Source organism: Trachypithecus francoisi, unplaced genomic scaffold (assembly GCF_009764315.1).
Source record: "Trachypithecus francoisi isolate TF-2019V2 unplaced genomic scaffold, Tfra_2.0 Lachesis_group6, whole genome shotgun sequence".
NCBI lineage: Eukaryota > Metazoa > Chordata > Mammalia > Primates > Cercopithecidae > Trachypithecus > Trachypithecus francoisi.
In genome coordinates, this window is record NW_022681471.1 from 119,131,403 (window position 1) to 119,203,491 (window position 72,089).

Sequence of the window (72,089 nt, forward strand, 5' to 3'; positions counted from 1 at the left end):
TGGGACTACAGGCGCCCGCCATCTCGCCCGGCTAGTTTTTGTATTTTTAGTAGAGACGGGGTTTCACCGTGTTAGCCAGGATGGTCTCGATCTCCTGACCTCGCGATCCGCCCGTCTCGGCCTCCCAAAGTGCTGGGATTACAGGCTTGAGCCACCGCGCCCGGCCAGCTTTGTTCTTTTTGCTTAGGATTGTCTTGGCTGTATGCTTTGCCCATTTTTTAATGGGGTTGTTTATTGCTTGTTGATTTAAGTTCCTTATAGATTCTAGATATTAGATCTTTGTCTGATGCGTATTTTGTGAATATTTTCTCCCATTCTGTAGGTTGCCTGCTTACTCTGCTGATCATTTCTTATGCTGTGCAGAAGCTCTTTTGTTTAATTAGGTCCTACTTGTCAATTTTTGGTTTTGTTGCAATTGCTTTTGGGGACTTAGCCATAAATTATTTGCCAAAGCCTATATCAAGAAGGTATTTCCTAGGTTTTCTTCTAGGATTTTTGTAGTTTGAGGTATTGCATTCAAATCTTTAGTTCATCTTAAGTTAATTTTTGCATATGGTAAAAGGTAGGGGTCTAGTTTCATTCTTCTGCATATCGCTAGCCAGTTATGCTAGCACCATTTATTGACTAGGTAGTCCTTTCCCCATGGCTTGTTTCTGTTAGCATTGTCAAAGATCAGATGATAGTAGCTGTGCAGCTTTATATCTGAGTTTTCTATTATTTATCTTGGTCTTCTTGTCTGTTTTTGTACCAATACCATGCTGTTTTGGTTACTGTGGCCTTATAGTGTAGTTTGAAGTCAGGTAATGTGATGCCTCTGGCTTTGTTTCATTTACTTAGGATTGCTTTGACTATTCAGGTTATTTTTTAGTTCTATATGAATTTTAAAATAGTTTTTTCTAATTCTGTGAAAAATGACATTGATATTTTGATAAGAATACTGTTGAATGTGTATAATGCTTTGAACATTGTGTCCATTTTAATGATATTGATTCTTCCAATCCATGAGCATGGAATGTTTTTCTATTTGTTTGTGTCATCTATGCTTTCTTTCAGCAGTGTTTTGTAATCCTCCTTGTTGGGAGCTTTCACTTCCTTGGTTAGATGTATTTCTAGGTATTTTATTTGTGTGTGTGTTTGTGTGTGTGGCTATTGTAAATGGGATTGTGTTCTGCAGGGACTACAGACATGAGCCACCATGCCCAGCTAATTTTTGTATTTTTAGTAGAGACGGGATTTTGCCATGTTGGCCGAGTTGGTCTGGAACTCCTGTCCTGCAGTGATCTGCCTGCCTCAGCCTCCCAGAGTGCTGGGATTACAGGCGTGAGCCACCATGCGCAGCCTATAATGCTTATTTTTTTATGCCACTGAGTTTTTTTTTTTTTTTTTTTTTTTTTGAGACGGAGTCTTGCTCTGTCGCCCGGTCTGGAGTGCAGTGGCCGGATCTCAGCTCACTGCAAGCTCTGCCTCCCGGGTTCACGCCATTCTCCTGCCTCAGCCTCCCGAGTAGCTGGGACCACAGGCGCCCGCCACCGCGCCCGGCTAGTTTTTTTTGTATTTTTAGTAGAGACGGGGTTTCACCGTGTTAGCCAGGATGGTCTCGATCTCCTGACCTCGTGATCCGCCCGTCTCGGCCTCCCAAAGTGCTGGGATTACAGGCTTGAGCCACCGCGCCCGGCCCATATGCCACTGAGTTTAAGGATGGGTTGTTACTCAGCATTATCATGGCAATAGCTAACTGATATTCTTTCTTCATCTTTTACAGTGATTTTATCTTTTTGTTCTTGTCATCTAGAAGATATATTGAGAGACGTTGTCTTTGAACATTATAAAAGTTAAAATTATCCTTTGGTCTCTTGATTTTGCTTGTGGCATTTTGTTGCCGTGAAAATATTTTTGCATGTATTTATCTTTTTAATGTGGTGCATTACTTATAATGGCTTTATGCACTATATATATTTTTTAAAGGACTCTGTTTTTTTCTATTATTTTTGTAGTACCAAGCTTTTTGTTTAAAAGTTTAATGCATGTTTATATTTATTTATATTTGCATGTTGCATGGCATTTATTTACATACATGTTCTGTCATATTTTTTATGTTTGAATAGTGCACATTCATATTTACTTATATTTGTGAGAGATGCTGTAAAGAACCAAAATATCTTTTTTTTTTTTTTTTTTTTTTTTGAGATAGAGTCTCACCCTGTCGCCCAGGCTGGAGTACATTGGTGTGATCTCGGATCACTACAACCTCCGCCTCCTGGGTTCAAGTGATTCTCCTGCCTCAGCCTCCTGAGTAGCTGGGATTATGGGTGCGTGCCACCATGCCTGGCTGTACAGACGGGGTTTCACCATGTTGGCCAGGCTGGTCTCGAACTCCTGACCTTGTGATCCGCCCATCTTGGCCTCTCAAAGTGCTGGGATTACAGGCGTGAACCACGGCACCCGGCCCTAAAATACATTTTTAAAGATACCATCCTGTTGTTCCAGCATCTTTTATTAGTCAATCCATCTTTTCCACACTGATTTGAAATGTTGTCTTTATCATATACTAAATTATCATGTGTACTTAGATCTATTTCTGAAATTTCTCATGTGTTCAACTGATCCCTATACTCATGCATTACTTTTGATACTTTTATACTTTTACAACATTTTAATATCTGATAGAGCTAGTTCCCCCATTAGAACTTTTACATTTCAGAGATTTACTGGTTTTCTTGCTTGTTAATTTTTTCATAAAAACTTTAGATTCGACTTGTATATTTTCCCCAAAAGTCCATAGAATTTTTATTGAGAATCTGCTAAATTTATAGATTAATTTAGGGAGAACCAACATTTTTATTATATTGAGTCATTCTATCCAAGGATATAGTATATATTTCTTTTATCCCTCAAGATCCTTTAAACATTTTCTTTATATAAATTTTGTATATTTCTTATTATTTCCCGGCATTTCATTTTTTTGGCTATTGTGGCTATTGTAAGTAGGGTCTTCTCCAGTATATATATTTAGAGATGGGGTCTTGCTACATTGTTCAGGCTGGACTCAAACTCGTAGGATCAAGCAATTCTCCTGCCTCAGCCTCTGGAGTAGCTGGGACTACCATGTGTGCCACTGTGGCTGGCTTCACCAGTACATCTTGTGATTAGTTGTTGTTTATTTGTGTGAAAGCTATTGTTTTCTGTATATTAACTTTATACCTAGAAACATACTCAAATTTCCTATTATTTGTAACTTTTTTTAGTTCATTCTATTAGTTTTTTCTAGCAAAACAAATCTTTTATCCATAAGAAATGACAACTTGACCCACTCCTTTCCAGTTTTTATGACTTTTGATTTATTTTTCTGTCTAATTGAATGTCTATTTTCTGTCTAATTTGGCTAAAATTTGTTCTAAAAGTTAAACAGCAATGGTATAAAAACTATCCTTGTCGTGTCCTCGTTTTAATAGGGATGTTGCTAGCATTTTCTCATAAATCATAGTGCCGACTCTTTGGATATATTTCATTATGATAAGAAAGTAAATTCATCAATTCTTATTTTATTTATTTATTTATTTATTTATTTATTGAAACAGAGTCTCGTTCTGTCGTCCAGGCTGGAATGCAGTGTGTGATCTCAGCTCACTGCAGGTTCTGCTCCCCAATTCAAGTGATTCTTGTGCCTCAGCCACTCAAGTAGCTGGGATTACTCTCTAACGACAGTGAAGATTTTGTGTATTAACTCTCTCATTCCCCTGATGCAGGCTAACTTGAAATGCCCTCCTACTGTCGGACTGGCAGTGTCCCAAGTTCCTAGCCTGCCCTGTCCCAGGGCATTTATAGTAGGGGAGGGGCAATGGGGGGAGGATCCTATCTTGAATCTCCTCCCTCCTCTCCAGTCCCTTGATTGCCCCTTTGGTATTCCAACGTGTCTCTTCCGCCCCGCCCCGCAACCCCACCGTGTTCCTAATAGGAGAGCTGCTCTTGGATTCTAAAATATCATTGTGAGGGGCTGAGTCTTCTTTGTCTGTGCTTTCCCAGAACTAGCATGAAGACTCTCAAAGAGCAGATGTTCATGTTTGGTGAATGACATAATTCGGATGTTTGTCCCCTCCAATGTCATGTTGAGATGTAATTCCCAGTGTTGGAGGTGGGGCCTGGTGGGAGGTGTTTGGACCATTAAGGAGGGTCCCTCATGGCATGGTGGTGCCCTGGCCATAGTGAGTGACTTCTCACAAGATCTGGTCATTTGAAAGCATGTGGCACCTCCCATACCCGCTCTGCTTGGCTGTCTTCCGCCCACTGTTGCCACGTGACATGCCTGCACCTTCTTCCCCTCCTGGCATGAGAAAAAGCCCCCCAAGGCCTCCCCAGAAGCAGTTGCTGGTGCCATGCTCATACAGCCTGGTGAACCGTGAGCGAAGTCAACCTCTTTTCTTTAGAAATTACCCAGTCTCAGGTATGCCTTTAGAGCAACACAAGAACTGCCTAGCACAAGGAACAAAAGAGCCAGTGAACAAGTGTTCTCCTTTATGACGATTTAATTTCTCCAACATTCTTTTTTTTTTTTTTTTTTTTTTTTTTTTTTTTTTTGAGACGGAGTCTGGCTGTGTCGCTCAGGCCGGAGTGCAGTGGCTGGATCTCAGCTCACTGCAAGCTCCGCCTCCCGGGTTTACGCCGTTCTCCTGCCTCAGCCTCCCAAGTAGCTGGGACTACAGGCGCCTGCCACCACGCCCGGCTAATTTTTTGTATTTTTAGTAGAGACGGGGTTTCACCGTGTTGGCCAGGATGGTCTCTATCTCCTGACCTTGTGATCCGCCCGTCTCGGCCTCCCAAAGTCCTGGGATTACAGGCGTGAGCCACCGCGCCCGGCCAGCTCCAACATTCTTGAATACACATAGCAACTGTGAGTATATAGCTTTTTATTTGATCACAACAAAAGACTTAAAGAAATAAGATTTTTAAATGTCAAAGGTTGCCAATCAAGTGACACTTTCCCCCCCCCATCTCTAATCCCAACTGATGCAGTGTTTGGTTGTTTCACAGTTTAAAGCCAATCCCTATTCCATTGCTATTTCTTCTTGCACTAGATCACAATCTAATAAGTAAAAATTTCCAATTCGTTTTACAGAATACAAGAACATCACTCTTCAATGTGATAAACAGCAATAATTTTGTGCGGCACCTAATTCATGAACTTAGATTCTGAATCAAAGTCAATCTCTTTCAAAGGAACACACGGTAGACACAGAAGAAAAAGAGGGAATCTACAAGTGGCTTGCAAATAACCAGAACACGAGAAAGACACATGTCTTGGGCTCTCTCTAGCCCCGCCTCACCCCCAAATACTGAGATGGTGGACAGCCCTTTTCAATCTCTTAGTGAGGATTGCCTGAGACTTCACTACGGCTGAGAGGACCTGCTAACCCTGGCCCTGGCGCTAGCCCTGGCTGCTGCTCTGGCTCTGGCTTGTTCTTCCTCCTCTCTCAGAGCCTCCTCATACTGGGACTTATAGGTACTGACAACGGTATCATTGAGCTTGGCCACAAACTCCAGGACTTTCATTTTGCTGGTTTCAGCATGGGCCCTGGGACCCCACAGGAACTCAGAGCGTGGAGGATCACTGCTGGGCACCTGCCGGTACTCCAGGTACCCCTCTCGCACCAAATCTTTGGTGACAAGCTCCTGGGGCTCCCCATAGATGAAGTGCTTCCTACCCTTATACATCCCCAATGCATTCAGGCACTCCCACATCTCTTCCTCAGTGGCACGGTTGCCATGCATGAAGATGGTGCTCAGGAGAACCATCAGGAGCCCGCTCCGGGGAACACCCCCGTCATCACCTAAGCTTCCTTGATTGGGAAAGTCCAGCTTGCTGACAAGCACGTAGGACTGACGGCTGGGGTCCATTTCCTTCAGGTAGAGGCCAAAGACCACCTCTACGTTCTCAGCGCTTCTCCGGAGGATCTCAGGGAAGTGCTGCTTGTATTTTCTGTTGATAACCTTCAGCATGGCTTCCCTTGTAATGGGCTCTTTCCTTACATACTTGTTGAGCAGGAACTGCACCAATTCGCCCGTCTTCCTGTTCAGAAGATCTATTCCTGTGCTCTCAGAGGAGGACGGGCCATGGAAGGAGTTGGGACTTTCCCCCTTTTGGCCCTTGGCACCTTCATCAGAACTTGTGAGTGACACAGCTGCAGCAGGAGAGCTGGGGTAGCTGGCTCTCTGGGACTTCAGAGGAAGGCCTGCAGCGGGGAAGCTCTGGGGAGCACTCTGGCATGCAGGAGAGGAGGAGGATGGCAGCTTTTCCTTCTCTGCTGCAGTGGCTTGAGCACCCCTGAGACATCGGTCTTCACCTCGAGCCTGGCGGCGTTTTTCACGGGCACGGCGCTTACTCTCCTGACCGCGAGGCATGATGACTGTGCTCAGGCGCAGCAGGCAAGAGGGTGCAGGAGGTGGGCACCTGGAGCAGGAGGAACAGAGGGCGTGAGCCCCTCAGTGGGGAGATATCACCTTAAGGAGGCCCCCATACAGGTGCCCTTGAGGACCCTGCTCCACAGCCCCACCTGGCTCCTGTTCTCCAGGGCAGCCTGTCCCCTGGGGACCCTGGGGAAGAAGTTACAGTGCTCCTTGCCCTGCAGCCTGCCAGCCCTGCCTGGGACCAAGATCCTCACCTCTCTGTTTCCTCTGAGGGGAAACTGAGGCATCTGGGCTTGACATCCCTGTCTGGGGCCTCAAACCTCTGACACAGGGAGGGATCCTGAGGTCCTCTACTAATTTGGGCCGTGGCTCCACACTCCTCAGGGTCCTCACTATCTGAGGCCCTTCCCTTTAGGTCAAGGCCCTCACCTTCCTGAGACCCCGCCCCCACCCCAAGGGAAAAGAAAGCATGAGTCCCCTCCAGCCACCCCTGTTCGTGGCCTTTTTGGACTGGTAGCAGGGTCTGGACTCTCAGAGCCTCTGATGTTCTGGGTTTGGTGGCCCTGTTAGTCCTCACTTAGGCAGGATATGGGACATGTCCCTCATCCCACCAGATTCCTCCAGCCTCAGCCCCCGGCCCTGTCTACCCTGAGCCCCCATGGGCTAGAAGTGAAGGGCCCTCTATTCGACTCCCTCTCCCGGGGTTTCCCAGGCCTGAGAGGGAAGCCAGACTTTGTGGCGCTCCCAGATCCAGGTGAGTGCTCTCCTCAGCCTTCACTCAGAGTCTTAACCCTGACTCCCATCACTACTTAGAAAACACTCCTGTCTTAACCTGAGACTTATTCCCTCATACCAGCCCCTCCATTCTGAAATACCCCTAGGAAGTAGTGACGGTCACCTCAGCTGGCCACAAATGCTCATCATTTCCCAAGACTGGGAGCAGCGGAGATTTTCTGTGTTGGCCCCACAGTTACACATGGGTGGTCCCCTCGGTCCTCAGGGTCCTCACCTTGACTCCTGGCAACAGCTTAACAACCTCCAGCAGCTGTCTTGAGGCTGTCCCTTTTACCCAGGCTCTTCACCTCCCTGAGATGCCCTGGGAGGAAATGCCACTCACCACACCAACGTGCCTGGGTCTCCCAGGGGTGATGGTAGGGGTGGTGCTCTATGTGGTCTACTTCTCCCTGGGCGGGGCTCCCTCTTCTCCTTCAGTGTTCTCTCCTTGACTCCCACCAGGGAATAAGTCCTCCTTCCTATCCCGCCATGAATGGGGCCTCGCCCATTGGTGCAAAAGAGCCACTTCTCTGAGACACCACCCCGACCCCTTCAGGACACCAGGGATCACCAAATGCTAATGGCTCTGCCCATGGTTTCCCAGGGCGCACAGCAGAGCTGAGACTTTATGTCGTCTCCTGTGTTTTGGAGTGGTCATTTTCCTCCCTCCTCATGCAGGATTTTTTTTTTTTTTACCTTCACTCCCCACAGAGCCTGGGACTCCTTTCTCTGCTGACCTGGGGCAGCCAGTCTTGCAACCAAAGCCCTCCTCTGCTGAAACCCTCTGTGCAGCCCTGTCTACTGAGGGCTCAGGATCTTCACCTTGCTACTTGACCAGTCGTGGGATTCCATCCTCAGCTCATCACAGGCAGCCCCCTTCACAGCAAGGTCCTTGCTTCAATGGGACCTCAGATTTGTACATTCAGGGTAAGCCACATCCTCTCAAGGCTGTTTAGGGCCTTCAAGGCATGACAGCTGGGGTGGGACTCTAGGGGACCCCACTGCTCTACCTCAGGGTTCTGAACTTGGCTCAGCGTGGGACCTCCGACTCTTTGGGACGCGACTCAGGTCACTTGACTGACCTAAGTCAGCCAGGTCCAGGCCCAAGCTCTCACGTCCCAAAGCTGCTAAAGGGAAAAGTCAGGGCATTCCCCGTCTGGCTATGTCTGCACGGGGTCTCCCAGAGCTGAGAACAGGGCAACAGAAACCTTGCTCTCGGGCTCTCCCTGGCTCTCTTGCTTTTTTCTTTTTTTCTTTGTGACAGACACGGGTCTCTCTCTGTCGTCACGCTCATGGCGTGACCATGGCTCACTGCAGCTTCGATCTGCTAGGCTCACGCGATCCTCCCGCCTCAGCCTCCCGAGCCGCTGGGACCACAGGCGCCGGCCACCATGTCCCGCTGGTTTTTGTTCTTTTCTTTCTTGGAGAAAGAGGGTCTTGCTTTGTTGCTCAGGCTGGTCTGGAACTGCTAAGCTAAGGTAATCCTCCCGCCTCAGCTTCCCAAAGCACTGGAATCACAGCTGTGCGCTATCACGCCCACCTCGTGGGCCTCCTGTGTTTAGGAGAGGTCTCCTTATCAGCATCAGGGACCTCATTTCGATTAGGGCCTAGGTGTCCATCCCTCTGCAGAATCGGAGCCTCACCCTCACACCAAACCCTCCCCTCCCTGGTACCCTCTCAGAAATCAGCGCCATAGCCTGACTGGAGCCTCCCGCGGCTGAGGGAGGTGGGTGCCCGGGGGCAGAGGTTGAGGGACACAGGGTGGTCACCTTGGCTGCGTGCGGGTGGGCCTTTCAGTCCACGATCGTGGTCCTTACCTTGATACCCAACCAGTCCTGGGGTTCTGGTAGCCTGAGGTGGCGTCCCTCAGATGAAGATCTTCACCTTCCGGCAGCTTCCCTGGCGGGCGGAAGTCGGAGTGAGCCACATCCAACCAAGTCCCTGCGGGCTCTCCCAGGGGCGGGGCTCTGCTTAGGGCCCCTTTTTGCATAGAAGTCCTCTCCAGTGTACTCAGTGTCCTCTCCGGGACTCCAGTGAGTGTCCAGGTCTCCTCCCTCAGCTGAACTGTGCTTTTGCCTTTAGACAGAGTCACTACCCTCGTTAGAGCATCTAAGCGGAAAAAAGGGGATCCTCAGCTGAGGTCTTTGTTATGGCTGACAAGATGAAGCATTTTTTTTTATTTTTGTTTTTATTTTTTGCTGATAACCATTCCCTTATGTCACTCAGGGTCCTCACCTTGATTCGAGTCAGTTTCTGGGGCTCCACTATGCACAGCTGGGGCTGCCCCCACCAGACCAAGATTCTCCCTTCCCTGAGACCCTCCAGGCCGAAATGACAGCCACCTAAACCTGACAGCTATTCCTGGGCATCCCAAGTCACAGGAGAGGTAAGGATGGGGTGGCAGGAGTGGGGATGGAATGGTGTGGCAGTGGCAGTGCGGGGAAGGGGAGATGTGAGTTGGTGGAGGTAAGAGTTTTTGTGTCTTCTCTGTTCTAGTGTGGATGTGTGGTTTTCTAATTCCTCCCTGAAATTCCTCACCTTGACACCTGACTAGTCCTGGAACTTGATCCTCATGGGACTTGAGGCTACTCCCCTCTGATCAAGGTTCTCACCTTCCTGGGACTACAGAGTTGTAATCAGGATGAGCCAAATCCATCAATGACTATTCCAGAATGACAAAGGCTGTCAACCAGGGCAGGACTCTATGGGACCCCACTGTTCTGGCTTGTTCCTTCCTTTATTCTTCATTCGGGGTCATCACCTTGGTATCTATCAGAAGCTCACAGTCCTTCTTCTACTAACCTGAGTTTGTCTTCCTGAAGTCTCTCAGGCTCCTGAGAACGTTGAAGGATAATTGTGGAGATGCTCAGTCTCAGCCCTGCCTGTGGCCCTCTAAGTCTGAGAGTAGCCACAGGCTGGTCTCTGTTGGACCTCCAATATTCTGGGATGATGGTATCCTCAGCCCTCCTACATGGGGCTTCACATCTTGGTTCCTGTCTCGTTAATTCAAGGCTTCCTGGGAAATGCCAAAATCCCTGCAATCTCTTGAACAGTTTTTCTTCCGCGGACTTTGTAGAGAATGGCTCGTTGCCCTGAAGTGATGAGAGATCAGGAAGCTGTAGCTCAAGGCAAGGGGCCCAGGACAAGTGGGGGCGTCAAAATAAAGCCAGTTGGTCTATTCCATTTCTTCACCAGCTGGACTTAGCCTCTGCTGTAACTTCAGTTCTAATAGATTGGCTTTTTCCAAGGAAGGGTAGGGCCACATGATTTTGTGAGTCCCTGATCTTTTCAGGTGATCTGACATCACATATGTAGATGATTGTGTGGTCACTGAGTATTGTCTCTTTCTTGTCCTTATTCTTAGCTCTCATTTATTTTTGTATTCTTATTGCTCTGGCTATGTATTCCAAACCAGTAGTTTGTACACAATATTTTTCTTCTTATTACTTGATATACAATTTGGAGTAGGGAGAAGAAAAGTGAATTAAGATACACAAGGTCTGTCTCAGGCTGAGATGAGTGTGACAGCCTGGGAATAGTTTTATTTTAAGTAAGCAATACTTGCTGGTTGTAGTGTCTCAAGCCTGTAATCCCAACACTTTGGGAGGCTGAGGTGGGTCGATCACCTGAGGTCAGGAGTTCGAGACCAGCTTGGTCAACGTGGCGAAACCCTGTCTCTACTGAAAAAATACAAAATTAGCTGGACATGGTGATGGGTGCCTGTAATCCAGCTTCTTGGGAGGTTGAGGCAGGAGAATTGCTTGAACCCAGGAGGTGGAGGTTGCAGTGAGCCGAGATTGCGCCATTGCACTCCAGAATGGGCGATAGAGTGAGACTCCCTTTCAAGAAAAAAAAAAAAAAAGCAATACTTGCAGATGGTTAGCAAGAAAGTTTATTTTTTTCTTTCCATGGCATTCCCCAACATGTTTCCTAATTAATATGAGCCCCTATGACAAGTTTGACCACTCACAGTGATGTACATTAAGGAGTTCTCAGAACGTTCCCCTGCCTTTGACTACAGGCCAGAGAGTCATGGTTCCTTTACTTCTTGTCTGGAGTGGGCATTGAAAGAGATCAAATGAAGAGACTAAGAGGCAGAAATGAAGTCCACAGGCAAATAGCCCGGGCGGCGCCCTGACAGCCCGGGCGGCGCCCTGAGCCTAGTTAAAGACCCCGGACCTAACGGATTAGGTTATCTATAGACTCCAGACATTCTAAGGACAAACACATTAAGAAAAACAACACCTGGGGAAGCTCCAAGAAGGTTACAACCATTTGTAAAAGCGCAGGAACCGATAAGAAGGCTGCTAAAAGCATAACTTCACATTAACATGTAAACCAATTGTAATGCTGTAGCCTAGAGAAATGCCTTGTTCCTCTGTAACCTGACAAGTCCTGTTTACCTCGAGCTATAAAAAGCAAGCGCACGCATTGTTTGGGGCCCTCTTGTATGTTGTAGAACGGAGGGACCAAGTTCGAACTTGCATTAAAGATCCTTGCCGCTTGCCTTTGACTCTGGACTCTGGTGGTCTTCTTCGGGGAACAAACGGTCTGGGCATAACAGCATCATTTTTAATAATGGTGAATTAAGTCAGTGTTAGTTGGTGCTGCTAATCTGTGTACCACAAATGACAGTTGTTTATTTGATGGTCCTATTGGGCATGACAAGTAAGGTAAATACTAATAGTTGCCTAAAAGGCAGAATTTATTAACTCTGACACTTCCCCCCTCACTTTGGCTATTCATGCTCTGGGTCTGTGGTTGTGAGAAACTGATCACATAGAACTCTACAAAGGGAATTTTGTGATTTTCTCTAATTGGTTCAGACAATGCAATAGACATGAGGGATGGCAAGACAGAGAGAGAGAGAGAAAGAAAGAGAGGGAGACAGAGAGAGAGGGAGGGAGGGAGGGAGCGGGAGGGAGAGAGAGAGAGAAAGAAGGAAAGTAGAAAGACAGAAAAGAAAGAAAGAAAGAAGGAAAGAAAGAAGAGAGAGGGGTAGGGGAAGAGGAAAGAAAAGAAAAGAAGGAAACAGAAAGAAGAGAGAGATAGAAAGAGATGAAGGAGAGAGGGGTGGAGGAAGAGGAAGGAAGGAGAGAAGAAAGAAAGGAAGAAAGGAAAGAAAGGAGAGAAAGAGAAAGAAAGAAAAGAAAAGGAGGGAGGGAGGGCAGGAAGGAAGGGAGAGAGAAAGAAAGGGGGAGGGAAAAGAAAAGGAAGAAATGAAGGAAAGAAGGAAGGAAGGGATGGAGGGAGGGAGAAAGGAAGGAAGAAGGAAGGAAGGAAAGAAAGCTTTATAGAGAAGAAAAGGTCCCTGGCCCTAAGAAGCTTTATTAGTCCAATGTAGGAGTCAGCAAATGACAGCTTTCAGGCCAAATCTAGCTCACTATCTGTTTTCGCAAATGCAGATTTATTAGAACACAATCACACTCACTCATTTACATGTTATCTGTGACCGCTTTCATACTACAAAGGCAGAATCTAGTAATCGTGACAGATACTGTATGTCATGCAATGCCTAAAATATTTATTCTCTGGCCCTTTACAGAAAACGTTTGTCAATTCCTGATTTAGTGGGATAGATCAGCATTTACACAAGTAAGTATAATTCAAAGCAGGATATGATAAAAAAAAAAAAATAGGACGCATGTAGAAAGTACTGTGTGAGTACAGGAGCATGGGAGGGCTTCATGGAGACAGAACACTGCAGCTGGGCTTTGATTCAGGCCAGCTGAGAGACAAGAGGACATTTTAGGTGAGGTGGTCCTCAACCCTGTCTGCTTATTGCAATCGCTTGGAGAGTTTTGAAATAGAGATGTCTGGGTTCCCCCTCCTTGAGATTCTGACTCTGCTGTTCAGGGGCAGGGCCTGGGCGTCAGGATTTTTGTTTTTTATTTTTATTTTTTTAGACAGAGTCTTGCTCTGGAATGCAGTGGCCCGATCTCAGTTCACTGCAGCCTCTGCCTCCCAGATTCAAGTGATCCTCCCACCTGAGTCCCCAGAGTAACTGGGACTACAGGTGCGTACCACCATGCCTGACTAATTTTTGTATTTTTTTTTATAGGGATGAGGGTTTCACCAGGTTGCTTAGGCTGGTCTCAAACTCCTAGGCTCAAGTGATCTTCCTGCCTTGGCCTCCCAAAGTGCTGGGCTTATAGGTGTGAACCACTGCACCTGGTGGGCATCAGGATTTTTAAAAACTCCACAGGTTATTCTAAGGGCAGCCCAGGTTGAAAAACACTGGGCCAAAGAAGTGTCAGGGAACAATTAGGAGCAAGGTGTGAATGGAGGGAGTCTCTGGGTGCAGAGGGAAGGGATAGTGCAGTGGGAGATAAGCCTGGGAAGTAGGGAGTCAAATCAAGGTCAGAGAAATTAGATTTTGTCCTGGGAAATGGGGACAATAACAAAATGGGGACAATGTGGGCATGACAGCAACATGATCAGAGGCATGTATAAGGAAGCATAATCTAGAAAAAAACATAAAGAATAAAAAATAAGAGCCTGTTAGGGGTTTTTTGCAAGAGTTTAAGCAAAACAAGGAGCATATCTTGTTTAGGGCAGTGACGTGGTATGATTTGGCTGTGTCCCCACCCAAATCTCATCTTGAATTGTAGTTCCCATAATCCCCACGTGTCGTGGGAAGGACCCAGTTGAAGGTAATTGAATCAAGGGGGTGGCTACCCTCTTGCTGCCCTCATGATAGTGAGTTCTTATGAGATCTGATGTTTTTATAAGGGGCTTTTCCCCCTTCGGCACTTCTCCTTCCTGCCATCACGTGGAGGATGTGTTTGCTTCCCCTTCCACCATAATTGTGAGTTTCCTGAGGCCTCCCCAGACCTGCAGAATTGTGAGTCAATTAAACTTCTTTTCTTTACAAATTACCCAGTCTTGGGTATGTCTTTATTAGCAGCACGAGAACAGACTAATACAGTAAATTGGTACCCGCAGAGACTGGGGTGCTACTATAAAGATACTTGAAAATGTGGAAGTGGATTTGGCTTCCAGGCAGAGGTTGGAACAGTTTGGAGGGCTCAGAAGGCAGGAAGCTGTGGGAAAGTTTGGAACTTCCTAGAGACTTGTTGAATGGCTTTGATCAAAATGCTGATAGTGATATGGACAATGAAATCCAGGCTGAGGTGGTCTCAGATGGAGATGAGGAACTTTTTGGGAACTTGAATAAAGGTGACTCTTGCTACGCAAAGAGACTGGTGGCATTTGGCCCCTGCCCTAGAGATCTGTGGAACTTTGAACTTGAAAGAGATGATTTAAGGTATCTGGCTGAATAAATTTCTAAACAGCAAAGTGTTAAAGAGGAAGCAAAGCATAAAAGTTTGGAAAATTTGCAGCTTGAGGATACAAGAAAAACCCATTTTCTGGGGAGAAATTCAAGCCTTCTGCAGAAATTTGCATAAGTAACAAAGAACCAAATGTTAATCACCAAGACAATGGGGAAAATGTCTCCAGGGCATGTCAGAGACCTTTGCAGTAGCCTCTCCCATCACAGGACCCCCCCTGCTGTGTGCAGCCTAGGGACTTGGTGCCCTGTGTCCCAGCAACTCCAGCCATCGCTAAAAGGGACCAAGGTACAGCTCAGGCCCTGGCTTCAGAGGGTGCAAGCCCCAAGGCTTGGCAGCTTCTACATGATGTTAAGCCTGCGGGTGCACAGAAGTCAAGAATTGAAGTTTGAGAACCTCTGCCTAGATTTCAAAAGCTGTATGGAAACCCCTAGATGTCCAGGCAGGAGTTTTCTGCAGGGGCAGGGCCCTCATGGAGAACCTCTGCTACTGAAAAGGGAGGAGAATTCCCTCATCCCCCTCACAGGGGGCATGCAACCAGGGATGTGGCTCACTTCTTCAGTGCCCTGCTACTCAAACCCCTAGGAGGAGCATGCAGATGGGCAGGTCATGGGGAGTGTTTTGGAGCTCCAATCCCATGGCAGTGTCTAGGGTTGTTTACAGTTCCTGAAATCCCAGTGGGCATGTGTTACAGTATGCTCTTTCAGTTGTGTGTTAATCAGCTCAATTAGACCCTCTGCCTTATCAAAAGGATAGAGGGCTTTCTGTATCCTGGGTTCTTGCCCTGCTGTACCAGAAAAATCAGATCACATGTGGGCTTGCAGAATGAGTGCAGGGTTTTATTGAGTGGTGGAAATAGCTCTCAGTAGATGGATGGGGAGCCAGAAGGGGGATGGAGTGGGAAGGTGGTCTTCCCCTGGAGTCAGGCCATCCAGTAGCCAGATCCTCCTCTGACTGCCCTGGTCGAGTTCCCCTTGGTGTCCACATTGTTCCACCACTGATGGCCTGCTGGCATCTGCTGGTGTCTGTTGGTGTATTCTCCTGCTGGTGTGTTGCTCTTGACATCCAGCCACTTTGTGTCTCTCAAGTTTATATAGGCACGGGACGGGGGCGTAGTGGGCCAGAGTGATCTTGGAAAATGCAACATTTGGATCCAAAAACAGGAGTGCCTGTTCTCACTTAGGTCTGCGGGCACATGCCTGAGGGTGGAGCCCTTAGCAGGGACCATGGCCTTCTCTACCCAGCACTTCCCTGCCTTGCTCCCATATTACTAGGGCAGTGCAGAAGGGAAATGTGGAGTTGGATCCCCCACACAGAATCCCCACTGGGGCACTGCCTAGTGGAGCTGTGAGAAGAGGGCCATAGTCCTCCAGACCCCAGAATGGTATATCCACCGACAGCTTGCACTGTGCACCTGGAAAAGCCAGCGCCCCTCAACAGCAGCCTGTGAAAGCAGCCAGGAGGGGGCTGTACCCTGCAAAGCCACAGAGGCAGAGCTGTGGGAGCCCACCTCTTGCATCAGTGTGACCTGGATGTAAGACATGAAGTCAAAGGAGATCATTTTGGAACTTTAAGATGTAATGACTGCCCTATTAGATTTCAGACTTGCCTGGAGCCTGTAGCCCCTTTGTTTTGGCCAATTTCTCCCATTTGGAACCGGTGTATTTTTACCCAATGCCTCCAGCCCCAGTGTATCTAAGAAGTAATTAACTTGCTTTTGATTTTACAGGCTCATAGGCAGAAGAGACTTGCCTTGTCTCAGATGACACTTTGAACTTGGACTTTTGGGTTAATGCTAGAAAGAGTTAAGACTTTGGAGGACTGTTGGGAAGGCATTATTGTGTTTTCAAATGTGAGGACATGAGATTTGGGAGGGTCCAGGGGTGGAATGATATGGTTTGGCTGTGTCCCGACCCAAGCCTCATCCTGAATTGTAGTTCCCATAATCCCCAAGTGTTGTGGGAGGGACCTGGTGGGAGGTAATTGAATCATGGGGTTGGCTACCTCCATGCTGTTCTCATGATAGTGAGTTCTCATGAGATCTGATGGTTTTATAAGGGGCTTTTCCCCACTTCGCTCTGCACTTCTCCTTGCTGCCACCATGTGAAGAAGGATGTGTTGCTTCCCCTGTCACCATGATTGTAAGTTTCCTGAGGCCTCCCTAGCCATGCTGAACTGCGAGTCAATTAAACCTCTTTCCTTTATAAATTACCCAGTCTCAGGTATGTCTTTATTAGCAGCATGCGAATGGACTAATACAACATGTGACTTCGCAGATTCAGGAGTGAGGGTTAAAGTTACAACAATTTAGGCATGGTATGGGCACCAATCCATGAGAATGGCCCCTACTATCCAGTCCTGGAGGTCCCTGCTCTGGAGGCGTTACCCTTTTGTTTCTGAATAATGGAGAAATATGGAGTCCTGGAGGAAAAGTTGAGGCTACAGGGAGGCACTTGGCCACTTGCATTAGCAGCTATTTCCTGAATACAGCCCTTGAGAGATGGTCTCTTATACCCAAGACATTTTGGAAAGACTTTTATAGACCTTGGGGTCTAGTTGGAAGTGAGTGAGCTGAGTAGAAGGAGCCAGAGATGATGGTAAGGTTTTGAATTTAGACAATTGAGGGAATTTTTACAGCCATTAGAAGGCAAGAGGGACACAAAAAGATCTTGGGAAAGAATTGATCTCCTCCCTCTGATGAATGGGGCCTCACCCATTAGTGCAAGGAATCCACCTCCCTGAGACAGCACTCCCGCTTCAGGAAATGACTTCTGCTCCAAGAAAGGGGGTATGATTTTAGAAATTCATTTGTTTTATGTGAAAAAAAGCTCAACATCATTATCATTAGAGAAATGCAAATCAAACCACAATGAGATACCATCTCATGCCAGTTAGAATAGTGATCATTAAAAAGTCAGGAAGCAACAGATGCTGGTGAGGCTGTGGAGAAATAGAAACACTTTTACACTGTTGATGGGAGTGTAAATTGGTTCAACCATTGTGGAAGACAGTGTGGTGATTCCTCAAAGATCTAGAGGCGGAAATACCATTTTACCTGGCATTCCCATTACTGGGTATATGCCCAAAGGAATATAAATCACTCTATTGTAAAGATACATGCACTCACATGTTCATTGCAGCACTATTCACAATAGCAAAGACATGGAATCAACCCAAATGCCAATGAATGATAGACTGGATAAAGAAAATGTGGTATATATACACCGTGGAATACTATGCAATCATAAAAAGGAATGAGATCATGTCCTTTGCAGGGACATGGATGGAGTTGGAAGCTGTTATCCTCAGCAAACTAATACAGGAACAGAATACCAAACACGACATGTTCTCTCACTTATGAGTGGGAGCTGAATGATGAGAACACATGGGCACGTTATGGGGAACAACACACACTGGGGCCTGTTGAGGGGATGTGTGGAGGGAGAGCATCAGGAAGAATAGCCAACGAATTCTTGGCTTAATACCTAGGTGATGGGATGATATGTGCAGCAAACCACCATGGCACACTTTTACCTATGTAACAAACCTGCACATCCTGCACATGTACCCTGGAACTTAAAAGTTGAAGAAAAAAAAAAATTCATTTGTTTTCATGTTGAACATGAATTCAGTCCATATTCAAGGGACAGGAGTCCTGCTTTTATGTCATTTTCTTGACAAGATGTTAGCTTATTTCTTTTGTATTAGACTCATTGCTTATCAGTGTTGAGCCCAATGAACGGAATGATCTCATGCCTGTTGTGTTACAACATAGTTCTGCATGGATTTGCCTTCCCTCTGGTGGAAGTGACTGATGAATCTGCTCACCTTATCCACATCTTCTCCAAGTCACTAAGTTTTCATTTCTTCAAACTCCTATGACTGTGTGGAGATACAGATCATAGCACTTTTCTTTAACTTCCTTATTTGTGAAATGAGGAGGTGTGTCTGGGCATTCTCTGCAATGGCTTCCAAATCCAATAATTCATGCTTTTAAGAGAATATGAAATTCTCTATATTATAGTGTTTGCATTAATAAAGCTTTCTTTTCTGACGTGGTAGGCAGCATGCTTACAAAGAGAGAATCCAGGCTTTCTTTTTTTTTTTTTTCGAGATGGAGTCTCGCTCTGTCACCCAGGCTAGAGTGCAGTGGCATGATCTCGGCTCACTGAAACTTCCGCCCCTCCAGGTTTAAGCAGTTCTCTGCCTCAGCCTCTGGAGTCGCTGGGATTACAGGCGCGTGCCACCACGCCCAGCTAATTTTCTGTATTTTTAATAGAGACGGGGTTTCACCATCTTGGCCAGGCTGGTCTTGAACTCCTGACCTTGTGATCAACCCGCCTCTGCCTCCCAAAGTGCTGGGATTACAGGCTTGAGCCACCGAGCCCAGCTGAATCCAGGCTTTCTAACAGTAAAAAGTCATCTGGACTTTGGGTAGTAGAGCTCTGAGCAATTAACCTTGACCAACCTTAATTGTCAATTTGGCCTTTTATGGCTTGAATATCTCAAAGATTTTTGTCTACCTATCTTCCCATCTAATCCAGGAAAGCTAGAGATACAGGGTCTACGTCAGACACAATTGTGAATGATCTCCTTTATCTATTTGAAGCGTTGACACTTTCAGAAAGCATTTACAATTTAATCATGGGCTGTATATGCCACACTTCGAGAGGGTGGGGTACATGGCAGAAGTGGTAAGATATCTGGGAAACAGAGGGCCTTCTCCCAAGATGATTTCATGGTGGTGACTGCACGCTCAGGAGCTCCATTGGCATGGCTGTCAGTGTGCCTCTCAAGGGGTTTTGTGACTGCATCTAATGGACATCTCTGGTGTTACCTCTTCTCACCTGGAGTACAGGGAACTTGGATAGCCCTAATTTGCATCCACTGTAGCTATGTCATTCCTTTGTCATCAGCTTATTTTGTTCACAGCTTTGAGATTGTGGTATTTCTCGGGCTGCCTTATGTTTGCTGTTGAGTATTTTAAATATTCCCAGAGACTTGATCACTGGCTTAGTCATTGGGCAGACTTCAAATAAGTGGAATTGGTGACAAAGGGAGAAAGAATTTGCTTCCTGACAACTGATCCTGCAGGAATGGATAAATGAACTAAATGCCAACTCTCCTCACTGTCCCTGGAAAGCTAACCTTATAATCAATTACTCTTTCTTCACAATAAGCAGGATCCAAGATGGAAAGAAAAGTAGGCTTCAGGTAGGCAGTAGGCTAAACATCTGGAACTTTCAGCTAGACTTCCTCACTTTGATTTATAATTTGTACAAGCTTTCCTGCTCTCTGATGCCTACGATTATCCCAGGAAACAGACACTCCCAAACTTTAGTGTTCAAGTCCTCAAGAGAGCAATTTAGAATAACTGTCAATATTATAAAAGCATATGCTCTTTGTTTCTGCAGTTCTACATTTAGGAATTTTTCCTACAGCAACACTTGCTCATGCATGAAATTGTGTATGTTATTCATTGCAAGCTGGTTGATAATACCCAAATATTGGAAACAACCTGAAAGTTCATCAGTGGGGGACTAGGTAAATAAATTAGGGGCTACTATGCAGGTGTAAGAAATAGTCAGGAAGTGCTTTATACAGTAGTCCCCTTATCTGTGGAGGATAATGTTCCAAGACCCCAGTGGACGCCTGAAACCACAAATAGTACTGAGCCTTATAGATACTGTCTTTGTTTCCTAAACATACATATTTATGATGTTTAATTTATAAATTAGGAAGGTAGCAAAATAACAACAAAAACTAACAAGAAAATCAAACAATTACAACAACATACTGTAGTAAAAGTTACGTGAATGTGGTCTCTTTCTCTTAAAATATCTTATTGTACTAGACTTACCTTTTTTCGGACTGCAGTTGTCTGTGGGTAGCTGACATGGCAGAAAGTGAAACTGTGGATAAGGGGAGACTACTGTTTACTGATATGGAAAGATCTCTAAGATATGGTATTTAGTGAAGTAAACAAGGGGCAAACAATGTATATGCTACCATTTCTGTAAAACGGTGGTGGGCTTCAGGAAAACACAGATTTGTATTTATTTGCATATGTGTAAAAAGTGTCCAGTAGTATACACAAGTAAGAAACTAATAACAGCGTAACAATGGTCACTCCTTGGAAGGGTTTGGTAATGGGTGCAAAAACCGTACAGAGGGGACAATGGTAGCTGAGTAAGTTTTCACTGGATTCCTTTCTAGGCTTTTGGTTTTGGACCATGAGAATGGCTTACATATTCAAAAGGTAAATACATATTTTAAAAATTTAATGAAACACCACACACCCAGCCTAAACACTGACATTGTTCCAAGTCAATAGAGGGTTGGGGAATCTTCATTTTGCAACAAGCAGCCTGGCCGATGCTGATGTAGACGGTCCAAGGAACCAAGGAACTGTGGGACACATAGCCACAGACTACATTCATGCAACAACTATTTTTTATTGAACGTTGGATACATGTATCTGTCCATTTCACAAATTATGTTTTATTATATTAAAGAATAAATCTCATTTCTTCTACAACTTGAACATCCAGCTTACTATACACGGGATTTGACTTAATGTCATACAGACCACTTACAACGTGATAGAAGCATTGGAAGCATTTCTTGAAAAATAACAATTTCACTCAAAGCACACTTTATAGATAGAGTTTTACATGGTCACAGAGTTAAGTTTGCACGTTTAAAGGGAGCTGAATCATTCACATTACTATTGTGACTTTCTTATAAATAATTCATTTGTTCAAGGAGTCCAGGCAAAGCTAAGCCATGACATTATTTACACTAAGTACCACACCTGGAACTTGTTCTGAGTTATTTAACACAGAGTACATTTTTCAATGCAATAAATATTTACAGTTAATAGTAGCAAGTACAATTATAATTTATGAAATATGAGTCTAATATTTAAAACAAAACATAAAATTACATTAAAGAAGTTTGTGCCATTTATTTTTACAACTCACTGAATTGACTGTTTTATGAATTTTATTACCCAAAACCCTACCTACCGACTTGAATGCAAGAAATATCATGTTTAAATCAGTAAAGCCCAGATTGCAGGAAAAAAAAAACTTTTTAGAAGATAATGACTTTTACTTTCTTAATGTTGTGCATGTATTATTAATGTCATTAGCTAAAATGGAAGCAAAGTGATGAAAATCTGGATTCACAAGAGGCTCAAATTATATAGTGTACCTTCAACATTGAAGTTCTGAGTTATGCCAACATTTTTAAGCTTGTCTGGGAGTTAATGAGGCCTTGAATGTATGAGGTTTTACTGTCCGTTAAAATGATTCTTTTAAAATGTCATAAAATATGTGAGTCCTTTCATGTCATTATATGACTGTGAGTGAATTTTAAATTTGGGGGAAAAAGGCAAATAATCTTATCTTCTAGAAATGTGAGTTCAGAGAGGGCAGAGAGGCAGTGGTGTCTGTATTTAGAACAGGGCACCAGGGCTAGGCACTCAGATACCTAAGTCCATATCTGAGTTTCTTATCTGTCCCCTTAGTCCAGGAGATGCTTTTGTGTTAGAGGCTATTTGTGTAGCCTGGGTCCCCAGACTCTAGGAAACCAACCATTGTCATATCTTACTCTATTTGGGGAAAGTGGGGGCGTAGGTGGTTCTACCTCTACCTGACACTTTTTCTCCAGTGAATTCTGATTCAGAGAAGGATGGCTAGATTCGCTGTTCTCATTTGGGTCTTCTCTCTAACTTGGTCCTCAGCAAGTTTTTTTCTCTCAGACACAGAACCAGGTGGGAAATTCTTCCCAGGGCTTCCAGTTGCAACTGAATTGTGTCTCTGAGTAGGGGAGAAGGAGGATGCAAACAACTGACCTAACGGACTTCCCTACTCACCCACTTTGTGCTGCATTTCAGCCTCTGCCCTCAACAATTCCTTAAACTATGTGCCTCAATGCTCTTTGCATACATTCTTTGACGCTATCATTAGTTCAGGTCTCTGGACAAAACCTAGAATAGGGAGTGGAGTTTGCTACTAAGTACTGTGAACTTAATTTTTCACACAGGTGGGATTTGGGAAGCAATGCTAAGCAGTGGAATGGACATTGACATAGAGAGATCAGCTCCACACTTATACTCTGCCACTCCACTTCCCCATGTGACTTGAGGATCGGTAAGTAATCTCCCTGCCACTGCTTCATGTGCCCAGCACTGGACTTGGCACATTGTCATGTTTGGTGAAGATGAGCCCCTTCCTTTCCAGCACTTACAGAGCCACAACACTCCATTCAGGTTTTGGTCAAATTTGATGTGTTTCTTGGCCAGTGTCTTTGCTCCCAAGAATCTCACCCTTCTTTGTCTTAGCCTTCCATTTCATTGCGGCATTGAATGTTGTGCCCACCAATATGTCTCTCCTGAGGCAGCCAACAATGACCCTGTCCACTCCCTTGTGCCAAATTGAACAGATTCACTTTGGGGACAAGAGAATATCCTGTAAAGTGGGGAAGTGGTGATCAGCACTGCTCTTCAATATCACAGAATGGCCCATGGGAATGAAGCACAGTTAGTTCACCTCGAAACAATATGAAATCAGATTAAGCCGAACCAGATTAAATTGCCTTTTTGTAGTTCGAAAATGGCCCAATCTTAACAGTTTCATGTTTCAGCCTCATAGTTCCATGGGCCTTTTAATGTAGTGGTAGATGGTCACATTTCCACAGTAAAGGATGTAAAGCAGCTCTTTGGCCAGCAGGGAAGGCTTGGATGAAATGAGGTAATGAGTATAAAAGCACTTTATAGACCATGAACACTAGGTAAATGCAAAGTTTTTAAAAAATTAGTCATGGACATGATTCCACAGTAATATTCTAACCCAGGGGTCCTTAAATTTAACATATGTGCAACACTGAAGCTTTTTAAAAATTTAGATAAATTCTACTGAGTGAATTTCTAATGTGAAGTCACATAAGAGAAAAGTCTGTTCTCAGTGTGTTATTTGTTGATTGCTCTGAATATATTCAGCTTTACTTTAAGGCTTGGCCCCCTGCAACCTAACAAAGGGTGTCTCTGAAGGCCAAAGTTACAGTAAGAGATTGTGAGATAGTGAAACTGTTGTGTGTGTTTGGGAAGTGTGTGTCTGGGTGTGGGCTAGGAGAAATGACCATCCAGATAAAGAATAAAGTAGAGCTTGGTAAGCCTTGGTTTCATCGAACAGTGTGCACAAAACCTAGGCCCATGAAAGCCTAGGCCCAAGAAAGATTCTTTAATCCCTTTGTTTTCAGCTGTTAATCCATTTCATGAAAATATAGCCAAAAATTAGACAAATGTACAAAAGGTGCTCCATCCCCCCAGAAACCCAGAGGTAATTCTAAGCTACTCTCTAACAATAGCTACCTCCTGTTGTGAATGTGAAGAGCACAAATGGCAAGAAAGTTTGCACCCTTCCCATCTCACCACGATACAAGTGGATGGCTCTTCCTTCAGCTCCCATACAGTCAGCTTCCCAGGGCGATGGTTTCTAGCTGGCTTCCAGGAACAGTGACTTAGCCACCTTTTAGTCCACAGATGATGCCATTCAATGTGTACTCCCCAAACAAAGTTAATTTCTATTACCAGAAGCTACTTGATGCATGAAGACACTCTGAAACCAATAACCAACTGCTACTTTTGACATAAATGAAGACTTTACAATGCAAAGATGTTCATGTGCTATCGTCAAGTTCATTTATTTCTGTTCAGTGTTCATTTTCATAACAAGATGAGCTTGGTTCATCTGCAGCAGCCCCTAAACAGTTTATTTACCTAAGGGTTCTCCATCCTTCCAGATGAAACCAAATTCTTTGTGGACAAAGAGGGAAATCCAGAGCTTGTTAATGAGGCAGAAGGCAGGTTCAGTGCCAGAGTGAAGGCAGTCCAAAAAACAGGGTTTAGCCATCCACATTTATGGAGAATCATCAAATCAACAACAGGGAGGGGCCCTGTCTCCACTAAGCAGGGAGTATCATCTTGCTAAAGATATCACTCCCAATAGCAGCTGCACCTTCCCTGCCAGCAGCAGCCGTTGGTGGGAAGACTGCTTTGTTTATTGCTTAATCTATCACTGTTGAGCTGCCTGCCTCAGGGAGGCTCAATTTAAGATAGATTGAAAGGTAGTGTCTGTCAATTGAATAAACACAGATGGTTTTCTACAGCAAAAATTGATTTTTTTTTTCTTGCCAAAGACATAAGTGCTAAACGTGATTATCTTTGGAAGCCAGGCGTGAAATGTCTCAGCTCCAGCCCCTGCCACACTCTGCTTTGGCAGAGACGTGATACACGTGGGGACTTGCGTCTCTCTCACGTAATTTTAGGTTCTTGAGGTGGAATAAAATAATAAAATTTTGACTTCCCTAGAGAAGGCCCAACTATGTCCTTCCTGGTAAGAAGGTCTAAATCAATCCATTAGTTGATTCACAAAATTGTTTTACCAGTTCTTGGTCACTGGCTGGCAAAGGCCTCCCTCAATCCTTTCATTTAAGAGTCTCAAAGAAGTAGTAAGATTCGGCCGGGTACGGTGCCTGTAATCCCAGCACTTTGGGAAGCCAAGGCAGGCAGATCACCTGAGGTCAGGAATTCGAGACCAGCCTGACCAACATGGAGAAACCCCATCTCTACTAAAAAAATACAAAATTAGCCGGGTGTGGTGGCGCATGCCTGAAATCCCAGCTACTCAGGAGGCTGAGGCAGGAGAATCCCTTGAACCCAGAAGGTGGAGGTTGCGGTGAGCCCAAATAGTGCCATTGCACTCCAGTCTGGGCAACAAGAGCAAAACTCCATCTCAAAAAAAAATAAAAAGTAATAAGATTCACCTAAGGACACACAGCTACACCTAGACCTCCATCTCCTCACTCTTTGTCCAGAAGCTAGGAAGGAGAGCACACACAATCTATGCCATGATGTTAACTGAAGGAGACATGAAGATGAGCTCTACTCCCAAAATGTCCCTGGAAGCAGGTAGATCAGAGATGCCTGAACAAGTTATGCTAGGTATTCAAAAGGCTATACATGTTAGCAACTAACTAAGTGTAGAGTCATTTATAATCAAGGGTTTTGAAGAAAGCCAAGGGCAAATTGTGGAACACTAGTTCAAGATAATAGGCCGGGCGCGGTGGCTCAAGCCTGTAATCCCAGCACTTTGGGAGGCCGAGACGGGCGGATCACGAGGTCAGGAGATCGAGACCATCCTGGCTACACGGTGAAACCCCGTCTCTACTAAAAATACAAAAAACTAGCCGGGCGAGGTGGTGGCGCCTGTAGTCCCAGCTACTCGGGAGGCTGAGGCCGGAGAATGGCGTAAACCCGGGAGGCGGAGCTTGCAGTGAGCTGAGATCCGGCCACTGCACTCCAGCCTGGGCGACAGAGCAAGACTCCGTCTCAAAAAAAAAAAAAAAAACAAGATAATAGATGCATGGAGATTGAAGAAGGGTGAATAGGAAGAGTACCCTTTGTATAATGAGAAGACTCAGCAATATGTGTTCTTATGTCTCTTTCGGCTCTAACTCCAAAACATAGCAAGCTTGCAGAACATCATTCATGCAAAGTATTCCAAGGGGCCCCTTGAAGCAACAGAATGGTCTGTCTCCTTTCATACCACTAATGTGAACACGAATAGAGAATAGTGGTTGAAGGATTTCCAAAGAGTTGTTGTTGCAAGGGTAGCAGAAGTGAGGCTACTGTGACTAAGTGGGCTACAGAAATGCTGCAGAGACAGAACTGGAGACCATGAAGAGACTCAGAATTTTAGCGATAGACAAGACCTTAGCACTGTCGTCTCAGTCTAGAGATGAAAACATGAGTCTAGACAAGTGAAATTGATAGCCAGAGTGATATAGCTAGAGGCAGAGTTGGACCATCAAGCTAGAAATCTTGGTTCTTTAAGCTGTACTATCTGTCTTGCTTTCCAAACTGTTCTATGTAATTATGGACTACCAGGAAAGCAGGTGTGTACAATACAGAAGAGCACGTAGCAAGCAGAATTGAAGAAGTTTCACCCTGTCTTGGTCCTAACTCCTAAAGCTCAAATAGGCAGTGGGCACTTCTTCATATCAAGAGACACGAATCTTTTCATATGTGCCATGTGAAAATGAGAGCCAACTGTTTGTGTCTCATCTGGATAGAGAAAACCTAAATTAAAATTGTCTTAGGATTTTAATGTGTAAGGGCATATTTGTAAAATTTGAATTTATTTGAAAGTGGGTTAATATGTTTGCAACCTGTCAAAATTCCCCTCTCTTGAGTGAAGAAAAACTCCATTCAGGGTTTCTAAAGTAAGAGAATCAAATCTTTTTAGAGCCAACTACATTCACTTAGAAAAAGAAAAATATTTCAGCCAAGTCTTTTTCTGCACATGGGCTCTTTCATAATACTCTTCTTAAGTAGAAACAAGTCTGTAGCTGTTTTTCAATCAGTTCCTAAAGTTAAGACCCCTGTGACTTTCTTATACCTATTCAGACAAAAAATACTTATTACTGAAATTTTATTCACTTCCTCCCACAAACGTTAGCAGAAGCATACACTAAATATAAACGTGTTCCTATTTCTACTCAGACACAATCCCTTCTTTCTTTTTATTTTATTTTTTATTATTTATTTATTTATTTATTTTTGAGACGGAGTCTCACTCTGTCGCCCAGGCTGGAGTGCAGTGGCTCTATCTCAGCTCACTGCAAGCTCTGCCTCCCGGGTTCATGCCATTCTCTTGCCTCAGCCTCCCGAGTAGCTGGGACTACAGGTGGCCCGCCACCACGCCCGGCTATTTTTTGTATTTTTAGTAGAGACAGGGTTTCACTGTGTTAGCCAGGATGGTCTCGATCTCCTGACCTCATGATCTGCCCAATCCCTTCTTTCTTATAGTGAAACTACTGATTCAGTATAGCAGTCAAAGACAAATCTAAGTAAATACACTTGACTCAAAACCTATGTATCAAGAATAAATACTGTACTTTATGCATTTATAGATATTTGATTAATTAATAGCATGATGAATTTTTTTCCTAAAAGGATTCTCTTCTATGGTGGAATGGCACCCTGGATGATTAAAACTGTAGCAGCAAACAAGACCTCCACCAGGTAAGAATGCAGAGTGTGAAATATCATGCATAGCCACACGTGGATCTTTATATACGTGTCCATGTGTTTGGTTGTATTTTTGCTTTAAAAGTATGTATTTAGCATTTCTCCTAGGTCCTCAGTAACATCTTTTTTTAAAAAAATAAATGCGCCGGGCGCGGTGGCTCAAGCCTGTAATCCCAGCACTTTGGGAGGCCGAGACGGGTGGATCACGAGGTCAGGAGATCGAGACCATCCTGGCTAACACGGTGAAACCCCGTCTCTACTAAAAAAATACAAAAAATTAGCCGGGCAAGATGACGGGCGCCTGTAGTCCCAGCTACTCGGGAGGCTGAGGCAGGAGAATGGCGTAAACCCGGGAGGCGGAGCTTGCAGTGAGCCGAGATCGCGCCACTGCACTCCAGCCTGGGTGACAGAGCGAGACTCCGTCTCAAAAAAAAATAAAAATAAAAAAAAAAATAAATGCTTAGAGATTGTTTTATATCAAACTAGCTTCCATTGCTAACAACTTGGAGAATGTCCCTCATACATGGAGCTCTTTCACAGGATTGACTTTTCATATTAGGAGTGTAAATAAAAGTTATTCCTTGGTTTGTGTATTACAGATATTCCTGAAAACAAAGTCAAGTCATATTTCTAAAGTACTAGCGTCGGCTTAAAGAAATGACAAGGTGAGGTCTTTCACAAAGTAAGAATTCAATGTATGATTTCTCCGCTATATAAATCTGGTTGATCATATAGTTTCTATGACATAATTGGTCACAACCATTTAACAGGGCTTGATGCTTAAAAAATAATTTTCTACTTGTTCCCTTTTCTAAAAAGGAAGGTTTGCTTTGTTATGCCCAGACCGTTTGTTCCCCGAAGAAGACCACCAGAGTCCAGAGTCAAAGGCAAGCGGCAAGGATCTTTAATGCAAGTTCGAACTTGGTCCCTCCGTTCTACAACATACAAGAGGGCCCCAAACAATGCGTGCGCTTGCTTTTTATAGCTCGAGGTAAACAGGACTTGTCAGGTTACAGAGGAACAAGGCATTTCTCTAGGCTACAGCATTACAATTGGTTTACATGTTAATGTGAAGTTATGCTTTTAGCAGCCTTCTTATCGGTTCCTGCGCTTTTACAAACGGTTGTAACCTTATTGGAGCTTCCCCAGGTGTTGTTTTTCTTAATGTGTTTGTGTCGGGCAGGCATATGGGGGGATGTGATGTGCTCAAGGCTGTGATGTGTTTGTGTCGGGCCCAGGAAGTAGAGGCATGTGGGGGGATGTGATGTGCTCAAGGCTGTGATGTGTTGAGGAATGTGTTCTTTCAGCTTCACATCAGAAGAAACGTTCACAAGTTGAAATGAAAAACTTAAGACTTGATGGCTTCTTTCAAAATATAATGGTGACCCATTACTTGGGTCTCCCCACCCCTGCCCCCAGCTACACCACTCACGAGCATTCTGAAGGGTCTTTGGAGAGCACAGACACAACAATGCATGCAAGGGTTCCTGTCTAGCCATAAAGCAAAACCGTCCTTCAGGGCGCAACGCCAAGGGTCCATCTAGACATACCGCTCGTGACAGATGTTGCCATTGATGAGGCTAAAGGTGGCCACGGAGGGGTTGGTACTCTTGAGGGAGGTCATGCAGGTTGTACTCCTTCCAGTGCTGTGAGACCGGATGACCAGGCCAGGCTGGCAACAGAGGAGCTGAGTGTTGAACTGTTTCCTGAAACTCTTGCTCAGCAGATAGAGGGCAAAGGGGTTCACGCAGGAGTTGGTGAAGGCCAGGAGGCGGGCACAGATGCTGGTGACAAAGTGGAGCATGGAGGTGTCCACCTCAGAGTAGTGGTAGGAGCGGTACAGGTAAATGACGTGATTGGGGAGCCAGCAGAAGGCAAACAGGCCCACAAACACCAGCACTGTCTTGGCAAGTCGCTTCCGGGATTCAATCTAAGGAGAGAGTCACATGGAGAGAGAAAGAAGAAGCAAGGGACAGTGTCAGAAGAATGCAGAGAGACAAAGATTCAGGCAGAGAAAAAGACAGGGAAAAACAATTAGGGCAATAGATGAGTTCACAAAGCCACAGAAAAAGAGTTCAATAGGAGAGGGCAAGAGAGAATCCAGTAAAACGAGAGAAAGGCAACAGAAACAGAAAAGGAAAAAAAAAAAAAAAAAGAGTCAGAAACACAGAAATGGATGAGCCAGGAAGCAGAAACCCATGAGGAAGAATAGAGTTAGAACATACCACTGAGAACAGATCTTTAAACAAAGTTGATTACATATTTGACTGGATTGCAACATGAAATTCTAATAAGTGCCCCCTTTTTCCTCAGGAGAGCATTGGTGCAGTTTATCAGCCATATGACTTCATGTCTTTCTTTTCTCCACGGTTAATAATTTTTTATTCCCTCTGATGCTCAAAAAGAGCAGCCAGCTTTGTTCTTCTTCATTGGCTAAACCAAGATAACTCTCTATTATTATGATTTTAAAATCTTGAGTTATCTCTGGACTATAATCTATAGAAAGGGACTGTGGCAAAGAGGGATGGGCATCTCCTTTTTCTCCCAACTCCATCCACTACCTCAAGGGGAAACATGTTTCTCCATAAAGAGTTTGGGGTACAATGGATGTTGGCTAATGAGAGGTTTTTCAAGTAGGAAGGTAGTTTCATTGGAAATTGCCACTCTTCCCCCACAATTGAGATAAATACATAAATAATGAACTTTAAAGGGTAAGGTCTTTAAGTGAGTCAGCTATTCACTGAAATGGAGTGGGGAGTGTTTCTACTTTTCCATCATGGATGCTACATGATCCACACCTGAGCTAGAAGGCAAGCACTGACCAAGAGGAGGGAGCCAGAGCCCTTGCTTTCTACCATTTGTTTGTACCTCAACGATGAAATTATGGGGTGTTATAGGGAATAAGAGAGAGAGTCTAATCATATGGAGGGCATCTTGCATGCTGGGCACTACAGGCCTTACATATACTCTCTCTTGTAATCTTCCAATAGTTTTACAATGTAGGGATTATAAGCCTATTTGATAGGTAAGAAAACTAAGTCTCAGAGAGGCTGAGTACATCATGAAGCTTGGACTTGCGCCCAAATCAGTGTGAGCCCATCCTAATCAAACTACTTCTTTTTCTTCAACTGGCCTCACTTTCCAGCCTCCTCTGCTTTGTCTCCATGTGGTAATCCTCTTTCTAGGCAAACAATGTGACTGGAGTTTAAAGAAGTCACATCCCATGAGCCTCAAAGCTTTATTTATTTATTTTTAAAATACAACTCTTTTTCAGATTATTTCTCAAAAAGAAACCCACACTGGAAATCTTTCAGGTTCACAACACCTCCCTAGCTTAGGTCTTTAACAGGAGAATAAGATTATAAAGAACACCTTGGGTTTCCATGGCCAGGCGTTTCCATTTAGCATCTGGCCGCACATCACCCACCTCATCTAATTGCAGATTCAAGTGTCATGGCTTGTCAGTGGGGTCCAAAAGAAATGCAAGGGATTATATCCCCAAGGAGGAAATGAATCAATCGTAAGCACCTACCTGCTTCTTGACATGTATATTCCCTTCCACGGGAAGATTGTAAGCACTCTGGATCAGATTTTTAGCAATGAAGTAGTAGTAAACAGAGATGATTGACAGTGGGATGACGTAGAAGACCAGAAAGGAAGCCATGGAGTGGATTTTGGGGTGAAGCTCATTAGAGTGTGGGTATGGGGCACAGCTAATGAAGGTCTGGTTGGTGCTTTCCTCATGGAAGGGATGGAGGTCAGAAAACACAGCCTCTGGAATGGCCAGCAGCATGGAGATGATCCAGATAAAGGCGGCTTTGAGGCAGATCTTCATCAGGGCATGAGAGGCCTGGATATCCATTGGCCGGACAATGGCTTTGTATCTAGGGCAGGAAAGAAGGATCCCTATCAGTTGCATAATATTCTGAATACCAGAGCCAGGACTAAGTTGAGGCAAGCGAGACACCCGGGGTACAATATTTAAGTAGGTGCTCACTTTCAGGTCCTGAGGGTGCCGACTCTGAGCTCTATGACCCTGAGAGTGAGTGCCTCCTTAAATTTTGTACTCCAAATAACCACTTGCTTCACTCTAAACTAGCCCTGAAGGATGCCTTCTCCTCTCTCCAGAAGTACCATTCCGCTGATACTCTCTTTTCATGTTAATTCAATTTTTAAAAATTAACATAAATATAAATTGTGTATATTGACTGTATATATACACAACATGATGTTTTAAAATATGTATACATTGTGGAATGACTAGATTGAGCTGATTAACATATACATTACCTCACATACTTATCTTTTAAAAATGAGAACAGTAAAGGCCGGGCGCGGTGGCTCAAGCCTGTAATCCCAGCACTTTGGGAGGCCGAGACGGGCGGATCACGAGGTCAGGAGTTCGAGACCATCCTGGCTAACACGGTGAAACCCTGTCTCTACTAAAAAATACAAAAAAAGCTAGCCGGGCGAGGTGGCTGGCGCCTGTAGTCCCAGCTACTTGGGAGGCTGAGGCAGGAGAATGGCGTAAACCCGGGAGGCGGAGCTTGCAGCGAGCTGAGATCCGGCCATTGCACTCAAGTGCGGGCGACAGAGCGAGACTCCGCCTCAAAAAATAAAAAAAATAAAAAATAAATAAAAATGAGAACAGTTAAAATCTACTCTTAGCAATTTTCGAGTGTGCAATACATTGTTATTAACTATAGTCACCATTTTGTACAATTCACACTCTCTCTTGATTTTAAGAATACCTCTTAGAAAAGCTGACGTTCCCTTTGTTTTTCTTATTAAATCATAGAAATTAATAACAAGGCATGTTGCTTAAAGGACACAGAGACAAGGAGGCTGGCTTTTTTTTTTTTTTTTTTTTTTTGGCAAAACCTTCATTTTGAGTACTCAGATCCACTTCAGGGAACCTTAAGTCATTGAGTATTTTAAATATGCCTCTTTCTTTTTCAAAGTATGCATAATAAATGGTCCCCTGAAAAAATAATACCCAGGAGAATCCCTGTAATTTTCACATTGATTTTTCCCTTGCCTTCCTAATCTCAACTTTATCTTCTCTTGAAGTATTTAGGTTCTTCCTGGTTTGTGAGCTATTTGTGCCCATGTCTTGGGTGGAGTATTCTGGGAAGCAGACACTGAGATGAAGTAAGAAATGAAAGTTTTATTGAGGAGCAGTACCTGTGAAAGGAAAAAGGGGAGGAAGTAGGATAGGAAGAGGGAGCTTGTCAGGTCTATACCAGCGAGGATGACTAAACATCTTGGTTTGCCTGGAAATTTTCCAGTTTTAGCATGGCAAATCCTATATCCTGGGAAATCTCTCAGTCCAAGCAAACTGGGATAGCCGGTCATTCTACGCCAGCCCAATAGGAAGCTTAGGAGCAAAGATTACCCAATGGGGAAGTCCTGCTTTGGGTGGAAATTGCGAGGCCCATGTATAATCACCTTACTTAGTCATTGCATGGGGTCACCCCAAGAAGAATGTGATCTCAGTTACTACCTGGCTCAGTCACTGGGCAGGAATCACTCAAGAGAACATGACCACAGCTTGAAAGCTGAAGTGGACCCTGAAAGAACAGGTAGTTGGAGGTTTCAGCTAACCGCAACCCCCGCAGCTGGGCAAGTCTCTTCTTCAAGGGAGGTCTGAGCAGCACATCTCCATGTCTGCCCACTCCCCATACGGTCTCTAGCACAGTGGGCGACAAGACAAGGGCACAGTTATCTTGTGTACACCTATCTGAGAACCCACTAGAGCATGAGCCTTTGGTGGGCAAAGAGTATGTCTTTTTCCATCTTGGAATCTGCCAGCACTGTGATTTGCAAGCTCCACACAAGTTTGTTCAATTGAACATGAGCTACTATAATGTGGAAGTTGATATGAGTTGAGACCAACTACATGTGAGGGTGTTTATTGCTGAAAATGCTGCGTTTAAACTGGGTTCTACCTACGATACTCTTTTATATCATGGACTTCAGGGAAAGGGAATACTTATTTCCACTTGTTTTCATGTTGATTAGACCTCCATTGGTTTACCACTCTTGGTTGCACCCTGACTCCTCACTCACTTTCCTCCTCCTACCAGGGAAGGGGGAATGAATTATTCAGTGGCGAGTTTGGGAAAAAGAACCTGGCTTGTGCATTGGGCTCAGGGAGGACTATGGTTGTTTTACTGGCCCTGTCTAGAGGAATGGCAAGTGTAATATAGAAGATAAGAGAGTGTCTGCAAGTTCATTATTGCTATAGACCTGAGTTACAGTCCCCAAACTGCTTTATCAGACATAGATGCAACTAGTTTTTATCATAGTCTCTCTGATTTCTTTATCTGGCTTTCTGTTCTCAAATTAGGTAAGGAAGAGAGGGCTATAATTTATTAGACACCCCAAACCCCAAAATTCCAGAACAGTACTACAGTACTGCTTCAATGTACCTGTGTTTGCTTTATTTTTAAACAAATACAAACACAAATAAGAATTTAAAAGAAAGTTCTATTTTCTTCTAATATCTTCTTTATTCATTAGCCATTTTAAACATTTTCCTAGCTTAGAATGTAGGCAAGAAATTGGTATCTTTAATTAAAGGTATGTGAACATCTTCAGCCAAAGATGCAGATGGCTAAAGATATCGCTAATAAATTTGTTAGAAATAAAATGATAACTAAGACTTCTGTCTGCATTTTCTGGCAGATAGTAGTCATAATTACCACTAACTCTCTGAGTAAAGGTGATTCACTCAGTCAGAAACCAGAGTAAATGGCTTACTTCCTTCTCTTTTAGGAATCTTGTCTTCCTAGATGCAAAGTACCATGGGAACTATGCTCTTTTAAATTCACAACCTTTAAAATATAAAACATTTATAGTTTTACCAGAAAATTAATTTGAATCTAAATCTAATTAAGCCTCTAGATTTATGTGCCAGTCTTCAGGAAATATGGTGATAGAAGAACCTGCTAAATGATGCTATAAGGATACAATCAGCCAAATTCTGAATTGGAAAATCCAGGAATAATTACCCCTTTTTTACCAACAAATATATGGCATAGAAAATGAGGGAGAATGGTTATAGACTGACTGAAATGTATAAGACATATCAACCAAATGCAACGTGTAGACTCCTTTTGGGTTTTGAATCAAACAAAACAATGATAAAAAGATATTTGTAAAATCAATATTGAAGAAAATCAAATATAAATGTATTTTTGGTGATATCAAGGAATTATTTTGAATGTATTGAGTGTGATAACGGTATTGTGGCTATATGTTTCTTAAAAGACCTTGTTTATAAAAGACACATGCTAAAATATTTACCAGTGAAATAATATAACATCTAGTATTTGCTTTAAAGTATTGACATATTCATATATCACTTGTGCAATTAAAAATAAGTTAAAATGCATTGCAAACAATTTTCTGTTACGGTATGTTCCGAATATAGCAAATAAATGAAAGAAATCCCATTTACTAAGCTCTTGCCTTTTTCCAAGCAGAGAATAGAATCTATATTATCTCATTTATATTCCAGACAACTCCAATAGGTAGACATTATTATCTCCATTCTGCAGATGGGAAATTGAAGCTCAGTTTAATAGGTGGTAGAGTCAACATTCAATTTAGAACCAATGTTTTTTAGAACCCATAGTTCTTTCAGAAGAGAGCTTTGGGTAAATTCTTCCTAGAGGGAGGGAAATAGACCAGATGTTTCTCAAATGTATATAGAACATACAAAATGTTTCCTGCAAGTCTAATGGTTCTGTATAGCATGAAGCATATCAGTCTATATCCTCTTCTGGCCTAGATTGCTCTGCCCAGAGCTCCCAATGCAGGGAGACACCACTGGGTAGTTCCTGTTTAGGAGAGATGGCTGGTTGGATTGGAGTGGATACCCAATCTAAACCAGTCAATGAACTGCCTGGCTAGCTACTAAAGAGTTTCTCTTTCTCTTAAGCATTTAAACAGAAAAATAGAATATAGTTAGTCAGTAATAGATGCTGGAAATACAAGATTTTGATGTCAAGGAAAAGATCAGGGCAGCCATATTTAAACATGTAGAAGATGAATAAGCTGAGTAAAGGGACTGAGAGAAAAAGAATGAAGCAGACATAAGAGGAGAAGCTGAGATAATGTGGCCCTAAGTCGTATAGAGGGTATGGTTTCTGGCTTATGTACTAGTTTTGAATGTACAAGAGATCTCCTATTATAATTTTACAATCCTACCATCCCCTTTTTACTTGAGTTAGTTTGAGTGGCTTCTGTTCTTTGCCAACAAAAGAGCCTTATCTAAAACAATTAGATGTGATAACCCTTTAAAGTTATCACCAGACTTAGTTCCGAGATCATTTTGCATAGATCATTCCCCATTTGCTACCCTCTGAAAGAACAAGCTGTCCACTTTCCATTGTACTCAAGAGATAGACTAGTCTATGCCTCATTCCTAAATTTTCCATTACTTTCCTGTTTCCCTCCTTCTGTCATGCCCAATTCCAGATTCTTGATTCATTTAAATCCAATCCTTCCAAATTTCAGTTTAGGTATCATCTTGATGAAGCTTGTGCTGACCAATCTAGACCTTAATAGTTCCCATCCTTTCTCCCAACCTGTCTGACTTGTATGACAAGATTATCAACTCCTCTCATTTTCTGCTTATTATGCACTATCTTGAATTGTTTGCTAGTTTTCTATGGGGATGTCTTTTCCTTCTTTTTTCATTTTTAATTTTTGTAGGTACGTGGTAGGAATATATACTTATGGGGTACATGAGATGTTTTGGTACAAGCATGCCATGCATAATAATCACATCCTGTAGAATGGGGTATCCATCCTCTCAAGCATTTATCCTTAGTGTTAAAAGCAATCCAATTATACTCTTTTAGTTATTTTAAAATGTACAATTAAGTTATTATTGACTATAGTCATCCTGTTGTGCTGACAAATAGTAGGTTTTATTCATTCTTTCTAACTACTTTTTGTACCCATTAACCACCACTGCCTCCCCCCATCCCACTACCCTTCCCAGCCTCTGGTAGCCATCCTTCTACTCTCTATGTCCATAATTCAATTGTTTTGATTTTTAGATCTCCCAAATAAGTGAGAGCATGCAATGTTTGTCTTTCTGTGTCTGATTTATTTCACTTAACATAATGATCTTCAGTTCCATCCATGTTGTTGCAAATGACAGGATGTCATTCTTTTTATGGCTGAATAGTACTCCACTGTGTATATGTACCACATTTTCTTTATCCAATCATCTGCTGATGGACATTTAGTGTGCTTCCTAATCTTGGCTATTGTGAACAGTGCTGCAACAAACACGGGAGTGCAGATATCTCTTAGATATACTGATTTCCTTTCTTTTGGATATATACCCAGCAGGATTGCTTGATCATATGTTAGCTCTATTTTTAGCTTTTTGAGGAACCTCCAAACCGTTCATGGTGATTACACTAATTTATATTCTATGGGTATGTCTTTTCTACCTGACTTTTTCTTAAGTTTCCTGAGGTCAGAAGCTTACATCTTCTCCTCTTCTCTCTTTCCTGTCTCCCTAAAAATGTTCCAGGTTCCTTGCTCTACAAATCACTTATTTCAAAGTAGGGACTCGGCAAATACTTGCTAATTAATTGATGAATAGTATGTGACTTGCCGATGTGTCTCTTATTTCCAACTTCTCACAAATGAGTGAGAGAAGTTTCCCTTTTACACATTAAGTCAGTAAAAATAATTCTTCAATAGACTGACAAATTTGCTCCTCTGACAATATGGGGCTCAAACAATTGTTTCCCACTTCTGAAAACATCTGTGCTTCATTTTTCTTATGCAAACATTGGAAAGGTCACAAACATTCTCTGTGGCAAGATTAATGTGTCAAAGAGATTCTTGGCAAGTAGAAGTAGCTGGCTCCCACACTCAGGGTTGGAAACCTTTGCCCACAGAAAGGTATGTCTTTTATTCAAATATGGGCAGTTCGTTTATTTTTAAGGATCCAGCATTTCAGCCCTTATTGTCCATAATTACCTACAGAAGTCTGTAGTTATTGTTGCATTACAATATTTTTAAGCCTCCACTTCAATCCTAATGTATACTATGTGGAGAATACTGAGGTAAAGAAGATAATTAAATGAACCAAATGGTCTCTAGGGTAACTGACACATTGCCTGCCTTAAAATTAGAATTCTACCTGATGAGATTTGACAAAACTATTAAACATCAACTTTATTTTCTCCTGAGAATAGCAGCAAGAATTTTTCTGAACAACTGAGGCAATTATCAGCTGGCGTGTATGATGATTATAACCCAGAGCAATGGAATCTTATCTCTCTCAGCTATTACTCCACAAATGGAGAACTTACTGGTCTTTGGTGCCCATCCAACTGTTATCTTTAAGTATGTAACAGATTGCAGTTATGCTTTTCTATTTTCTCCAGGATAAATATCTCCAATGCTCCTTTTCACCTCTTCTTAATATACTCTAGTTTCCTCTGGGTGCCAGTGCAGACCTAGGATCAAGAGATGTAGTTCCTAACGGTGATTCTACCAACTAGTTGTATGGTCTTGGATGAATCGTAGACTTTGCACTTCAGTATTCTCATCCTTGAACAGGAGATAATTATTTACTGACAGGGAGCTCATGGGGATATGTTAACAAAATAGCTAGAAAGAACCCTCCAGAAATTAGGTATTACATTCCCCATTACTTTAAGAACTGAGGTGCTACACTGAATGAACAAACAGAACTCATATCCCACTTCGCTATTCTACCCTCCACAAGGGACTTGCAATTCTTAGCCTCAAGCTTTTGATGAACCTATAAAGAAAGGAGTAAGGAGTCTTTGTGGTCATTTCAAGTAATATGGACAACATCGATGAGGGAAGACTGGGGAGAAGGGGAGTAAAGTCCCATCCTGTTAGAGAAGCTAAGGAAGAGTCAGAAGGTATTCCTCCAATAGGAACAACAAAGGAAGGAGACCAGGGAGGTTTTAGAACTTTGGGTGGCTTGTTGCATTTGGGGAGTATTAATGTTTGGGGATCTTCACGTTGATTGTTTACTCCGGCATTCCTCCATCTTTTGGCTCCTTTTCTTCATTGCTTTAATTTGTGCGTGAGCACCAACTTCTTGGAAAACCTCTATGATTCAGAGAGACTGAAGAAGCTAAGCTGGGGAAAAGAAATGTCTTGGGATTTGCTTTTGGCTCAACAGGGAGGGGTGAAGTGTTGGAGAGGGGTGAAACTCTAGTTTGTCCCACCAGGATGGGTAAAAAAGAGCAGTAATAGGGGCAGGAGAGAACTTCTGTCCCTGCGTGGAGGGAACAAGCTTAGTCAGCTTTGGAGCTCACAGGCCTGAATGTGTGATTAACAGGGCGTGGAGGGGTGAAGAGCTCCAGCAAAAGGGCAATTAAATAAATAATTCCTCAACTTTTCTGCTGTCAGACATGGGCAGGAATGCCTGATGGACTAAAAGGAAAAGAGCAGAATCACTGGGGAAATCAGGGGATGGAAGGAGGGGAAGAGGAAAAAAAGGAACAAGAGAAAAAGAAAGGAAATTGGAGGATAGGAGAGAAGGAGGCAAGAGAGAGGAGGAGAGGAGAGGAAAGGGGAGAAGACAGAAGAGATGGAGAAGAGAAGAAAAGAACAAAAGTTATATTCCATCTAGCAATGCAAATTGGGCCAGTTCCCTGCAGAAAACATTCATCTGGACCTTGTCAGTCTACTCTGATGCCCAAGAAGAAGCTGGAGTAAGGGTGGTGGGAGGTTGGAGGGGAAGTGGGGGCACTTAGGGAAGTATACCAACTCCCATTCTTTAAAAATCCTTTAAGAACAGAGCTTTAAGAAAGTAATAACAAATTGAACATACAACTACATTGTATGTATGTTAATGTATAAATTATATATATGTACTGCTGTACTAATATATTAGGTACAATTTCGTTCTACGTTACCAGGAATTATTGTTAATTTCATTCAATGTGATGGTGGCATTGGGTTGTGTAGAAGACTACCCTTGTTCTCAGGAAATATACACTGAAATATTTAGGGGTGAAAGGTGAGGATGTGTGCACCCTACTTTCCAAAGCTCAGCAAAACAAAACACAACAACATACACACAGAAAGAAAGAGAAAAAATCTAGAAAATGGTAATTGCTGAATGTGGGTGGGTATTATACAAGACTTCATAAACAAGTCAGGGAGAAAACATATGCTAAAATGTAGAATTTTTAAAAGATGAGCTAACAGTAAAATAAAATTTTAAAGACTACTTTAAATATTTTTTGTTAAATATTTTATCCTAGTTTATTGACAGTGAACCTGTTGCCATCAGAAAAGCTTATTATAACTATGATGTGACTGAATGTGTCATATCTGATTACAGCCTATACCAGGAATGAGGAAAGTGTCTTCTCTATTATATTCATATTATTCTCTTAGGCTTGCAATTTTAATATCATCTACAATCTGTGGGGTTTTGTTTTGTTCTGTTTTGTTTCAGCAGGAATATTTTTAAGCCACTTGCCCATCTGAGGAGGTTAGTTTAATTAAAACTAGATTATGCACAACACACATCAGTCGGCAATGCCTTCTCTTAAGCTAAAAGTGCAAAGAAGAGTAATGGTGTCCTATGTGAGCCTTCTAGATAGTGGGCCGCTCACTCCTGCTGCCTGAGCCACACATGGTAAGGAATCCTGCGATGTGGGTGAGCCTCAATTTGGATACTACATATTACTCATGTTTAATTCATCCTTATATTAAAATACAAATCAATATAAATAGAGGCTTTGGTACTTTCCCTTACCTGTCAGATCAGGCCACACCTTTCCAGGAGCATGTGAAGTTCACTTTGGGGTTCATTGTCCCAGAAGACACTTGCCAGAAAATTTGGCTAAGGCCTCAAGGGTTGTCTTTACCCCCATATACACGCCTTGCAGTTCCCTATGGCCTGAGGCCTGGAGTAGTGTCTGGGCTCTTTAAAATATTCAGAGGCCTCAAAGCCAGCAGGGTTCATCTGAGTGAGACCTTGATCTTAGAGCCAAGGTGAAAAATGGCACCAGTGAAGGACTAGAAACCAGAGGCTGGAACAAGGCTAGAGAAAGAGCTACTGACAGTGGGAAGGTACTGATCCTGGGATATGAGGGATGTAGAAGCTTAGGGATAAAATGGAAAGAGAGATGCAATTAGTTGTTGGACATCCTATGGCACTTTCTCATAAGGAGTTGGGCAACTATTGACCCTTGGGCCAAAAATGAGTTTCAGCAGAGTGATCCAATTTCAAAGCTCAATGCTAACCCTGTAAGGGAGCCCATCAGAAGGGTATATGAAGGATGAAATACTACAGTTGCCAGTGGATATGTTTAAAATGACAAAGGAAAGTAGTAATCCATTTAATTTCAGTTAGGTGTTCAAACATCCTGGCACACATTGTTCATTCCTCAAAAATGTTAGGGACAAACATACATTTATAACTTGTTAAAATTTTATGAGCCAAAATGTTTGAAAAACATTTCGAAATCCCATTTGCAAATTGTAGTTAGACAGAGCCTGCAATTACTCTACTGTGTAGCAAAGAAGATACACAGAGAACGGGAAAAAAAATCATAAAAAGAAAAATCAACCGTGCTCTAGGTGGAAGGGATAGTAGATTCAGGGTCATAAATTGCCTTTGTAAATTGTCATTCACCCCCAAACAGACCCCGAGACAAGGATTTCGGTGCAAGTAATTATTTGGAAGAAGATCCAGGAAGCACGGGGAGGTAGAAAAAGCCAGTAAAGGGTACCACGATGGGCAACTGGGGCACGTTCTTGCTGGGAATCCCCTGAGAGAGTAACTACTGTGCCACCAAAGGATGAGGTGGGTGGGGTCTTTACCCACCAGCTCTCCTCTCTGGTTGAGAATTGTCTGTTGGTGGTAATTCTGGGGCACTTCAGCCTACCTCAAACCTTTCCTTGGCCAGAGATCACCCTTGGTCAGAGAAACACAGGAAGCCTAGGCCTGTAAGTGACTTCTGAGTTGTGCCAGGGGATATGGATACCACCACTATGTACATTTTTTCTCCTGATCCGGTCAGTTTCTCAAACACATATATAGAAAATGAAATATCAGAGATAGTTTTCAGTTTTTAAATATATTTCAAATCATTAAGGATAAAAATAGAATTTCTAAATTATCATAATAAAATGCACTATCATGTTTTTCCAAAATAAGAATCATTACAGCTCAAAAATACCATCATGGCATATGAGTCACTGTGTCTAATTATAAAAATTTAACAGCACTAGATTTAAATAAATGTTTGGGAAAGGTTTTATAAATGGTGAAATAGTGACCCAGCTTTGTAGCTTACTGGGACCACTGGCCCGGGAGGTTGATCCTGGCAGTGTTGGGGAGGCATCTCCGTATGGTGCAGGAGTCCAAGACGGGGAGAGAGGGACTGGATGAAGACTGGGAACCGTGCACTCTAGTCCCACTTCTATGTTTAACTATTTTTGTGAAAGCATGTTGTCTCCGTTTCTTTTTATTTTTTGTTATTTAACAAAAACTTATATAGTACTCACTGTGTGCCTAGCACAAAGTTCTCAACACTTTCCAAGAATTAGAGGAAGCTGGCCGGGCGCGGTGGCTCACGCCTGTAATCTCAGCACTTTGGGAGGCCAAGACGGGCGGATCACAAGGTCAGGAGATCGAGACCACCCTGGCTAACACGGTGAAACCCCGTCTCTACTAAAAATACAAAAATTAGCCGGGCGGCGGGCGCCTGTAGTCCCAGCTACATGGGAGGCTGAGGCAGGAGAATGGCGTGAACCCGGGAGGCGGAGCTTACAGTGGAGTGGAGACCGCACCAATGCACTCCAGCCTGGGCGACAGAGCGATACTCCGTCTCAAAAAAAAAAGAATTAGAGGAAGCTTTTCCTCCTCCCCTACATAATAATACTAGAAGATAGGTATTACTATTGTCTTCTTTTTTTTTTTTTTTTTTTGTTTTTTAACACATAAAGAAACGAAGGCACTGAGAGGTTAAGTAACTTGTCCACGGTCACACAGCTAGCAAGTGAAAGAGCTGGGGTTTAAACAGAGACCGTCTAGCTTCTGAGTCCATACTTTAAACCACAAGATTTTGATGCCTCCATTTTCATGTGTGAAACAGAACTAAAGATACCGATCTTACTTACTATGATGAGGAGTTAAATGAGCTAAATTTTTCAAATGCACTTTGAAAAACAGCATTATTTAAATCGGGGTGCCCAATCTTTTAGCTTCCCTGAGCCACACTGGAAGAAGAATTGTCTTGGGCTACATATAAAATACACTAATGATAGCTGATAAGTTAAAAAAAAAAAATCTCATAATGTTTTAAGAAAGTTTACAGATTTGTGTTGGGCCATATTCAAAGCCGTCCTGGGCCGTAGGTGGTCCGCAGGCTGCGGGTTGGAAAAGTTTGATTTAATAAAAGGTTATTATTGTATTTCCTGAAAAGGAAAGAGAGTCCACTAGAATGTCAACTGGTCAAGATTTCTACGACAACCTCTTGGCTCCCTTATGAACATAAATAGCAGTCATGCTAATGGTGCGCTCACTCTTTTGACTAGGAATTGTAACATGTCATAAAGAAGTCAACATATTATTTAATGACAACATTACAAAAATTACAACAGTCCTATGATATATTAAACATAGATGATTCTCTCCCCATTTTAAAGATCAGGAAACTGAAGCTTAGAAAGTGATTTGCCCAAAGTCACATACATAGCTGACAACTGGAAGAACCAGGGCTCAAACTCAGACATTTCTTCAAATTTAATGCTTTTGAATTTATCTCCACTATGAATAATAGTGATGTACTAAATGTGATCCCCCAAAATTAATAAATAAAACAAAAGAAAGCAAACAAAAGAAAATGACAAAAATAAGGGGACTTATTGCTTAACGGGCATAGAGCTTCAGTTTGGGAAGATGAAGAAAGTTCTGGAGATGAATGACGGTGATAGTTGCACAGCACTATGAATGTCCTTACTGCCACTGAACTGTACACTTAAAAATGGTTAAAAGGGCAAATTTTGTTATGTATATTTTACCCCAATACAATTTTTAAAAGAAAAAAACGAAACAGCAAGAAAAGAAGAAAGGGAAGAAAGATGAAATAGTTTTTAAGCTTGTTATCATGCAACTTCAGGGGTATCTTAAGAACTAACTGAAATAGTTGCTTTGAGTCAGCAAAAGTATCAACAAGTAAGGCAGTTAAGAGACATTTTAGCTATTTTGAAGGACGTTTTTCATTCAAAAAAAGTTATTATCAAACTACAAAGAGCTTATTGTAAAAACTTAGGAGAGAATTATAAAAACAAAAATCATCTGTAAGTTTTGCATGTCATGTTTTGATATATTTCCTTCCAATTTTTCCTTTTGTCTTTTGTACAGAATTGAGAGTATACAATTCTGTATCTTTTCTTAATGATCTAGAGCATAAACATCTCCCAGTTTCACACAGATGCCCAAGACCCTGCTAGCCAACAGGCAGTGCTCTGCCCTTGCTTCTGGGCACCCTGACTTTTCAAAGAACCCTGGTGCTCACTAGAGGGCAATGTCCCTGCTTTCACAGGTTGTTCCTACAATTAGCTTCAGTGCAACACATCATGCTAAAATGACACAAAGCACCCCCTACTTCCCAAAAAGTAACACCTCTAGTATATACAAATCCAAATACAAAGCATATCTTAAGCAGCTACTTTTGCATGGTCCTGTACTAGGTACACGAGAGTTCAAACAAAAGCATAAGCCCTGGACACTCAGTGACACTTTTGCTCTTTCCATTTTGGAAATTAAGAAAGTTGATATACCCTGAGTAACAGGAGTATCAGTTTCTGAAGAGTAGGGTCTAGGTCTTGTTCATTTTCTGCCTACTTTATTTATGAATTAAATAAATGACTAAAACTAAAAATCTAGAACTATTCATCCAATTTGCCTGGCCTATAATGTCTTCCTTTCAGATAAGGAAATGGGTTCAAGATGCTCAAGATAACCCATTCCTCCCCTTGCATGCTCCTAGTCACACACACTCCTCTCAAGGCCTCTTACCCAAAATCATTCTGGATACCAACTTATTAGCCTTTTCCCAAGAGATCTCTAGAGCCAAAACACTTGATATTTCTCTAATCATTTCAAGACTAGAAAAATCACTGGGGGTAAACAAAGAAGTGATTCTCCCAAACTCAATTCCTCTTTTTGACAATTTTAAAGCAACTTGCTCACATGAGCCTATACTGAAAAGACCTTAGAGAAAGCAGCACTCTGCATGATGGAGAAACATTAAAAGGAGGTGGTGAGAAGCATCTGTTTACACCTTTACTTCCCCAGTGAACAATTTACAAGGCCCTGCCCTCATGGCCGCCACCCATGGAAATTGGAACCCAGCTAAATCTCCATTTAAAACCCCCTTATTTGTTTCATTTAAACAACTGTTAGCATCACACAGGACCCAGGTCATGCTGGAAAAAACACTTGGCTTAAAGATTTCGGCTTGCTTCTCAATTTCACTGTTTGCTAATCGTGTGATGTGGAACCCTCATTTCACCATCTAAAAACAGGGATAATGATAAGGATTCCAAATGATCTAAAAAGTTAATGTTCATGATATCATGGTGCCTCAAAACCCTGAAGCATCACACAGATGTATGCCTCTTCTTCACAATATTCCTTAGGAAGTTGTCCTGGCTAACTGGAAAGGGGTCGTGGATTCCCCGAGGTCCTACTCCATTCATCTAGGAAATTCTCACTGCTAAATAACCACCCCAGAAAGCATGCACACTCTATATCAGGGACAGTTAACTAAGACCCACTGACCAAGTCTGGTCTACTGCCTGTTTTTATATGGCCCGTGAGCTAAAAATGGTTTTTACATTTTAAATGGTTGAGAAAAAAAATCAAAAGAAGAACATTTTGAGATGTAAAAATTTCATAAAATTCAAATTTCAAGGTACATAAATAATGCTTTATTGTATCATCACCATGTGTATTTGTTTACACATTGTGGCAGATTCCACCCTACAAGGGTAGAATTGAGCAGTTGCAATGGAGACCGTATGGTTCACAAAGCCTAATATATTGCAGAAAAAGTTTGCCAAAAGTTTTACCGTTTCTGTTGTTCTCTGACTGTCCACACCAAAGCTGTTGGTTCCTTCTTTAAACAGAAGTAAGCTCATTTTCCATCTCACACAGCACTGTCTGTTAGACTTATTCATCTGTGATAATGAAGACAATAGGCCACTGACCCCTGTCGTTGGTCTTCCAGTACTAAGCACTCATCACTCAGGATGCTTAGTCTAACAGCACAGTTAAGCACTAATTTGGCATCTCAGGCTCTGCTTAGCACTATGGATATAATAGTTCCTGACCATTGAGGGTTTAAAATCTAATTGGGGAAGCAAGATACATCTAGGAAAAGCCCTTAATGAACCGTATAAGAATACTGACATATGCCTTTATGAAGAGCTCTTAGACTAGATGCTGCTATCTCAGCATATAAAGTGCTGCTATCCTGGTACAGACAAATGAGTCTATGTCTAATTACAAATCTGTTTTATATGTAACTATGGAATATAAAACTTAAAGGTCATAGAAGAGGAGACAGACCAGAGACTGAGGCCCAGAGAGGTCCCACAGCCAGTTAGCTGAGAACCAAGATTAGACCTGGGTCTCTTGATCCCCAGGTCAGCAGAGATTTTTATGTTTACCTATAGCACTTTAGATGCTCGGGTCTTTTTAAAGCACAAGTGAAGAATACTTAAAACTAAATATTGACTGTACTTGTCTTCATCCCACAGTACGTGTATTCCTTAAATCATCATTTTAAATTTCAATTTCACTTCTGCTCACAATCTAGGGAAGAAACGATGCCAAATTCTGATTTTTCTGTTTTTCTATGATGTTTCCAATCATTTAAAGTGTAAAGGGAGAAGAAAAGATAATAATGAAATTCTTAGAAATCTGTTCTGATCACCATTTATTTAAAAAGAAATAAGCATTTCCCATATGTACTCATGGGGTAACTACTGTGATTTTGTTTTTTACATAATTTTCTATTGTTTTAAGATCGTATTTAAAGTATTTCTCATAACAGAGGCCTGTGGCTAGTATGAAACGGCCTGACTCAATTAAAAAATAACCACCACCAATGGGAAAAAAAAACCTTGAAAATCTTAAAGTTGATCTGTAGTTATTCTATTTATATGTAGACAGCATGAAGAAAGAAGTGAGTCACATACTGTGACATTATTGTCACAGTAAATTCTCCTCACATTGGAAAATAAATTCTTTATGTGACAAATTTTGCATTTTCCCCCTACTTCTTTCCCATGTAATCTTTAGCTATCACCACTGGCCAGCTGGCCTGAGTACAATACAAAAACAATATTAAAAAAAAGAAATAAGACAAAGAAAGAAAGAAAAAGTAATAAAGATGTGGGAAGTTTAAAGAAATGTACCTTAGGAACATTCTGGCTCTTTCCTTCCCATGAAATTTTAGCTGTTATCAATCACTGAATAGCAAAATGTCATCTGTAGCTCCTGCTTATTGGGGCTAAAAGTCCTGGCTTAGTTTAAAGATCCCAGAGGCTTTGATGTACCTACATGCTTGGCAGTGTCCACTGCTGCAGGCATCAGTTGAGATTCCTGACTTACTCACTTTGAGGTTAGCCAGAACTCACTTCTCTCACTCAGAATTGCTGAGATAATTTGAGGCTGTAAATGTTGATCCCACAGGCCTGAATAGGTAGCTCTGAATGCCTCTTTAAAGAAACTGGGTTGTGTGTAGTTTTGAGGGCAGCAGATCAGGTCTTTAAGGGAGGTAGTAGTAGGGGATGGATGTTCTCTTTTTGATAATGGCAAACTGGTTTGTTGCTGACCAACTCTCCTGGAAGGAAAAGTTTTAAAAATCTATTTGAAAACATCAGAGAAATACCGAGGTAATAGGGATTTGACAGTCCAAAATCCTGGAGAGAAATGATGCGCAAAAACATGAAGTTGTTATTCAGCATCATTTCCCCCTTAAGGCATTAACCAAATGTCAAGCAGCGGCAGAGAAAGTGAGAGCTGAGCCCAGCTTCCAGGAGTTTTAGGATGAAGGGGGACAATAAGTAGAATCCAGGGCCCACCGAGGAGAGAAGCCCGGGATAACACCTCAGGCTTTTAGTTGAGATGCCCGAAAGGGTAAGCCTCAGTGACGGGGAAAAGTAGAAATAGATCAACTCTCACAAAGACCAAAGTCCACCCTCCAATCTGTTCAATCCCTGACTGCATCAAATGTAATGCCACTTCCTAATTACCTTCAAGAAGCAAGAGCTCATCTCTTCTGGAAGATAGCACCATCTAGAGCTTCAAATGATCTACAGTTCTTTATACATAAATTTATAGAGGTCCTACATGTTAACAGTTACCAGAAAGGTATTTTAAAATGTATTCGGACTAATTCGAGAAATTAGACTACAAGATGGAACGAAATGAAAATTTTCAAATTGCAATATATAATAACTGAAATGAAGAATTAAATGGACGCTTCAGAAGCAGCCTACACACAACTGAAGAAAGGATTAGAGAACTGAAAATGGCCAGACTGAAGTACAGTGAGAAACAAAAGATGGCAAATACAGAAAAGAGAGTAGGACATTTATGGGACATGGCAAAATGGTGAAATGAAATTGTGCTTAAAATACTTCTCAGTAACAGAGGTCTGACTCTAGTATGAAATTGCCTGCCTTAGTAAAAGCAAAGATAACCAAAGGGGAAAACACTTTAAAAGCTTAAAGTTAACCTGTAGTTATTCTACTTATGTGTAGCCAGGACAAAGAAGAAGAGGAAAGAGATAATAAGATAGAAGCAATATTTAAAGTTGTAATAGTTGAGAATTTTCCAAAACTAATTAAAATCTTTGGGCCACAGATTTAAGAAATGCTATGAACTCCAAGCAGCAGAAATAAAGGAAACTATGCCTAAGTGCATCATAGTAATACTGCTGAAAATCAGAAATAAAGAGAAAAATCTTAAAATTAGTCCAAGAGAAAAAATCAATACTGTTAAAGGAGCAACAATAAAACTGACATATGACTGTCAGATACAGTAAGAGGACAATGAATGGCAACTTCAATGTGCTGAAAGATAAGAACTGCCAACCTAGATTTCTATGCCCACTGAAAATATCCTCCAAAAGTACGTGAAACAAAGACACTTTCAGACAACAAAGACTGACAAAATGTGTACACTAAGTGAAATACTGAAGGGAGATTTTCGGGGAGAAGTAAAGTGATCTCAGATGAAGCCACAGAGATGCCAGAAAGAATGGAGAGCAACGGGAAAGGTAAATAAGTGGAATCTAAATCTAAATCTAAAGGTAAACGTGTGAGTATATGTAAAGTATGTACAGACAATAAAAATAATGTAGGTTTTTAAATCTAGAGAGAATTAAACTATAGAATCACAATAACCAACAAAAAGGCAAGAGGGAATTTTAAATGAAGTTAAAAGTGTCCTACTATTTTTGCATCATCCAGGAAGTAGGAAAGTTCCAATTTATAGTAGATTCTAATAAGTCAGGGATACATGCTGTTGTAAACTCTAGGGAAGCCCCTAAAAGAAATTAAGAAGAGTTGTATAATTAATTAACAACTCAGAGACAAGGGAAATAGAATAATTAAAATATCTAATTTAAAAGAAAGCAAGAAGGGAAGGAAAAAATATTATGAAACAGGTGGGACCAATGGAAATCAAACAATTAGATGGTAGATTTAAATCCAAATATATGAATACAATTGAATTTATGAGTGTCTGTGTTTATAGGGCAGAAACATGTAGCCAAATTACAAACAGCAAATATATTTGTGTAAAGTCACAGATGTGGCACATACTCACAAAATACTGCCATTGATGGAGATAGCACAAAACTCATAATGTGAAGACATCCATGATAAATAGGTTACTAGGAGTCATCAATTGAATAAGTATTTAAGATTACTCAAAACACAAGAAAACTTGAAATGCTTTGCGTTTTTACAGTCCAGATGAGAAAAAAAACTTGATAATGGCTTTTCCAAGTTTGATGTTAATCCTAAACATATATATGACACTACCAATAATGAGATATGAAGCTGAAAGAAAGTTTTTCTAATCTCTCGTTAATAAAAAGCCAATTTTAATAAACCATGCTAGAAGACTGACCACCTCCTTCTATTTTCTCTATAGAAATGGATTTTACCAAATAATGTCATTTTAAAGGGAGACAAATGAGGATGGAGCCAAAATATTTAAGAAAACAAGTATGACAGAGGTGTGTCAGGCGGTTATTAATAGATATTATGTTCTTTTTCTGGATTTTATGATGTTGGTGAAATTTACCAGCTTATTTAAACTTGTGATTTATTCTGATTTCTAAATCTAACATGTGATTTCTAAAGGTTTAAAAATGTCCACTTCTCTTCCTAATTTTGTAGTCATAATTTTGTTTGGTTTTTCTTTAAAACTGCCCCCACACCAAGAATCCCCATAAAATCTGGATAAACTCTCGTCATCTAGGGTTGGAACCATTGTTCTCCTGCGATCACTCTGTTAATCATGAAAAGAAAGGAGCAACGGTGTTTACAGACCATAATCCAGTATTCTGAGTTTACCCAGTAGGACCTACTAGAATTCATTCATTCCTTTATTCCTCTCTTCATGCATCCATCCATTCATCAATTCAACAAATGTTTATCAAGCACCTACTACAGGTTAGGGACTGTTCTAGTATCAGAGAATACACCAAAGAATGAGATGGCCTCCCACTTTTTCTGAGCTTATATTCCAGTGGTAGCAGACAGACAGTAAACAAACAAATGAACAAAATAATTCTCAAGAAAATAATAATGGATGATATTTACCCAAGAGAAATGAAGACATATATCCATATAAAAACTGTACAATAATGTTTATGGCAGATTTATTCATAATCACCCAAACGAAAAACACCCTAATGCTCATTAACTGGAGAATGGATAAACAAAATGTGGACTATCTATACAATGGAATCCTTCTCAGCAATAAAAAGGAATGGATCACTGATACATGCAAAAAAGTGAGTTAAAAGAAGTCAGACTTAAAACAGCTACATACTATGTGATATCATTCACATGACATTCTGGAAAAGACCAGTGGTTGCCAGGATCTGTAGGTGGAAGAAGGAGATAGATTACAAAGGGGCATGAGAGAATTGGGGGGTGACGAAAATATCCTCTATCTTGACTGTGCTGGTGGTGGTAGTGATGTGACTGTATGTTTGTCAAAATTCATACGAGTATAAAATATTTATTGTAGATAAACTACACCTCAGTAGACCTGAAAAAAGAAATTGGATTATGGGATAGTACTGGTGATTTCTTCAGATCGAGTGGCCAAGGAAGACCTCCTATAGGAAATGATGTGTAATATGTGAAATGAACTTCTTCAAAATCCCTTGTTATATTATTACTAGGAAATAAGAAGAAGAAATAGAGAATTTTTTTCTTTTATTCTGAAAAACATATGTTTTAATTGAGAGAGAATTTATGCAAACCCCACGCATAGGAGGACTTACAAGTTCAAAAATGTAAATTTAGCCTATTTTCAAAGGATGTTATTGACAGGCACAGTTCAAAAAACCTCAGCAGGGAGCCCTTTCCGGCCATACTCTATGTTTCATGATGAAGCTTGTGCTTTCCTTTTTGCCTCTATGCATATTAAGTTGCCAGAAATGATACTTAATTAGTCACATAAAAGCCTAACACTTTAAAAGATAACATGTGAGAGACAAGGTCAAAGTTCTTTGCTGCCCTTCTCTCCCGATCCACTTGAAAGAGCCTTGCTGGGAAACCTCACTTCAACAGCACCTGCCCTCTCATCACTCCCAGAGGCTGCTGGCAGCTGTAGTAGTTCCATTGCCATGGAGAGACATGAGTTGAGTTTCCTTCCAGAGAGGGGCAGCATGTGTTTCAGAAAAATCAAACTATACAGAAGTTATGAACTGGCAGCTCATGTAAACTGGTTCCAACAGAAGGACTTTCTTGTAAAGCATTTCTAGAAGGATGCTTTATAAGAAATGAAATGAAGTAAGTCTTCGCTTGTGAGAAAGGGGCCAATCTCCTTGAAATCAATGAAGCTGGGCCTCTAGAGTGGTAGAGGAGCCTTTAGAATTACTGGGGCGACTCCATTAGAAGGGGATTACCCTGGAGTCACTCAGGGTATTTTCCTTCAGAAGGGTAGGTTTTGGCATCAGTAGTTCCCACTGTCCAGAAAAGGGAAATCGAATCAGACTCTGTGTCTGATGGTTTCTGAAGAAAAGTTTCCAGTTCCCCTGAAGGAATTAAGACTTGGAATGAGGATGAAAGGGTTCTTTCTAATCTGACTCCATTCTGAATTTGTTGTGACAAAGTTAAATCCCATCACCTCTTTTGGGCTCTGTGTCAAACAAGGGTGTGAACTTCAAGATGACTTTTACTTCTAGCTGCTGGACTTTATCCTTTTGTCACTGCTGAAACATCAACCAAGGTGTGCTTATTGTACTCTTACTGAATGCAGAGTGGGCCTGGCTACTGTAGAAGACACAGATCCTATGAACTACCCCATATGATTAAGGAAGTATAAAACAAATCTCTAACAAAGACCTAGTAGTACAGGATAGACTAGGCATTTAATGAACAATACAGGCAGAAACATCTTGGGAAGGGAAAAAAATCAATGAAAGCAAAAGATCAGGGAATGCTTCATAGAAGAGAAAGGACTTGAACTATCCCTTGAAGGATTGATAGGATTTGGGTAGATGGAAAGCATAGGGTCCAGCCATCAGAGAAGGGGAAATGAAGTTAGAGAGGGGAGAAGTCTGGTGGCACATGTGGGAGGCAGGGAGAAGAGTTTGGCTAGAGCAGTGTTTGTTCTGGCAAGTCTTGGGACAGGAGGATATAAAAGAGAGACTGGCAGCTGGAAGAGGACCTACACGAAAGAATGGAAAGATCAGACACAAGTTCACAGGGGAGACCTGGAAAGCTGACCCCTCATGTCTTTGGAAAGCCTCAAAACCTCATCAGTGGGATGCCTACATTCCCCAACCCTGTGACTGCAGGTGATATGGGGCTGCTTCATTTCTTCCCTCTTCACTTGTGTGTGTCTTCCAACATAAGATATTTCACAGCCAGGAAGAACCTGTGCAGCTGGGAGGCGTTTGATATTTGCCTATCTGAGGAATTCCTGATACCCTCTGTGAGACAGAGGAGTAAACGTGTATCCTGGGGAAGAAAATTGGACCCCAAAGCATACAGCAAACTGTTTTCTAAACTGTCCAATAGAGCCCTCTGCAATGACTCAAATGTTCTGTATCTCCACTGTCCAATAGAGTAGCCACTAGCCACATGTGGCTACTGAGCACTTGATGTGTGGCTGGTGTGATGAGGAAATGAAATTTCCCATTTCATTTAAATTAAATGCAAATTTAAATAGCCACATGTGGTTAGTGGCTACCAAGTTAAACCATACAGCTCTAGATGTCGGGAAAGCTACAAACCATGTTATCACATACATTCCTTGCAGAAAATTCAAAGAATCTGTACTTCAAGAAGCTTGCAGAAAGATAACACCTTCCTGTTTCTTTCTACATTCCAAGTAACAAAGAAACTTATAACCAGTCTTTCCATAGAATCAAAGGAGAATCAGTTACAGTGGAACCGCCATATCCATCTGTCCTTAGAATCCATATTCTGCCAGCCGCCTTCTAGTAAAAATAACACTGAATAACAGCACTGAAGCAGGCTTAATATAAGTTGGGCATTGTATATGTTGTCAACATGAAATTCAGCTTTAAACCTTACACTTACTGGAAAAGAAAACACAAAACACTCTCACCCTTTTTCTGTTGAGGGTCCAATTCAGGTCTCAAATTTCATTTACATAATAATGAGGCACCTAGCGCAAAGTTGGACATCTAATAGGAAGGACTGGTATGTAAAAAATATCTCCATCTATCCAACCGTTCATCCATCTATCCACCCATCTGTCCACTCATACATGTAACCCACCCAACCAACCAGCCAGCCATCCATCCATCCATCCACCCACCCATCTATTTATCCCCTGAATCTATTTACTGACTCACAAAAAAGTAGTTTTTCTCTCATCTACCCAGATGAGAGCTTAATAGAGAACAGATGAGCAGATGACTATGTGATACATTATTATTATTATCATTATTATTATTATTATTTTGAGATGGAGTCTTGCTCTGCAACCAGGTTGCTCACTGCAACCTCTGCCTCCTGGGTTCAAGCAATTCTCTTGCCTCAGCCTCCCAAGTAACTGAGATTACAGGCACCTGCCACCACACCCGGCTAATTTTTGTATTTTTAGTAGAGACAGGGTTTCACCGTGTTGTCCAGGCTGGTCTCAAACTCCTATCCTCAGGTGATCCACCCACCTCAGCCACCCAAAGTGCTGGGATTACAGGCGTGAGCCACTGTGCCCGGCCAATACATTATTTTTAAGAGTATGCTTTCAGATTAATCCTCAAAATAGAATGAAGAATAAGAATGAGGAAAATGGTATGCATTAACTAAACATAATTGTAATTAGTCGTTATTTATTGATCACCCATTTGGTACAAGAAAACTTGTGGGGCACTATGGAAGATTTAAGAATATATTAAAAATCTCTGCCCTCAACATTCTTAATAATCTACCTAAAAATGTAAAGCAATGAATATGTGAGAGGCTAAAATAAACAGACAAAACAGTTCAAAACAGCAATATAAAAGGTGTCACAAGATAATTCATGTCTCAGATAATAAGTCTGATATTTCAAGAGGGTCAGGAAATTTGAGCTAGAATGGCTCAACTTAGGGTTTTAAGGAGGAGATTTGAATCAGATTCTGAATGATAGAGAAGAAGATAGAAAAAAAAAAAAAATCACAAGATTTTAGAACTTGAAGGGACCATAGAAATTGCCTAGCTCAACTCCATCATTTTATAGATGATTAAACTAAGGTCAGAGAGTTAAGTGACTTAGTCCCACTTTCTCATATGGGTAGTAATGGCAGGAAAATGCCTAAAATGCAGGTTTGTTGATACCCATTCCAAGCCCATACGCCACATGGGATGAGGAATACAGTCTGTATTTAGGAAAGGAGAAAGCATGCTGGAGAGTGGGTGGGACACAGCATAAGCCCAGAAACAAAGCCAGGAACACATCCGTGCAACCACTGTGTATGAGGATATCAGTGTGTGTGTAAGGACAGAAAGCATGGGAGGAGAGGGAGGATGGGGATCAATATTGAAGGTGCTTGAATGCAAACCTGCAACTGCTCAGCTGTGCAAATCCCCAGAATTCTGGTTTCTGGGACTGCCTTGAAGTCTCCCTTTTACCCGTGATGCCAGTGTAAACTTTTCTAGAAACTTGATATTCTTTTCATATTGACAAAGACTCGAATTCACCCGGTGAGGGGGGGAACTGCAGAAGGGAAGCTGGAATGAGGACTGGCAATGCTGGGCAATGTGTAGGGGGCAGGGATGGATGATTATCACTATGTGCTCCACTCATGCCCCAGAACCCTGAATTTAGTAGATTTAGGACAGGGCCTAGGAATCTGTATGTTTTTAAAGCTCCCCTGTGATTCTGGTGACCATCTGGTTTGGAGGGTCTTCCGGTTCATTCACTCTTTCACCAGTCTACCTAATACAGACTACCACCTTGAAAACTGGCAATATTTAGTAAATATAGGCCCTCTAACCCAGCAGTTTCACTCGCAGACATATACCCAAGAGAAATAAACACTTATGTTCCCCCGAAGACAAGAATAAGAATGTCCAGAGCAGGTTATCGCCATCCCCAAACTAAAAACACCCAGTGTCCATCGGTATTAGAACAAATAAATAAACCAAAGTATATTCATACAATGGAACACCACACACAATTAAAAAGAACAAACCACTGTTACACGTATCAATATGGGTGAGTATCACAGAGATAATGATAAGCATAAGAAGACAGATGCAAAGGAGTACTTGCTATATGATTCCATTTTATGAGATTAAAGAACTGGCAAAAATAACCTATGGTGATTGAAATCAGAATAGTGATTGCCTCTGTATGCCTAGGAAAGGGCATAAGAGAAACTCTGGAGGATGCTGGAACTGTTCTATAGCTCCATCTGGTTATGCAGTTCTATAGACATATGCAAAAATATATTGAGCTGTTACTTGTTCAGTTTACTGTGTATATAGATTACACCTTGTTGAGAAGAAAAAATGTAGAATTTATATTCACCCTGCCAACCTCATGAGATATAAGATAGAAGAATCCCATTGCTTTCAAAAATGAGATGAATAGAAAAGTATGGTCTTAATCATTTAGCTCAATACCTATTCTTTCTGTTGGAATTGGTTGGATGCACTGCCTGTGATTCAGGCAATCCATCAGCTTTTAAAAGACTTAGCAAAACACAGAAAGTTAGCTATATGGGAGCTTCTAGTAATTTCTGAACTTGGCAAAGACAGGCAGTAACTACAAACTTACTGGGAACACACCGGAGCTACGAAGGAGTGCAACCCGGCTTTTGAAAGAGCTTTCCCTTTCTGTTGATGGTGGACTTGGTCTGCTTTGAAACTCCAGAGAAGAGTTCCCTGCAGCTGCATCTTTACATTCCATGCCCTCACTTTCCTTTCTGTTTTTCTCTCCAAGAAGAGAGTAAACACCATCTGTACCACTGCACTCCCCAACCCGGAAACCAGAATCTCTCCTTCCCATTAAGAAAATTACCCTCATCCTGAAGAGCCCTCGGCCATTGGTAACAAGCCACAGACCTTCTGCCACCTCCAGAGTTTGCCAGCCATGAATCAATACATGAAACTGTCTGTGGTCGTTGGTATCTGTGGGCAGATGTGCAGGGTAGGAGCAAGCCAAAGGGGAATGGAGGGAATGGAGAAACCCTGTCGAGTCGGTACAATGTGAAAACCTTACATCTGTGCTATTACTTTTCAGTCGTTGAAAATGTCGCGTTCTGGGCAGCAGTGTGCTTCAGGTAGCTAAGCATAAACACATGTCCATAAATACTGATAACACTATCTTTATTTGTCCATTACTCAACAAAGCCAGATCACCTGAGGACTGTTTGTTCCTCTACAAAATGAAAAATCCAGCACCACATGTATTAAAATGTGGGACATTTTCTTCAGAGTATAAACTTTCAAGAGCAGCGTCTATGTCTTTTCCAGAACACTCTCAAATCCTTCTGTGTCATTAACACATGACATACAGTTGATTATAAGTGAAAAATTTATAGTCTCATGTTCATTGCAGCAGTTTTTCTGGGTTTGACCATATAGCCTATGCTGTGTCTGAAAGTCTATTCATTACTATGTCCAATTTCCAGAACACAGAAGTGCATAAAGTATGTTCAGTAATTTGTGTGAACAATCTGCAGCTATTTCTTGACTTGTTAATTCAGGCAAGTGTTTTTTTACATGCTAGACACTTGATAAATGTTCAAAGAATGAATATAAAGTTTTAAGACTGAATAAATGTAAACTTTTATGCAATGTGCTCACACAAGAAATGCAGTTTGCAAATATGTATATTTCCCAGAATAAAAAACTGTAGTGAACTCCCTCTTTCTCCCCACAATAAGCCCCAAAAACATGGTATATGGAAGTATTGTCAATAAAGATATAAAAATTAGAAATCAACCTTGAATGGAGTTTTCTCCCGAAAATTTTAAGAACTCAAATAATGCTTGATTTCATTTAAGAGAGACTTAGAAAAAACGGCACACAATTGTTCTATCACAGAGAGTCAAATACAAAACCAGCTGTGAGAAAAGTTAAACTGTCTGAGGAAAATGAATTTCAGAGAAATGAGGCTTATTTTCTCCTTTTGCTTATTTCTGAAAGAACGTTTTGAAGAAATCCAGTGGAACTTTCCTGTTCTCGGAGGGGTTTGAATTGCTTCGAAAAAACATTTGCCTGAGGTTTAAAGTCTGTTGGGTGTGATTGTCTTTCTCACTGGTCAATTGATTTTGCAAGGAGGGAGAAGTTAGGTAAAGGCAATGCTAAATAGACATGTCTCCAGAAAAAGACACCTCAGGTTTCTGCTTAGAGATTTTATTTTTCTCATCTGTCTCCTTCTGTCGCCATCATTCACTTACTTTTCTTTCTTAAACCAATGTTACACTCCAGAAGTCATCCCCAGAACAAAAACCTGCCTGGAAGGGAATCCGTGTTTGAGTAAAACTTGCCTTGTGCAATCAGCTCCCTGTCCCGACATGGTAGTTCATTTACCCAGGCGTCTGCCACCCTTGGAGAGCATGTAGCTTTCAGCCGGTACTTACCTGTCTGCCGAGAGCGCCGTGAGTGTGAAGACAGACACCCCAACAGAGGTAAGCTGTATAAAGGGGATCAGTTTGCAGCCAATCCTGCCAAATAGCCATCTGTCAGCCAGGTACCTGCTGGCATCCACTGGAGCACACGTTATTAGGAGGAGCAGGTCTCCCAAAGCCAGACTGGAAATGAACAGGTTTGGAACGTTTCGCATGGACTTGACCGTACAGAAGATCTTGATCAAAGTGATGTTGCCAATGAGGCCTATCAGAATGATAACCCCATAAACTGCAGGGATGACATAGAGGATCCCCGGGTGGGACCAGTCGTCGTTCACGGGGAGTTCCACACTGTGATTGGAGATGTTGCAGTGCACGAAATGGTCCACTTCCAAGTTCAGAAGGAAACAGTCATTTAGAGCCATCTCTAGGTTTTTTTCCCACCTAAAAGTTCCCTTAGATGCTATTTCTTAACTATTGATTTTGCAACCGAGTGAAGACGAAGACAAGATCTGTGCTGGGCTCTTTGTCTTCTTTAATAAAAATACTCTGAGTGCATATATACTAACTATGGTATTCAAAACTCTCTGTCACTATTTTGACACTGGTGCTGCTCTGGCTTTCACATGACCGGTGCAATACAACTCTAAATTCAGTAAGTTAACAACAACAAAAACTTAGCCACAGAAAGGCTTAGAATTAAACCCACTCTGCGTCAGTTATTTCTACCTCCATTCTAGTCTGAGTCTCCCTGGCTGCAGTTTACTAAGAACTTTTGGCCTGCTATTTTCCCACAGCATCTTTCCTGATATTTAGAATCTGGAGGTTTAAAGTGGGTAGAAAAAAACTGCACTGAGAAATACTCAAATCCTATAGGCAGGATGCTTTGCACGTCATGGGCTTCACCAGCAAACGGCAGCTCCGCTGAGCTGAGGCTTTGAAGAGGAACCAGTGTTACTTATAGACAGAGAATGCCAGCCCCCTGCTGGACACTTCAATCACTGCCCAGTTGCCTGCTTTCTCCAGATGAGAAGCAACCAGCCGACTGCAGTTCCTACCTAGCTTGACAAATACCTTTGGCTTCTCATGTAAGCACATAGCACCTAGGGTAGATATTTAATAAATGTTGCTAGCATTCTGCAAAGGCACTGGAAATCTTTCTGATACTATCCCCATGAATCCAGATGGGGATTTACATCTCATTTTCTCTAATTCATTAGAATGACATGTTAATATTGCTATCAAATGAGGTCTGTCTTTGAATTAAACGCACACCGATGCACAGGGTGTCCATGTGTGACTTATCCCACGCAGTCTTCCCACTGCCTCTTTGAACAGAGACTGCTCCTCAGAAACACATGCACAGACTCACACCTTAAACCTTCAGCAACTGACATCCGGAAAAGCCAGAAGCCCAATGCACACATGCTCTTTCCTGTAGATTTGCCAAGCCATTCCTATTCTGTTTACCAGGGAGAAATTAAATTGGGAACCAGCTGTATTGTTAACTCTCAAAGATCAATAGTCTTTTCCAGAAAAATGGGTCTTTTCTCATCTGATCTAAAAATTTTATGAATCGGCATTTTGATGCAGCTATTTGCATTTTTTTAATTGAATGTTTGCCATGTTTTATAGCAAATATCCTCTTTATAGCCCTGTGTGGAAAATAAAGAACTATAAAAGAGTGATAGATACAATACTGAGGAATTGAAGGGGTGGTAAAAGAGGTAAGTTATAGTTGAAGGAGTGCTAGAAAAAGCATCATTGAGGGAATACTATTAGAATCAGGCTTAGACCTTTAGCTAACAACTTCTAAATACGTTATTAGAGTGCATCTTTATGCCTTATGTGAAGCCAGCTCTTCCAGGTACATGGTGTGAAGCCAGTCACTAACAGGTAAAGTCTCGTTTTTCAGAACCCATAAGGAATAACAAAACTTGCACTTCCCATGCCAGGGCCCACAAAGAAAGTCCCCCAAGTGTGTTGTTGTGGACATTTCCAGTGGCAGGTTCCAACACTGAGGCTGCTGCCATGCTTCCTATGTAAATATGAAAGACTCAGCGCTCCTCTCTGCCAGCAGGAGGGAGACGGATGCTGCACGGCTAGAGGTGGAAGAGCTTCTCGGCAGAGATCAGTATCACCAGTAATGAGCCAATAGCCATGAGCCCAGTGGTGTTGATTAGTTGCTAGCAATGTAGCTTAATGATACAGTACACAGGCTCTGCTTCAATCCTGGCTCCCTCATTTATAATCATGGCAAGTTACTTAGTGTCTTAAGCTCATCTCCTCATCTGCAGTGAGGAGAACTTGTGAAGTTAGATGAAATGATTCATGTTAAGACTGCATAGTATTTGCCACATAGTAAGTGCTCAATTAGTGTTAGCACTTCTTATTATTATCATTATTAGATTGAGGGGGAAAGGCTTACTTTGGAAAAGCCCAATGAGTTCAGAACAGTGATTGACCTCAGATCACTAGGCAAGCACTCATACGAGTGAATTAGCAACTCCTCTATTCACTTGAAAAAAGTTTATCAAACATCTACCAGTTGCCAGGCACTGAGCAAGAGGCTGAGAAAAATAGCATGAAGATGTGTACTCTCACAGCTCTTTAGACCTCAACCCCTCTCTGGAGTGAAGCAACTACCTTTTCTCCAGAAAAGATGATACCTTTAAAGGTTAAGTGTTGACAGAGTCTTTTGAATGAAGAAAATCGTATGTGCCTAGGATCAAGGCATAAAGGAAAGAGCATGGCATTGAGTAGAGGGACATCTATAAATCCAGAGGGTCACCCAGATTGGAAGACAGGGGTGGAAAAAGAACAGCGTGAAATGCAGCTAGAAGCAGGTTTGGGTGAGATTGTGATGGATCTTGTATTCTTGCTAAGAAGTTTGGTCTAAAGGGCATATTTTTGGTTCACAAAGGTAACTTCTGGATGTTGTTTCCCTTTATTTCTTTAGACACCCCTGTGTGCTGAGTCAGCCTCACTACTTAAATCTAATTGGGTGGTTAGTGTTTCTTCCAATGTAAGTTAAGGGGATGTTGATAGATATTGATTTCTCATAGCTGGTGTTAGCATTATGTGTTCCACAGCACTATGGATTCTTCTAATGATATTTTAGGAGTAAAGATATGTTGAGGTTTGACATCTAATATTTTCTGGAATCAAGGATGCTTTAAAAAGCTAATTCTGGCCGGGCGCGGTGCCTCACGCCTGTAATCCCAGCACTTTGGGAGGCTGAGGCGGGCAGATCACGAGGTCAGGAGATCTAGACCATCCTGGCTAACACGGTGAAACTCCGTCTCTACTAAAAATACAAAAAATTAGCCAAGCATGGTGGCGGGCACCTGTAGTCCCAGCTACTGGGGAGGCTGAGGCAGGAGAATGGCGTGAACCCGGGAGGCGGAGCTTGCAGTGAGCCAAGATCGCGCCACTGCACTCCAGCCTGGGCCACAAAGCGAGACTCTGTCTCAAAAAAAAAAAAAAAAAAAAAAAAAAAGCGAATTCGACAATTTCTATGTCATTTCAACTAATTAACTATAATGACTCTTTCCATCCCTACCATTATGTGTCACCTTCTAGCAGAGCACCAAACATATTCAGACATTTGCTTAGCTTTTTATTTACTGGTCAGCATGAGATGCCTTTGACATGTGAACATGACATGGAACAAATGTAATATAAAATCTCTGTCCCCGGGGAGTCCAATTTCTGAATGGAATTGGAATATGACTCAGCATCTTTTCTTGTGTTGGGGCAGGGGTGTCACTTTGACATGTGAACATGACATGGAACAATGTAATATAAAATCTCTGTCCTCAGGGAGTCCAATTTCTGAATAGAATTGGAGTATGACTCAGCATCTTTTCTTATGTGTTGGGCCAGGGGTGTCACTTCTGTTTCTATTTCAGTCAATAGTCACCTTTTTCATCCTTCCAAAAGCTTGGATTTTCTGTAGGGCTTTATATGAGGTGGGCAACCATGACTTGATAGAATTTAGGAGAACAGGTAGATTCAATGGGCCCACAGAGTGTGGAGACAAAGCCTCTTCCCACTGGCTATGAGCAAGGTCAAAAGGGAAGCCACTCTGGAGGGAAAGGCTGAATTTGGCTTCAGGCATATTGAGTTTGCTAGATGAACAAGGGAATGTAAGAAAGCCAGTGGAAAATGAGAGGTGAAGTCTAAAAGCATAGAAGTAAATAGTTAAGAGGACTGACTGAGGACTAGAACCCTGAATGCCAAATAGTTTAAATGGACAGTAAAAGAATCACAGAGAATCAAGTGAAGTTAGGCTTTGAGAAGAAGATTATGTGGTAAAAGTCAGTGAAGACTAAGGGTGATTTCAATATTAGATTTGTGACAGCACCATGGAGAAGTTGCTCAAAAGATTGCAGCAACTATTGCTTGAGAAGAATCAGAGATGTCAAATTTTAGTACTGCAGCAGGAACAAAAAAAGAGGCAGATGACTCTATCCAGATCCTGTAATGCTGGGATCATTTCAAGTTCCCTTTTCTTTTCTCAACATTCTGTGACTTTTTATGGGGTTTAAAAACTTAGAAGAAAGATGAAGGGAGTCTTCTGGAAGGAAAAAAAGAATCGGGTTTCGTTTTGAGTCACATGAAACTGCAGAAGTAAATGTAGATGCCAAAAGAAAGCCTAAAGAGGAAGACGAAATTCTCAGATACATCTGAGGCTAGGAGAACACCTGGTGTGGTGGTTAAAATATATTCGCCAGTTCTCAGTACTCTTTACTTCAAGAGATGTAGATTAATTTAACCCCCACCTCCACCCCTTAAGTGTGAGCTTTACTTAGTGACTTGCTTCTAACAAATAGAATGACACAGCAGGAAGAGTGTATAACTTTCAAGACTAGATGATAAGGGACATTGCAGCTTCCTCTTTGCCCTCTCTCCTTGGATCACTTGCTCTGAAGGAAATCAGCAGCCATGTCATGAGGATACTCAAGTGACCCTACGGACAGATCCACATGGTGAGGAACTGAAACCTCCTGTCCATAGCTGTGTGAGTCAGTCATTTTGGAAATGGATCATCCATTCCCAGTCCAGCCTTCACATAACTGCAGCCCCAGCTGACTCTGCTGCTTCATGAGAGACCCTGAGCCAGAATCACCCAGCCAAGTCACTCTTAAATTCCTGATCCACAGAGACCATGAGTTAATAAATGTTTGTTGTTTTAACCCATTGTTTTATGGTAATTTGTTATGCACCCACAGGTAACATCTGGTAAGTAGAATGGATGGAGAAGAGGAAGAAAAGAAAATCACCCCGAAGACAAAAGAAAACCGAAAAGGAAGACCAGAAAAGGCAAGTGCTTTAAACCTGGAGTGGTTATACAGGGTGTAAGGGAAGGAAAGTCTAGTCAAATCTAGAAAGGTTATGCACACTGAAATTCATTTGTCATTCTGCAATACAAAGTTTCTTATCTGGATCAAAATATGTATTTTTAAAATATTGTAAATGAGCTGAACTTTCTTGCTCAGCCACTATGTACCTGGAAATTAGACCGTTTATATTTCATTTCTGCATCTGCTCAGTGAACTTGGACAAGTAAAATAAATTCAATGAACATGATTTGTCACTGAGCTGTTCTGTGCTATGGATTCTCCACTCATAAAGTACAGGAACATTTTCCCCTTGCCTATGCCCCAGGACAACTTGATGCATTAGCACCACCAGGAGCATGGAAGGCAAATGAGAGTGGTACTGTTTCTCTCCCCTCAGCCATCTATTTCTAGCCTTTTCTTCCTCTCCCCTGAGAGTGTTTGATCAGCACAGTCCTAGACTCCCTGAAATACATTCCTGCATTATTTCCACCTCCAATAACGGATGTCTGACAAGAAAACATGTTGCTGGCATGGATTCCTTTTTAAATGTTAGATTTTGAAATGTCTTTCAGTTTATGGAAAAGTCACAAAGACAGTACAAAGAGTTCCCGTATACCCCGATGTAACTTCCTCTATTATTAAAATGTTACAAAATGAGGAAATTAGCATTGATATAACACTATTATCTAAACTACAGATTTTATTCAAACTTTACCAGTCTTTCCATTACTGTCATTTTCTGTTCCAGGGTCCAATCCAAGATACTATATTGCATGATTCCTTAGCTCCTCCTAGCTGTGACAGTTTCTCAGACTTTTCTGTTTTTCCTGACCTTGATATTTTTGAAGAATATTGGTCAGGTATTTTGTAGAATGTCCCTTCATTGGGGTTTGCCTGGTATATTTCCATGATTTGACTAGGGATATAAATTTGGGGGAGAAAAACCGTAAGAGGTAAGGCACCCTTCTAATCACTTCCTATCAGGGAGTATGTATTAGTTGCTACTGTAACAAATTACCCCAAACTTAGTGTCTTAAAACAAGAAAAATGTATTCTCTTACAACTCTGGAGACCAGAAGTCAGAAATGAGCCTTACAGGGCTAAATTCAGAGTGTTGGCAGGGGCAGGCTCCTTCTGGAGGCCCTATGGAGAATTGTTCCTTGCTTCTTCCAGCTGCTGGTGGTTCCCAGCGTTCTTTGGCTTGCAGCCACATCACTCCAATCTCTTCTTCTGTTGCCAAATTGCCTTCTCTTCTGCAGTCAAATCTCCCACTGCCTCACACTTATAAGAGCCCTTGTGGTAAAACGGGCCCACCTGGATAATCAGGACAATCTTCCCATCTCCAGATCCTTAATTAATTGTGTCTGCAAAGTCCCTTTGGCCATATAAGGGAACATATTCCCAGGTTCTGGGGATTAGGGGGTGGATATATTTGGGAGCCATTGTTTAGCCTACTACAGGGTACATGATTATCCATATGATTTATCAGTGGTGAGGTTAACCTTGACCACTTGATTAAGGTGGTATCTGCTAGGATTTCTCCACTGTAAAGTTATATTTGGGGTGATAGATTTTTTTCATTGCTAAAAGTATGATTTTACTCACACCTAAATAAGTAATAATGTTGATGTTTTGTAGCCATTCGACAGCATTTTTTTTTTTTTTTGAGACAGAGTCTCGCTCTGTTGCCAGGCTAGAGTGCAGTGGCACAATCTCGGCTCACTGCAACCTGAGCGATTCCTCTGCCTCAGCCTCCGGAGTAGCTGGGACTACAGGTGTGCACCACCACACCCAGATAATTTCTTTCCTTCTTTCCTTCCTTCCTTCCTTCCTTCCTTCCTTCCTCCCTCCCTCCCTCCTTCCTTCCTTCCTTTTTCTTTCTTTTCTTTCTTTTCTTTCTCTCTCTCTCTCTTTCTTTCTTTCTCTCTTTCTTTCTTTCTTTGCATTTAAGTAGAGATGGGGTTTCACCACGTTGGCCAGGATGGTCTTGATCTCATGACCTCGTGATCCACCCGCCTTGGCCCCCAAAGTGCAGGGATTACAGGCGTGAGCCACCATGCCCAGCCATTTATATTAAGTTCCTTTCCCAGACAGTCCCAGCTCTAGGTCCCAGAAATACAAAAATTAGCAAACAGTGGTTCCTGCCCTCAAGTAGCTAATTGCCTAACTAGGACAACGTTTTCAATGTATTGAAAGAAAGCTATTTTGTAACAGAAACCAGCATTGTTTTTAAACAATGGAACCTACTCCAGTAGAATTTCACATACTGCAGAATTTAAGCTTCTGCTTTCCCCAACACAAGATATCAGAATCTGAATTATATTAAAACTGCTTCTTAGCTGCCTGCCTTTGATGAAGTTACTTTTAAACTCTATGCTTCCATTTTTTTCATATATAAAATCTGGAACCTGCTTCAGCAAGGACCTTTGTACAGTAGGTTTCAGGTCATATAAAAATGGAAACTAATGTTCTTAGGGTTTCCGAAGTATGATTGGACTTTCTGTGACTATTTTCCGCTTTTATATGCTCTCTTGGATTCTCTTCTCAAAGGTGTTACCATCTCACGGGCAAACCAATAAAAATGCCATCAGGTTTCTCATGAGAAAGTCTGGCTTTTATTTTGTTTCCAGCCAGCTTTATGGGACAAAATGGCCAGGATGCACCCCCAGACTCTGGGTGCTCATGCAACTAAAATGAATCCAAACCTCACATTTCACCTTTTGTCTTTGGCCTGTAAAATAATACACCACGTTCTTCTCTAAGGAAGATGCTAGAAAACAGGCTTATCCATAGATTTTTCTCCAAGCACCACCATGGCACTTCAAACTCAGAGTGGTTCCACGGGAACTCTCACTCAATATAAAAACCTGTTATTTTTACTGCTTGAAGGAGACTCACCTTAAATTAACTCCAAGCCATGTCTGAAATATATATCCCATACCAGGTTCTTCAAGTCAAATACTCTTAAAATGGAACAGCTGAGAAATACACAGGGACTTTATCATTCACATACTGCAGAATTTAAGCTTCTGATTGCCCCACAACAAGGTATCAGAGGCTGAATTCTATTCAAATTGCTTCTTAGCTGCCTGCCTTTGATGAAGTTACTTTTAAACTCTACGCTTCCATTTTTTCATATATAAAAGGGATTTAAATGACACTAAGGTTCTCCTTCTTAGCCCACAGAGACTGTTGCAAGATTCAAATGAGATAACAAATATGAAGGCATTTCAAAAGATGTAAAGTCCTAAACAATTTTAAGTGACTTTGTAGTAAATTATCACAATTTTTTTAGGTGTGATAATGGTATTGTAGTTGTGTTTTTAAAGGTGTTTTAAAAGCGTATCTTTTAAAGCACAGGTGAGCATGCTTTCTCTTAAGGGGCCAAAGAGGAAATATTTTGGGCTTTGTGGACCACAGGGTGCTGTCCCTGCTGGGAAAGCAGTCAATAGACAATAGGTAAATGAATGGGTGTGACTCTGTTCTAATACACTTTATTTGCAAAATAGGAGGTTAGCCCACAGGCCAGAGTTTGCTGATTCTGTTTCAGAAAAACTTGCTGAAATATTTATGGGTAAAATGACACGATAGCCAGGATTTGCTTCAAAATCATTTGAAAAGTAGAGAAGTGGGTAGGGGCAAAAATGAAACAGGATTGGCCCTGAGTTGATACTTGCTGAAGATAGGTGAAAAGTATGTGGGTGCCCATGTTATGCATCTATTTTTGTATATGTTTTAAATTCTCCACTATAAAAAGTTTTTACAATGTCTAATAAATGTAATTAATTATTAACATGGTAAATAATGCCAACCAAGTAACTATTCACATATCTTTGAGGTCTTGGCTGCGTGGTGTAAAGTGAAACTGTCCGTGAAAGGTGGTGGTATCATTCCAGCCATTCAGATATGCATTTCCTCTCCTCCACATCAATCAACCTGGAGGTCCAAGACTGAAGTGCCATGAAATGCACATGACTTAAAATGGAATTGGCTTCAGAGTAGCTGGTGGCTTGTCAGCGCAGGAAAATGACTCTTGGACGCAGCAGGGAAGTAGACTGATTTGCCCTTTTTACTGACCACCCCAGTCTTTCCTCATTCCTCCCCATGGACATATTAGTGTATTTTAAACTCTGCTAGTGTCCGACAGAAATCAAATATATATCCAGATAGATGATGAGTATTACAGCATCTGTGGAAAGGGGTGAGGGCAGAGGATATGGTAATAGAGCCAATAGTGATTCCAGATGCTTTACGTGTGTTCTCTCATGGAAGCCTTACAACCGCCCTATGATATAGGACTATTTACATCCTTTTACAGGTGAGAAAATGAGGCATAGAAAGGGCAAACACCTCACCTGCACTACATGGTTAAGAAGTGTGTTTCTGTAATTGGGTGCGTAACCGCTGGACCACATCATCTCTCAGCGGACAAGGGAGAGAACCAGAGAGATATTTATGACTCAGAGTTCTCCTGAGAGGTGAAATGGACAAATAGGAAAATGAAGAAAAAAGTGCACTGAAACAAGAGTAAGTAGAAACTAGGGATAAAGAATTAGGGAGCTGAAAGACTGGTGGAAAAAAAACCAATAAGGAGAATCCAGCAGCTGTGGTTTCTATTTCTTTCTCGGCAATGGTATCTTGTGTTTTTTGTTTTTTGGGGTTTTTTTTTTTTTCACCTCTAGGGAAATAAACAGGATGCTCAGTTCCTGTCTCATGTCTACAGTCACATTTCTTTAATATCAAAGTAATTTAAGATGTGGCATAGAGAAAAGCAGAAACTCACTAGTTCCCAATGATGACAGGTCCTCAACTGTGCTTCCTCTTTCAATAAACAAGATGAAACATCCTCATGGAAACATGAAGCAAATTATGCAGTGTTTTACTGAAAACACTGCTAGGCTTCAGGGTAACTCTTAGCAATAATGAAAATGCCCCCATTTCTGATCCCAAGGCAAAGAGGCTTCTCATAGGATTAGAGCGAGGCTTGCTAAGTTGTATTTCATCTCCTTCTAGTGCAACCCTCTCCCAGTCCTAACTCCACTTCTACATCTCTTCACCAGCAGTGAAGTGCCACCTTTCAAAATGAAGAGCTAATGTGCTATGTTAGAATTACAGACTTCACTATAGTCATCTAAAAATGTTCACTCCTCTTCTTTCGCTTCTAAACTCTCCTTCTGATGATTATGATTGATAATAGTCTTCCTCTTTGCGTTTTGTACCATTAGAAGCACTTACCAACACACATTTTCTTTCTTTAATCAAAGACCTAAAAGTGTAGAAATGTTGCCTTTGAAAAGAGATTGACCAGACCCCTCAGGCTGTAAGGCTGACTTAAGAGTGAAGCCTCATGATGTCTATAGCAAAGAAAGCCTGGTTGCCAAGCATACAAAAAAATTTTTTTAAATAGAGAGTTAATAATTCTGAGTAGGTTACAGAAGGCTATGATGTTTATAGGTTTCTGAAGCACTTTGATTGAGATTCAGTGACTTCAACTGGTCGGGGAGGCAGAACTCAATAATTTTTGTTTTAACTTTCAATTAAATTGTTGAGGTAAAAACCATCAGAGCAGAAAAAGAATGAGAAGAGGCTTTTGTTACTAGGCAATCCAGAAGCAACACAAACTGTACTCTAAAAGAAACATGCTTTTTACCCTTTCTCAGAAACTAGGACACACGAAAAGTAGTACCAAAGTTTTTCCTTAGATATAGCTACTGCCAAACCTAACACGGACACATTCACCCCTTAAGTTCTCACTCCAAAACCCAGATTTATTTAAGAGTATTTGTATGTGGGAACACATATTTGTAGGAGGGTAGGAGTTAGAATTAGCATTTGCTGAGTATTCACTCTGTGCCAGGCACTATTGTAAATGCTTTATAGCTCTTTAGATTTTAAACCCTATTAGGAAGGTACTATTATTAATTCCATTTGAAGAATGAGGAAACTGAGCTCCAGCGAGGTTTTATAATTCACCCAAGATGACACAATTAGTCAATTCTAAAGCCTGGTTTCAAACTCAGGCAATCTGGCACAGATTTCATGTGCTTAATACCATTCTAGTTCCATGCAATTTCTGAATAAGAATTTTTGCCATCTGAAATCAGGTATTTTTAAAATTTCAAATAGATTCCCCCACCCCTTCATAGCTGAGAAAACTGAGATGCAGAGAGGTTAAAAGACTGTCACAGTACAGTATTTATTTTTATCTACATTCTTATTGTAGTTTTGTCATCCCAGTTTCTACGACATGCAACATCTTCTAATCATATTATAGAGCTTGTGGAATGCAAAGACCTTGTCTTATTTATCTTCACATAAACCTAATTTTAACACTTATCTTATAGAGTATAACAAATTGTGAAAATGTACACATATTCTTCATCACTGTATCCATACTTAGTTGAAATAAGACCTTGACGCTCTTCCCATTCAAATGTAGAGACTAACTCTCTATTTATTCCGGCCTTTATGACGTTTTTTCCCCAGCAAAATGTGCCAGAAATAGCCTTGTGCCAGCTATAACCTAGGTCTCAAGAATCCTAGCATGCTTAATTTTGTCACCACCTTGTGGCTGAAGACAGGCTGGCCTGCTGGAGGATGAGAAGCCACATGATGTAATGGCAAGTGATCACATCTGAGGTTATAAACACCAAACATCCCTCAGCTATCCCAATCACTAACTATAGATGCATGAATGGGTCCAACTGAGACTCAATGAGAACCACCACCTAAGTCCAACCCAAATATCTGACTCACGGAATTGGAAGCTAAATAAATCATTGTTGTGTCAAGCCACTGAAAAGAGAGAAAGAGACTGTTACAGTAAACTAATGTTGAGTGATGGTTGGAAACCAGGTCTCCTGATAGTTTACGTATTTAATCTCTCCTTCCACCCGCCCATCCACAATGCTCTCTCAGGAGACATTTCATCAGAGGAACTATGGCATCCACAGAGATGCACCACTCAGATCTCCCACCAAGAAAAAACATGTTGTTAGCAGCAAAGAGTACGGTTTGCTAAGAACCTCCAGCTAGTCAGTGCCTTTTTTTTTTTTTTTTTTTTTTTTTTGAGACGGAGTCTCGCTCTGTCACCCAGGCTGGAGTGCTGTGGCCGGATCTCAGCTCACTGCAAGCTCCACCTCCCAGGTTCACGCCATTCTCCTGCCTCAGCCTCCCGGGTAGCTGGGACTACAGGCGTCGCCACCTCGCCCGGCTAGTTTTTTGTAGTTTTTTTAAGTGGAGACGGGGTTTCACCGTGTTAGCCAGGATGGTCTCGATCTCCTGACCTCGTGATCCGCCCGTCTCAGCCTCCCAAAGTGCTGGGATTACAGGCTTGAGCCACCGCGCCCGGCCAGTCAGTGCCTTTAAAATCCACCTAAACTCTCTAGCTGAAGCCATGATCTTCCGAGGCAGCCCTCAGTCAAAGATTCAGCATGGCAGGAGACCTACAACCTGGTCATTTCTGCCCAATGGGAGACTCTTCTAATGGGCAATCTTTGCCACAGAGCTTCCCATTGGGTTGTTGGAGACTTTGTCAGAGCTGCTTCGTTGTCCAAGGTTCTCCCTAGCCAAATCTGCTTCATAACCCTTTTATCTTTCACAGGTATCACCTCTGCAACATACCTCTTTCTTATCTAATTCTAATTCAGTTTCTGCTTTCCAGGGAGGACCTACCTGGCAGAGGAATAAAATCTATTTCGCTGATACTTCTAACATTGAAGGTGGAGGAAAATAATCAAATTAGAGGCCAATCATTTGAACAAGGTCTTTGCTCCTCTCTCGCCTTTCTTGTATGTGAGGTCTCTCAGTCCAGATGATCCCTGACTTAAGATGGCTCGACTTAACAACTTTTTTACTTTACCATGCTGCAAAAGCAATATATGCGTTCAGTAGAAACCACACCTCCAGTACCTATACAGCCATTCTCTTTTTTTTTTTTTTTTTGAGGCGGAGTCTCGCTCTGTGGCTGAGGCTGGAGTGCAGTGGCCGGATCTCAGCTCACTGCAAGCTCCGCCTCCTGGGTTTACACCATTCTCCTGCCTCAGCCTCCCAAGTAGCTGGGACTACAGGCGCCCGCCACCTCGCCCGGCTAGTTTTTGTATTTTTAGTACAGATGCGGTTTCACCGTGTTAGCCAGGATGGTCTCGATCTCCTGACCTCGTGATCCGCCCGTCTCGGCCTCCCAAAGTGCTGGGATTACAGGCTTGAGCCACCGCGCCGGCCCCGCCATTCTCTTTTTAACTTTCAGCATGACATTCAATAAATTACAAGAGCTGTTCGGCACTTTGTTATAAAATAGGCTTTGTGTTAGATGATTTTTCCTAGCTATAGGCTAATGAAAGTGAGCACGTTCAAGATAGGCTAGACTAAAGCTATGATGTTCAGTAAGTTAGGTGTATTTAATGCATTTTTCACTTAATGATATTTTCAACTTAAGATGGGTTTATCGGCCGGGCGCGGTGGCTCAAGCCTGTAATCCCAGCACTTTGGGAGGCCGAGGCGGGTGGATCACGAGGTCAGGAGATCGAGACCCTCCTGGCTAACACGGTGAAACCCCGTCTCTACTAAAAATACAAAAAACTAGCCGGGCGCGGTGGCGGGCGCCTGTAGTCCCAGCTACTCGGAGGCTGAGGCGGGAGAATGGCGGGAACCCGGGAGGCGGAGCTTGCAGTGAGCCGAGATCGCGCCACTGCACTCCAGCCCGGGGGACAGAGCGAGACTCCGCTCTCAAAAAAAAAAAAAAAAAAAAGATGGGTTTATCAGGAAGTAACCCCATAGTAAGTTAAAGAGCATCTGTATTAAGATAAAACGTTCGTGTTTTCAGTAGCCTTTTCCATGAAGGTGA

The 72,089-nt window shown here is 41.9% G+C and overlaps 2 protein-coding genes across 2 annotated transcripts; both read right to left on the bottom strand.

The window, feature by feature from the left end:
- Window positions 1-5,061: 5,061 nt before the first annotated feature.
- MAGEB17 (MAGE family member B17) lies at window positions 5,062-9,280 on the bottom strand. The gene is made up of 2 exons (XM_033201512.1): window positions 8,994-9,280; window positions 5,062-6,445 (listed from the first exon to the last, which is right to left on the bottom strand). Exons 1-2 carry the CDS (start codon window positions 9,164-9,166, stop codon window positions 5,386-5,388), a joined length of 1,233 nt encoding a protein of 410 aa, XP_033057403.1. The 5' UTR covers window positions 9,167-9,280; the 3' UTR covers window positions 5,062-5,385.
- A 19,645-nt stretch (window positions 9,281-28,925) lies between these two features.
- GRPR (gastrin releasing peptide receptor) lies at window positions 28,926-58,697 on the bottom strand. The gene is made up of 3 exons (XM_033201082.1): window positions 57,912-58,697; window positions 31,097-31,448; window positions 28,926-29,494 (listed from the first exon to the last, which is right to left on the bottom strand). The coding sequence occupies exons 1-3, from the start codon at window positions 58,322-58,324 to the stop codon at window positions 29,105-29,107; spliced, it is 1,155 nt and encodes a 384-aa protein (XP_033056973.1). The 5' UTR covers window positions 58,325-58,697; the 3' UTR covers window positions 28,926-29,104.
- Between the last annotated feature and the right edge of the window lie 13,392 nt (window positions 58,698-72,089).

Excerpts from the sequence above, each read along its gene's own strand:
- MAGEB17 (XM_033201512.1), bottom strand. The coding sequence starts at position 9,166 with ATGCAAAAAGGGGCCCTAAGCAGAGCCCCGCCCCTGGGAGAGCCCGCA. Across the intron at positions 6,446-8,993 it reads AGGACTGGTTGGGTATCAAG|GTGCCCACCTCCTGCACCCT; the intron begins GTAAGGACCACG and ends CTCCTGCTCCAG.
- GRPR (XM_033201082.1), bottom strand. The coding sequence starts at position 58,324 with ATGGCTCTAAATGACTGTTTCCTTCTGAACTTGGAAGTGGACCATTTC. Across the intron at positions 31,449-57,911 it reads ACGGCGCTCTCGGCAGACAG|ATACAAAGCCATTGTCCGGC; the intron begins GTAAGTACCGGC and ends TTCCTGCCCTAG. Across the intron at positions 29,495-31,096 it reads ATATACATGTCAAGAAGCAG|ATTGAATCCCGGAAGCGACT; the intron begins GTAGGTGCTTAC and ends CTCTCTCCTTAG.